Below are 62,935 nucleotides of genomic sequence, written 5' to 3' on the forward strand. Positions count from 1 at the left end.
ATGAAGGCAGCAAGAGAACCAGCCTCTGAAAGTTGTCCCCGGGCTCTCACCCGCGCACATGGCACATGCTGTGCCCCACGCCCCAGCACACAATGTTAAGTAAGAACAAACCCCTGGCAGGTTCTCTTATGTGTCACTTTGGTTAGGTCACAGTCTCTGTGTAGGCAGCCATTCAGAGCCATGCAGATGCTTTTGAGATATGATTAACTAAAATCAAATAGATTTCCCAGTAAAGCAGGTTGTTCTGTAATGGGTGGGCTCTTCCAGTGAGCTGCGGACCTCAAAAAAGCAAGTCCCCCAAGGAAGAAGGAAAGAACCTGCATACCAGCTCCTGACCCTGCATGCACACTGTAGACCTGCCAACCTCCACCCACAGGAGCCAGCTCCTTAAGTCAATGTCTGTCTGTCTGTCTGTCTGTCTGTCTGTCTGTCTGTCTGTCTATCTGTCTGTCTGTCTTTTCATCTCTTTCTGCTTGTGTCTCTGTCCCTCAGTCTATCTCTGTCTCTACATCTTTCTCTGTCTCTCTAAGGGTCCCTTTCTGTCTGCCTCTCTGTCTCTGTGAGGCTGTCTCTCTGTCTCTCTCCATGTCTCTATGTTTGTCTGTCTCTGTCTCTCTGTCTCTGCCTGTGTGTGTGTGTGTGTGCGTGTGTGTGTGTGTGTGTGTGTGTGTGTGTGCACGCTTTGTGTTGTGTCCTTTCTCCAGTTGCTTTTCTCTGGAGAACCTGGCTAACATAGAAGTCATTTCTTTTTTAAACAGGCAGCATATTTGAGCACTGTATCGGAGGCCGTAGATGGCGAATAGGTACCTGGGACGATGTGCAACATCAGCTGCCACTGCACTAGGGAAACACCAGCGGCAGCTGTGATGCAGTCAGGGGAGCGAGGAGCTGCCACGTCAACAAAACCATAAGTGGGGTGATCTTTCAGAGAAGACAGTCCACCAGGAACTGGAGGAAGAATGAGGAGGTTGGTGGACAGATGGGTTATAAATAGTCACGAAGAAACATCTAGAATGGTGGACATGTTCTCTATCCAGACTGTGGCAGTGCTTTTGCGCGTACAGACTTAAGTGTTGAATTTCATTCCTTAGTTAGTGTCACTTGCTATATGCCATTACACTCCTGCTTTCTAAGATCACAAAAACTAAACAAACTAAACCGTTGGTGGAGATGTGGATGAAGTATGTTGGACACTTTAGCTAGGCAGTGGGACTGTTAAAAAATGGAAAAATTGCCATAGTTCAGCCATTGCTTGACATATTACATATACACTTACCAAATAACCCAGCCATTTCATCCCAGGGTATTTTCCAAATTAAACATTTGATATGGACAACGAAGTACAGTATTGGCACATTCAAATGTGCTAGCATTTGCAGCTTTGATGAGTGTGAGTGTGGGCAATGGAATTGTGACAGAGAAACCTGATAACCAATGCAGAGGGACACCCTAGGCAAGGCTTCAACCTCAAATAGTTACTGAAAATATCCCCAAAATGTAATGAAAAACATTTTCATATTAAGAAATTAAAATGTATAGCCACACAAAGGCTTGTTCATGTACACCTTATCTTTGCTTGTAGCACCCCAAACAAATTGTGGTAGATCCATAGGATGGAAAACTATTTAGCAATAAAAAGGAAATGGTAGTACAAAATGTCACAGCATCCAGAGAATGGCTCAGAGTCTTGGTACCTGGAGTCAGAGCCTTCCCCTGCCTGGATTCAGAGACCTTTCACCGGAGTCCGAACCGGCATCTCCCTACTGGAAATCCATGAAGACCTTCAAGACCCCACCCGCGCTCCTGCAGCTCGGGAGAAGAAGCCTGCTGAAAGATAAAGACTTGGCCACCTCTGCTCTGCAGGACCTGCTCATGGAGTTCTTCCCACCTCTCCTCAAGCATGCATTCATTAGCAAGTAACCTAACATCCTGAGGGAGATGGTGGCAGCGTGGCCCTTCCTATGCCTTCCTGTGGGAGCCCTGATGAAGACTCCTGACTTAGAGATCTTGAAGGTTGTGCTGGGTGGCCTGAATTTGCTGATGACACAAAAGGTTCGACCCAAGAGGTGGAAACTACAAGTGCTTGATTTACAAGATGCCAACCATGATTTCTGGAATGTGTGGGCTAGAATAGAGGATGGAGTCTGCTTCTCCAGACATTAGCCAGATACAACCATTGATGTAGCATCCCATACGATAGGGAAAACAGGCTGTGACTGTGTAGACAAACCTTTCTGTGAATCCCAGGCACACAAGTAAATACGGTGAATATTTTTATCAGTGGGTGGAGAGAAAAGAAGTAGTACAGGTGAACTGACAGAAGATGGAGTTTTGGACCAACCCTCTCTACCATCCACCGTATCTTCTGGATGTAGTTAAGCCAAGTTCTATCCAGGAATTGGAAATTTATAAACACTGGGACTTGGTCACCCTTACAATGATAGTTCCTGGCCTGGACCAGATGAGAAACCTTCAGAATCTCCTTCTCAGTGATATCCACATGTCTTTGAAGTGGCTTGGAAATAAAGAGATGGAAGACTGGGAATGTAATACTTGTAACAATAGGAATGACTCCCAAGACAAGCCTAGGGAAAGGATGCTAAGGAAAGACATGGAAACAAAAGGAAAGGTGGCAGGATTTCATTGACATAAAAATGTCAAAGTAAGCAAAAGTAAACTCAACTAAAGGACCAGAACACAGATCGCTGGTTGGCCAGGAACTGGAGGACAAGTGAGGAGGTTGGTGGGAAGATGGATTATAAACAGTCATGAAGACACTTCTAGGATGGCAGGCATGTTCTCTACCCTGACTGTGGCAATGCTTTTACAGGTACAGACTTAGGAAAAGGTGTAGAATTTCACTCCTTAAGTTAGCACCGTTTACTATTTCTAGACTGTACTGAAGGCCCTTCTTAACATTTCTACAGACCAGTTATTCATCCCATGTCTAACAGCTTGTGCTTGCACACTAACCAGTGTCGAGAGCTCATCGTGAACTATACCTGGCTGTTGAAACAACTATCTTCTCTGAAAATTCATTCCACCCTCAGAGTTGTTGACAGGACAGCCCTGCCCTTCAGTGACTGCATTTGCACACCAGAGCTTCCCTCTGGCCTGCCCCCCTCCACTGCAGGTGTGACATTCTGCAACTCATATTCTTCACCTGAAAGATGCTTTCAACATGGTTGCTATGACGATTAAACAAGCTAACATCTGGTCAACATTTAAAACAAGAAAGCTGGCTTGGTGGGTAAAGGGGCTTGCTGCCAAGCCTTACAACCTGAGTTTGATACCTGAGACCCACTTGGTGGAAGGAAAGGACCAATTCCTACAAGTTGTTCTCTGACTTCAAACATATGCACTGTCACACACACACACACACACACACACACACACACACACACACACTAAATGTAATACATTTATAATTAAATATAAAATAAAACCAGGTCTCACAGTCCTGGCACTACAGACATTTGGGGATTAATCATTTTTTATTTGAGAACTAACCTTTGCATTTTTGAACCTTTGACAGAACATGTGGCCCATAACCAAGTACATGTCAGCTGTAGCCAGCCCCCTTCTTAGCTGTGCCAACCGAAACTGTCTCTAGACACGCCCAGTTATTCCCTAGAGGGCAAAATAATAAGGAACGATGACTACATTTGTTACCTTTTGGGCCTGTGTTTCTGAGGCCCTTTCTCCCCTACAGTCATCAGTAGCCACTACACCACACAGAAACCATGTAAATAAACCACTTCCCTCCCTACAGAACCCCACAGGTTTGGCTAGACTTGCCCTTGGGCTCAGGTCAGCCTCTCTCGATGCCACTGCACCTCAGCACTTCCTGTCCCATTGTCACTTGGTTCTCAGGCCTCAAATGAACAGGCTGTCTTCACATCAGTGAGGTCTCACGCACGTCACCATGTAAGCATCATTGGCTCCGCCTGTGTTCTGGTTTGTAGATGGCCTCTGGTGCTGTCCCCCACTCAAGGCCTTTGTCCTCTGTTCCTGGGACCCTGCAACAGTCAATTCCTTTGGGATCGTCCATGTTCAGCAGTTAAAGAACTTGGAGAAGCCTGGGCTGACTGGAACAATTCATGGTAAGGATTAGAATGGATTTCCTCAATGACAGAGCCTGTCTCCACAAAAGAAAACATTCAGTTTTGCTCAACAAAAGCAGGAGTTTAAAAAAAAAAAAAAAAGATGAATAGACTGGATTTAGTTGAAAAATAATATGCTTAGAAACTTGGTAGAAACTGGGAGGATTTTTTAGTCCTGGGCTTTTTAAAAAATTATTTATTTTTTACAATATAAAAATCCTAGTAGCCTGTATATCCACTGAAGGTCTGACCTTGACAAATGTCAATGTTACCCTCTCACTTATAGACAAATGTTTATCCTGAAGTCTTTTGATAGGGCTTTGTGACATGTATAGAAGTCGCCTGAGGGGCTGGAGAGATGGCTTAGTAGTTAAAAGCACTGATTGTTCTTCTAGAGGTCCTGAGTTCAAGTCCCAGCAACCACACGGTGGCTTACAACCATCTGTAATGGGATCCAGTGCCCTCTTCTGATGTGTCTGAAGACAGCAACAGTGTACTGAGATACATGAAAGAAAGAAAGAAAGAAAGAAAGAAAGAAAGAAAGAAAGAAAGAAAGAAAGAAAGAAAGTCGTTTGAGATCAAATTTATACAAGGAGTCAGACGGTTCTGTTTCCTTGATTTGTATAAACTTGGGGGTCACCACTGCGTCTTAAGAAAGACGGATTGGAGAGATGGCCAGGTTAAGAGCACTGACTGTTCTAAAAGACCTGGGTTCTAGGCTCAGCACCTACATCAAGGAGATCTGATCCCTTCTTCTGGCCTCCTCTGATACCAGGAACATGTGTAGTGAGTGCATAGACATATACAGAAGCAAAACACCCATACACATAAAACAAAATATTAATAATAATAATAATAATAATAATAAACTTTAAAAAAAAAAGAAAAGAAAGAAAGAAGCTATTCCAGAGTCACTAAGTATTCCAAAGTTGTCTGACCGGATGGGATGTTCAGTGATGTAACGGAACCATCCAGGGCCAGAGCTCATACCCTTCAAGCCTCCGTCAATTCTACAAGCCACATCCGGCATCACCAGAAGACTGTCTGTGCCTCGTAATAAAAGAAGATTCTACATGGAAGGAGAAAAGCAAGAGACTTTTGCCCTTGACAGTGAAACCGAGAGACAGGTGGGAGGCGACAAGACAATAAACAAAAACCAACAGAACCAGGGGCTGCAGAGCTGGCTCAGCAGGGAAGGCCCTTGCTGCCCTTCCAAAGGACCCAAGCTTGAGTCCAGTCCCTGTCAGGCCAGGCAGGTCACAACTCCTCGGGTACATGAACACACAGAGGCACACACTCACACAGACACATACATAGGAGTGAAAATCTCCAACGTGTAAAGAAAAAGGCTAAGTTACAGTTAAAAGGCGGATGCTGCGTTGGGGGAGTGTTTGCAAGAAGGGATGATGGAATCCTAAATATATCGATAGGTTTTTTTATATACTTTAAAAAGATGCACTGCTTCTATAACAGAAAATAAATAAAGACAAAACATTCGTGAAGAGTGACAATTATACACAGGATGTGTATAAAAAAAAAGCCAAACCTAGTTTATAAGTAAAGAAATGAATAAAATTGAAAAAAATGTACCTCCTCTTAAATTGCCAAAAATTATTTTTGAATATTTTCTATGATTGTTCATGGAAGGACAAGGAAATGTGCTCCCTTGTACAATGCTAGTGCTCGTCAAAATTAACACCAAATAACAGCTATAAACACCAAATCACAGTCTATAATCCCAGGATGATTACAGTACCAGGGAGCCTTGGGCTTCCAAATAGAAACACTAAAATCAAGACTATAATATGAAAAGGGAGGAACAGAATAGAGTTTTCAAATTGCAGTTTCAAAATTATTTTCACTGCGGGGATTTCAATAAAGGTACTTTTTATTCATCTAAGAACATTTTGTTGTTTCAAGCTACAAGTAACAAATTTAATCAATAACTGTCATAAAAATTACCTGCATAAAGACTATGCGTGGGAAGTCTAATGCAGCTCTGTTACAAGAAAAAGAGAGAGGGAGAACAGATTTAGCAAACCTATATACCTCAACACCAAAAAACAATCTGCAAAATGACACTCATCTTAAGGAGAATTTTTTAAGAGTTCAAACAAATAAAACACTACTGGAAAATTTTAGATTTGTGTGGCCACTATATTTCAGCCACATCTAGCTTTTTTTATGTAGGTGCCAGGGATTCGAACCCAGGTCTTGTTTGTGCAGCCCACTGAGCTATCTTTACTTCACTGACACAAGTATATCATAAGCCAGGCACGGTGGTATATTAGTTTAATCCCAGCACTCAGGAGGCTGAGGCATGAGCATCTCTGTGAGTTCGAAGCCAGGCTGGTCTACATAAGAAGTTCTAGGACAGCCAGGGCTAGTGAGACAGTCCCTAAGTGCTTGCTGCACTTCCAGAGCATCTGAGTTTGATTCTTAGCAATAACATCAGGTGGCTTACAACTACCTAGAACTCAAGCTCCAGGGGATCTAGCGCCCTCTTCTGGCCTCCATATGCACCTGCACTCACATGATCCAAATATGCAGATCTAAATATACAAATCAAATATACAGATATAAATAAAAATAAAATAAATGTCAAAAACCAATCATGAGGGACTAGAGAGATGGCTCGGTGGTACAAGCACTTGCTGCTCTTTCAGAGTACTCAGGTTTAAGTCCAACATCTATATGGCATCTTACAACTGCCTGGAACTCCATCCAGTTCCTGGGGGATCCATCTTCTAACCAGCTCAGGCACCAGACACACCCATTTCACTCAGATATACACATACAGGCAAGCTACCCATATACATAATCTATCTTTTATTTTTAGAAATTACAATGAACACATATTTGAGGGATATTTTATATGCATAAGTCACTCCATATTATGTTTCAATGTTCAAGAACAATACTTGTAGGTGACAAGAGAGATGGGTCAGTGGTTGAGAGCACAGGCGACTCCTCTGAAAGATCTAGCTTCGGTTCCCACGGGGCAGCTCACGACAGTCTGTGACTGCAGCTTCTGGAGAGTCAGCGCTCGCTTCTGGCCTCTCCAGGCACCTGGTATACACACACATGGTGTACAGATACACACTCAGGCAAAACACTCACACGTGTGAAAAGTATTTTAAACGTTTAAATAAATACCTTTCTCTTCTGCAAATGAAAGACCAGGTCTAAAAACCTGGTAAAACCCTAAAAGTCCGAAGATGTCGTCAGCTCAGTCCCCAGGACCCACAGGGTGCTAAGAAACGCTGCAAACTGTCCTCAAACCTTCACACTCACACCACGACAGGCGTGTGTGCATGAGCATGCACGTGTGCACACATGCACACACACACAGACACACAGACACACGAATGAAATTTAAAAAAAAAAAGCAAAGCTTTAAAAACGTCATTACTCATCAGCACTCCTATAACCGCTGCCCCTGTCCCTTTACACTCTCCTGAAGGACCCCACGCAAATCTGAGTTTTTTCCAATCTTCACTCTATTAACTCTGAGGAGACTAATAGGGAAAAAAAATTATTTAATATCAAGACAGGTCTTCAGGGTCTGGAGACAGAGCTCAGTCAGTAAAGAGCCTGCCGAGCAAACAGGAGGCTGGGAGAAGCTCAGGGTGCACACAGTGTTCTGTGCCTGTAATCCCAGGACTGGGAAGACAGAACCTGTGGACCTTTGTGGACCACTGGGCAGTCAGCAACTCGGGAAGCTCCGGGTTCAGTGAGAGACCTTGTCAAGAAGCTAAGTGGAGAGCAACGGAAGAAGGCATTGATGTCAACCTCTGGCCTCAACATGCATGTGATATAGCCAGTGCACACGCGTGTACATGCATACACATACACACACATACACACATGTGCACACACACACAGTAACTCTGAGGACTCCCAATGAAGACCAGTCAGTATCCTGAACCACACAGTAGGCCCCTGTGTGTTTGGCTGGAATAACAGGGCACTTCAAATCTGGATACCTAAGTGAGACACTCTAGAGCTTCAACTGACCGGATTGGCCACCATCCCCTTATTCATCATCATGGAGAGGTTTTGTTCCCTTTTATTTATAAGGACCTGACAGAATCACAGCTGCAACAGGCTAGACCCACACACCCTCTCCGCAGACACTTACTACAGGCTAGACCCACACACCCTCTCNGACCCACACACCCTCTCCGCAGACACTTACTACAGGCTAGACCCACACACCCTCTCTGCAGACACTTACTACAGGCTAGACCCACACACCCTCTCTGCAGACCCTTACTTACTCTTCAGCAGAATCTGGGATCTCCCTTCCCTCACGCCTCATGTGCCACCGGCAGACGCCCTATGGTCTCTGGAACACATCAGACCTTTTGCTACTTAACGCCACTGTTTTGTGTGCCTCCACCCTTCTTCACAGCTTCCTCAGCTCCACACCAGGAGCCATTACCTCAGCACAGTAGCATGTGCACAACGTCTGCCAGAATCTTAAGTCGGTGAGCACAGTGAGGCCAGAGGCCTGAGCACTCCACTTCCAGAACAACCAGCAAAGTTAGGCTCTTCAAAAGAAGAATATAGCCGGGTGTGGTAGTGCACACCTTTAATCCCAGCACTCGGGAGGCAGGGGCAGGAGGATTTCTGAGTTTGAGGCCAGCCTGGTCTGCAAAGTGAGTTCCAGGACAGCCAGGGCTACACAGAGAAACCCTGTCTTGAAAAAGGGAAAGGAGGAGGAGGAGGAAGAGGAGGAGGAGGAGGGAGAGGGAGAGGGGGAACTCGGAAGGAGAGGGGAGGGGGAGGAGATAAATTATATATATATAATATATATAATATAAATTAATATAATATAAATTATATATTTATAATATAAATTAAACTGTCGATATGAATAGTTTAAAACCAAAAAGCTAATTGAAGCAGTGAGCCCTTAGCCCGATCTTCTTACTATCTACTAAATAATACTCCAAATGTTTACGTATATTCGCCATCTAGCCAGTTAAGTAGTTCAAGCCATATATTTCCCAAAGCCCAGGGAATTCTTCCACATGAACAAAGTATGATTTACCGACAGCCTATAAGCACCCTATCCCCATGTCTTTCAGTTACTTGGTGTATAAAAAATTCATGCTATGTTTGTCTAAAAAACTATTAGCCACAGAAAACATACATTTATGCTCTTCAAACCAACATGAAATTTAAGATTTAATCAAAATCAAACGAATTGTTTTTAACTTGCAGTTAGCCTTTGAGACACCAAGATATTGTAGCTACACCCTCCATCCTCCCACCCCCTTAACTGTGTCCTCCCCTTTACCAGCTTCCAAAAGTCAACGTCAAAGTATCAAAGGCATTATTTATGACTGAAGGTCATGACTTCAGAATGTCAAGCCTACAGAAACAAAGTTTAAATCACTAAGGAATTTGCCACACTCCTGGAAAGACTCAACAGGCTCAACAGACATGCGGAAGATAGGAAGACTCGATTGAAGCGATCTCTGCCACTTGCTTCCCTGATCATTACCACAGCAACCGCATCTCAACTTCATCCACGATGAAGATGCTTTCCGAATCCTTTCATGCTGTAAGGGTACAGAAATAATGACGGAATACTAAGCGCAGTGGGAGGATAGCAACATACAGACATGACGTGGTGGTGTCGCACTCAACTTTCAGCAGCTCTGGTTACCAGCGAAAGACCTGCACAAGGCAGTCCCATCGATATTTCCAGCACAAATGGAGGAGGGGCTCCAAGGCTCCGCCCCTCCTGAGAAACTTTGGGCAGTGAAGTGGGAGCCATATTTTTTCAGTTCTTTAGCCATAGGTATCTTGACCATGCTACAGTAAATTCCCGTGTATGCTCATAAAAGCAACCAAATTAAATTCGGTGGGTCACAAAAAGGCAAGATAGGAAAATAGGCGGGACTTGTTGAGGGGAGGGGTCCTGTCAGGACGGGAGAGGGATGAGTGAAGGTAGTAGAGGTGAAAAAAATGACCAAAATATATTCACATATGAAGTTAGTCCAGGAAGTAATTTTTAAAAGCATAGCTGGGTATGGTGACATATAGTCTTAACCCTAACACTCAGGAAGAAAAGATAGCTGATATGAGTTCCAGGGGCCAGCCTGGTCTACATAGCAAGTTCCAGACCAGCTAGGACTATACAGTGGAGATCCTGTAGATGGATGGATAGATAGATAGATATCTATAGACAGACAGGTAGACAGACAGATATATAGATAAAACAGTTCCAAACTCTAACCTGGAGACTGACTGGTTTTTAGTTGTTTTAAAATACAATGAACAAAAAGCTCATGATTGGAATTTCCACAAAATGAAACCCCATTCCACTTCAAGTACCTGTTCTTTCTTTCTGATCCTACATCTTCACTGTTTTAAAATAAACCTACGAAACAGTGGTGGCAGCAATGTTTGTAACGTCCTTCTTGGCATAGAGGCTGCGTTCTCTCAGGAATTCCCAGATGCTGCAGTTTTGCCTTCAGTAAAACCCAAAGCTGCATAAAACGAAGACTGAAGATGACTGGGGGGCAGTGGCCCTAGGGCACAGAAGGCCCCAGTCTCCAGAAGCTTGCAGTTCTGCCCTTCCTGGTGTGCTCAGCTGTTCTTCGGTGGCCCGACCTGTGGTTCCCAGCTATCTCAAAGTTTCTGCTGGCTCTGAGTTATGTACTTATGTATATAATGATTGGCTACCACGTTAGCCCATTTCACAGATCTTGAAAACAGCGTAATGTAGAATTAGGTAACAAAGTATTGACGGACATCTGAGATGAAAAAGAATGTATAGAAAAAAATGATTGCCTGAACATAGTATAACCAAGAGAGACCAAAGTATGACACGGGGGTGGAAAGGGACTTGGTGGGTTAGATGCTCACTGCGTGTGCACGAGTGTGACCACATGTGACTGTGCCACCATCACTGTGGGGGTAGAAACAGAGGGACCTCTGGGGCTTGCTGAATGCCAGCCTAGCTCCAGGTTCAGTGAGAGATCCTGTGTCAAGCAAGTAAGACAGAGAGTGACTGATAAAGCAGGCCACTGGCTGACCTCCGTTGGCTTCTGCACATATTCATGGACACCGCACATACTGCATATACATGCACCATACACATACACAACCATGTACTTTTTTTTTAAAGATACTCAACGTTACACATTTCTGTAGCTAGATTGTTCCATATTTATAAGCTACTCAAATGGAATTTATCTAGACTGTCCAGTACACACAACTCAGAGCTCAGAGGCATGTTTTACCACAGTGGGTAAGACTGTTGGATACTCTTGAAGAACAGAGCTTGACTAACCATCCCTCGTCTCGTTAACAAAACATCGATTAGACCTTGCTGACACCAACAGAAAAGCAAGTGCCCCCCCCCAACTTACCTCCTGTTTGTTCCTGGTAAGAATCAAAAGGCTGTAACTCTTCCTAAGAACACAGGTCAGGGTCCCCAGGTTCAATCCTGCAAGCTGCTTCCAATTGCATACTGGCCCTAGGGCAGGATCATTCTGAAAATGATTCATAGTGAATTATGTGTGTTTGGTGTGAGCGAGTGTAAAGAAATCCGCAGCAATAAGAACACATGCCTAGGGTGATAGGACCCAAGTCATGTAATGCGTGCTTATCTGTGACTACTCGTGGGATGCTTGTCCATGTGATGCTCACAAACACTGTTGCTGCCCCACGCTCACATTCCCCAGTTTCTAGCATGTGTTCTCCCGAGATGCCCTCGTTTACTGTATCCTAAATTAACAAGCCACGTGCAAAACTAAGCTCACTAAGCAATGCAGACTAAGCAATATCTCAGGTACCCCACTTCCAACCTGCCCTGCTGAATCAGCCTGCTTTCTAGTGGAATGCAGACATGAATCCTTACCTCTGCGGGGCTTTGGAAGATGTCTTTGTTTACGTTTTTTACTGGGCTCTCTTTCATTTTCCAATGAAAGGCTTTGTTTAAATATCTATGATGCAATCTTCCTAACAGATGCACCGTGTAGAGCAATAAATCCATAACCTAATTGCTTTTGCCTTCATCGACAGATACAGAATAAAATATCTTTTGTTGTCATCAATCTGCTGCATATGGCTTATTGCGGCAACAAACGATTTCTCGGTCTCTACAGCTTCTTAGTTTTCGAAAACTGGGGGCTATCTGGATGACCCTGGGACGCTCAATGTGTTCTTATTGCTGCAGGTTTCATTTACAACCACAAGTGTGACCTGTACTTGGTGTGACTAGCTATTACCTTTTCCTTTACAGCACACACATGTAAGGCCAGTTTTGCTAGGCCTGGTAGCTGGCACACATCTTTAATCTCATCACTTGGGAGGTAAAGGCAAATCTCTATGAGTTAAAGACCAGCTTGGTTTACATAGTAAGTACCATGACAGCCAGGGCCATACGGTAAAACCCTGTCTTTTTTTTTTTTTTAAAAAAAAAGAAAAAGAAAAAGAAAAAGTGGCCATGAGATCAGTTTCTCTCTGCATTTGTCAGCTTTTTTTTGGTCTGGTTGGTTTTGGTTTTTGAACAGCACTGTTTTGTAGATGAGATCACTCAGGTATGACTTACTTCTGTGAAATGGCTGTGGAGGTGCTAAAGTGGACTGTCCCTGGGTGCTGCTTCAGTCTCCTCCTGAGCCATCTAATGTCCCCAGGAATACAGCTTGCAGGAGAATCACTACATGAGAGGCCCCAAGAGCAGCAGCCTCTGCATAGCACACATACTGAGGTTGAGCTGAAGTTGTAGTTTAAACCAATGTTCGTGTCACAGATTACTCTAGAGCTTCAGGGATACCCCTAAAAAAAAAACCCAAAGGCCCCACCAAAATAAAGAAACTCCCCAATTTTTTTTTTTTTTTTTTTTTTTTTTTTTTTTTTTTTTAGAGACAGGGTTTCTCTATGTAGCCTTGGCTGTCCTGGAACTCACTTTGTAGACCAAGCTGGCCTCGAACTCAGAAATCCACCTGCCTCTGCCTCCCNAGTGCTGGGATTAAAGGCATGCGCCACCACGCCCGGCTTGAACTCCTCACTTCTTAAGCACAGTAAAAAGTAATGCGCGGCATCAAGCCTTCAGGACTGTCTGCCAACTCGCCTCAGGCCAGGTGCCTAATCATTCCACTAAATGTAATATGGGCTTTATTTCAGGATGACAGGTCTATTAAACAAGATACAGAACAAAGGAAGATACAGAAGTTAGAAAGTAGCCATTTGTGTAGGCTACCACAATGCAGAGGACCGGAGTTTGGTTTCCAGCACCCTGTTGGATGCTGTAACATCCAGGTTGGGTGGCTCACAAGCACCAGGCAATCCAGCTTCAAGGGATCTGGTGCCCTCTTCTGGACTCTGAGGGCACTGCACCCGGGGACACATGTAAGGTTTGACTAGATCAGTTCTCAACCCTTTTACAGAGGCCTATCCGACATCCTACATGTCAGATGAGTACATTATAACTCGTAACAGTAGCGAAATTGCAGTTATAAAGTAGCAACGAAAGTAATTTTATGGTTGGGGCTCACCATGACATGAGGAACTGTATTATGCTGGGAAGGTTGAGGACCTCAGGACTAGGTGAAAACTGAAGGCCACAGCTGGGTGTGACCACATGGCTTATGCCAACATCCATGTTTAGAAGAACAGATGGGGTGGTAAGTACAGTTAGGAACAGGGCTCGCATCTCAATCGCTGGCAAGTTCACTTACCGAACCTCCATTGCCAGTATCTATAAAGTGAAGTTAACGTCACCCAGCTCGGGAGAATTGCTAGAATGAACCTGAATGCCGCGGTTAGAGCATCAAGCTCTGTGCCTGCGACACAGTAAGAACCAGTAATGCGAGCTACCTAGCTACACAGTACTGCGGAGGGAGGCTTGGTATTTCCACCTCAAACCTGGGAAGGGGGGGGTCTTTGCTGTTGTGCTACAGAGTCTAATACAAGAGTGGGAGCCAAGACACTGGGATCCGGACACCGCTACTAAAGCCATACACACGGTGTGCCCACCTACGGGGACTGTCCCGTTTGCTCGTCAGTTTTAACTATTTGAACCACACCATGAAGTAAAAAGCAGTGGCTCTCAACCTTGCTAATGCTGTGACCTTTAATACAATTCCTCATGTCATAACCATAAATGTATTCTCTTTGCTACTTTATAACTGTATTTTTTGCTATTGTTACAAATCGTAATGCAATACCGGACATGCAGGATTATCTGATATTTGACCTCTGCGAAAAGTTGAAAAGTGCTGATCTAGTCAGACTTTGCATGTGTCTCTGTGCAGTACCTCCAGAGTCCAGAAGAGGGCACCAGATCCCTTGGAGCTGGAGTGATTGGTTGTGAAATACCCCAACAATGGTGCTGGAGAGCAAACTCGGCCCTCTACAAGAGCAATGTACACTGCTCATTGCTGAGCCATCTCTCTAGCCCCTTTATCTATTCAAACTTTTCTATATTTATTTTTATGTGTAAGAGTGTTTGCCCGAATGCATGGCTATACACTACACACATGCAACAGCCACAGAGGCCAGAAGGTGTCGGATTCCCTGAGATTGGAGTTTGCCGGGATGGTTGTGAGCCACTGTATGGGTGATGAAAATCGGGCCCAGGTACTCTGGAAGAGCCAGTGCTCTTAACCTCTGAGCCATCTTTCTAGCCCCACAGACCATAGAAGAAATGTGAACCTAAAGCTGACTTTGTTCATTTGGCAGAAGTTCCACCAAAAACCTCCATTTATTTCTCTAAAGATGTCTAGGAAACACAATTCAGCCCACGTTCAAGTGTATCTCAGGTGAAGATACTGACGGCTCAAGTCCACTACCTAGGGCTCTCTGCATGGGTAACTGGCACACATTAGGACCATTCTACTCTGTATGCAAGAACCTGAATAAGGGTACAACTTGAGACCATCATTAAAAGTCTTTCTGGTGGTTCTTGATAAGAGGCAGGCCACCCTTTCCCAATTCTGAATAGCCTTTAGGGAATGTCAGTCAGAATGAGGTGCCCATCCAGTGGTCTTGGCTAGCTAGATTGGGGACTTCACATATTCACACTGAAATCCCTTCTTGGCTACTTACCTAAAGGAACGGGCTAGTTTTGGTCTATAAACACAACATGGGGACTGCCTGGCACTTATTCTCTAGCTATTAGAGGCTAGGGACCCCCTACAGACCCCTGTGTGCTTACCAGAATTTCCTGAATGTGGTCTATCTTCGAGCTTGTGAACTGGGTAATGAGGAGCCCAAATCTTACAACCTAGCTTCCCCCTCCACTCTCATGGGTAAAGCAAAAGAAATTTAAGTTTACTCCCTGTTCGAAACACACAGTTTAGTTCATCAACTGCACCCTGAGTAACTTAAGCCTGAGCGACACTACGTAAAAAACACCTGTCCCCAAAAACTGTGTGATAAAGAGCGGAGGGTGCCGAAGGGGTTGCATTTCAATAGAACTAGCTTTATTTATTATTCAAATAAAAGGAATGGCCTATGAGCAAGTGCAGATATGGACTGAGGGGGTGGGTGTGGCCTGAAGCTTACAAAGGAGCTGCTGTCAGAACAGAAACAGCAGATTAGAAGAAACTGAAGAGTGATGTCTTGTCTGCTTGAGGAATCTGAAGATGCAAAGTTAACTGGAAAAAAGATTTTTTTTTTTCTTTAGAAAAGGTGCTGTGCCGAACGGTCAGCAGGAGAGAGACGCTAACGTGGCTTCTGAGAGCCAGGCTCTGCGGCGTGAGAACCGGCATCAACTCACAGGCTTCTCAGTTTCTCCATTTTCTATAATTTTCCTCTTCTTTTCATCTGTCTTTTTCTTGAAGATGTTATTTCGGTAAAACTGAAGCTCTTTGATGCTTTCACTAATGTCATCCAGTGCCCTACAAGCAAACACATCACACTGAAAAGAAAAAGAAAAAAAAAAAAAAAAAAAGTCCCAAACCCCAGAGATGGAAATTCGTGACTTGTCCCAAGTCACCCGGGAGCCAGCCAGGCAGTGGACATGGGCTGGTGTGGGGAGGAGCAGTTGCTGCTTTGGTTTACCTTTTAGAAGTAGATCAGATTTAACCCCAGCACTCGGGAGGCAGAGACGGGCGGATCTGAGTTCGAGGGCCAGCCTGGTCTACAAAGTAAGTTCCAGGACAGCCAGGGCTACAACAGAGAAACCCTGTCTCGAGAAAAAAAAAAAAAAAAAAAAAAAAAGAAAGAAAGAAAAAACAAAACAAACAAACAAAAAGAAGTAGATCAGAAATCCCCACACCGGTCCAGAGGACTGTGGCACATGTCTCGGGTGGAGGGGATCGGTTAGCCACTTCGTCTCTAATGCCCTCTACAAAGTGATTACTAACTTAACATGTACCACAAATCCCTAAGAACCTGTACTACACATACACTATTTCTGCAATGCAAGCACATTCACAGAATACTTACCAGCAGCAGCCCAAGACCCAAAGTCTGGGAACCACTATGCAATAGTTAGGGGTGCTCCCAAGCAGAACCCACCTACATCCCCACCACAGCTCCTGACTCAGTCATCCTAATGAACGCCAATTATCCAGATCACACAGTACCTAGCCATAAAGGAGGCCCTGCCTCCTCTCTTGTGGTAATTTGTGCTAGGACCAGTGGCAGCCTGCCTCCACCTAACAGCCTTTCTTCTCCGACATGTTGTTTCTCGGCCGTTGAAGCCTGAGAAATCAGGTAACCGTGTTTATTAAAATGGTGTGCAAGCAAGTCAATACACAGTGGTGGGCTAAGGGCCTCTTCGAGAGGATTCACTGCACAAACCTCAGTGCCGGAGCTTTATGGCATTCACTTCTGTGACTAAGGCAATAATCCACTTTCTTCCTAAGCCCTGTGTGTGTGTGTGTGTGTGTGTGTGTGTGTGTGTGTGTGTGTGTGTCTAGCAGAGGACTAAAACTCAAAAAATGCAGCTCCCTACCCTTAGCTGAAGAGCTATTGGCAAGTGATGGCTGCCAGAGGAGGGGGTCAATTTTCTTCAATGCCAGGGCCACCCATATTCTGGTGGATGACCCCACATCCATGCGTGGCTCAGTAGGTTAAACAACAACAACAAAAGGAAGTTAGGTGTGGTGGTGTGCACATTTACTCCCAGCACTCCAGAGTCTGGGGCAAGCAGAGCTCTTGAGTTCGAGGGCAGCCTGGTCTAAATGGTATATTCTAAAACAGCCAGAACGACACAGAGAGACCTAGTCGCAACCCACCCATACCCCCACAAAAAGAAAAATGAAAAAGCCACAAGGGGGACACTTAAAGAATGTCTTAGGGAAGGGGGTGTAGTGATGGGAAGGAGGGAGCTGGGGTAGATATGATCAAGATACATTGGAAATGTGCATGATATTGTCAAAGAATAAATGTGAAATATTATTTGGAGATATAATTTCACATGTATGTATGTATGTATGTATGTATGCATGCATGCACGTGTAGGGGAGAGGACAACCAAGGGTATCACTCTCAGGAATGTCTCAATTCTTAAGGCAAGGGTCTCTCATTGACCCAGAGCTCCCCAACTAGACTAGAGAGGTAGACCATGGAACCCTAGGGGCCCTTCTCTGTCCCCTCAGTGCTGAGAGCACATACCATCTTGCCCAGCACTGTGACATGGGTTCTGGGGACTGAGCTTAGGTCTCAGTGCTCATGACCGTGAAGCAGGTGCTTCCCCACCAATACATCTCTTACCACAACACCGAGCTCCGAAACAGACCAGACATCTCAAGTGGGTGCTTCTGGAACCCACTGGGCAAAGCCCGGCCTAATCTTGGCATAGGTTTATGTGGAGTTGTGAGTTATGCCATCTTGTGTGAGTAGCCACACTTCTTTGAAGAAATGTCTACCTGTTATATTACAGAGGCAAGTCTTCTTCACACCTACTTAGGGACATAATGATGGGGAAATGTAGGTGATTATCAGCTTCTCGGCTGAAGCTGGTGAGATGGGTCAGCGGGTAAAGATACTTCTGCCAAGCTTGACGGCCTGAGGTCAACCACCAGGCCTGACTCCTGCAAGCTGTCCTCTGTATCTTCCACACATGTATCTTCCACACACACACACACACACACACACACACACACACACACGCATACGCACACGCACACGCACACGCGAAAATTAATAAATCGGAAAAAGTCAAAACTCCCAAACCTTGTTTCTGATAAAGTGTCTTAGAGCTGGATTAGTATGCTATCGTTTAGGTATATCCCTGTAAACACTGAAGGCCATTCTAGCTCAGTGACGGGTCTTTCTGTGACGCCTCAAACTGTACACTACAGAGCATCAACTAAGCAGATCTGTATTCAGTGTTATCAACTCGGTAAATCAGGAAACCAAATGCTTCCCTCAGGCTGTCCTTACCAGTCCGCTGTTCTTTTTAAATGGCTGCAAATATATGCCTGGCGTTGCAAGCACAGACACGACAGAAAAGCAAAAGTATCCAGGTAGGAGAAAAGTTTACACTGTTCTGACTTCAGATGGCCACCCTTGTCTGCGCGTCCTCTGGGAGAAGGGGACCAACGGTGCCAGGTTCCACAAAGGACACAAATTGTCTCATCTTATTTCCAAACCAAGTTTTAAGAAAGTAACAGACTATATGACTAAAAATAAAACAACAAAAACCAAAATGTCCAAGACTGAGAACAAGAAGCCTGACCAGCAAGCTTGGGACTCAGTGTGACAAAGTTTTCCCTCGCTCGCTGGGCGTGGTGGCGCACGCCTTCAATCCCAGCACTCGGGAGGCAGAGGCAGGCGGATTTCCGAGTTCAAGGCCAGCCTGGTCTACAGAGTGAGTTCCAGGACAGCCAGGGCTACACAGAGAAACCCTGTCTCGAAAAACCAAAAAAAAATAAATAAAGAAAGAAACGAAAAAGAAAGTTTTCCTTCTTCCACTGCTCAGACTTATCCTTTGCCCAGTAAGGAAGAACGGAGTAGAGCAGTTCTTGTTTAGAAGTCAGGACTGGGGTTGAGCGTGTGTCACACTGGCAGATCCTTGGTAGGTCCCAGTCTTACCTGTGAGAAGCAGCCTTCTTCGGTGCAAATTCATAATCTTCTGGGTACCAGCGTCTATACACAGTAAAAATAACAAACTCTCAAAGGCAGCCATCTCAAGCACACGGAGCCATCGCCTTCAAGTCATCTATCTACGGGTTTCTGTGTTTGCGACAGGGTCTCAGGGCGCTCAGGCTGGCCTCCAGAGTACTGTAAACAGGTTTCTCGCCTGGTGTAGGAGGGGCAGGGAATCGGCTACACACTAAGCAAGCACTCAACCAACTGAGCTACATTCCCCAGCCTCTTCCAAGGGACTCGCAACGGAGAAAGGCTTTTCCTCTCTTCGCCAAGATACTCTCTTTAAACAAGCCTGTCAATGCAGAGGGCTCCTGAGACTCTAACGCCAACCCAGCCCTCGCCACAATCTCTGTCCTACATATCTAACTACTGGGCATCTCTGCCCGACCCACTAGACTAAGTTACTATACATAGGACCACACATCCTCCACTCCTATCCATGGGTGTGGCTCTTAGTCTCCAGCTCTCCTTTTCTTCAGAACAGTCAGTCCCACCATCCACCAGCTGGAAACACCAACCCTGTCTACCGCTTCTCTTTCGTTCCCTCATCCAAGCATCAGGCAGAACTTCTTGCATGCTAGACACACATACTAACTGTGCTCTATGCCAGCACCCCTGTGCCTGTGTTGTCTTAGCTTTCAATTCCCCAGCACCCTCCCATCTCTGCTAGCATTCAGAAGTGCTTGTTCCTCATTCAAACCTCTAAATCTCATTCAAAAGGCTGTGTGCCAGATACAGCTGACTCCCGTGCTGCTCCAGCCCATAAGCTCCTCCTGGCCCCCTCATAGTCTGCATAAGCGCTCCCATTACACAGGTCCGCGGGCGGTTTATTTTTAAGGTGTTTTTTTACACCTCGGTCAACTCACTAGGCCCTGAGCTACTCAAAGAGTTTTCTATCTTTGTGTTCCCAGTGGGCGGGCCAACGCATACACACTCTGCTTTGACGAAATCTGTGTGGAAGACTTGTGACATTTCTCGCAAGCCTCGCCACTCAGAATACATTCGGGCTCGTGGAAAAGAGACTGGAACGAGGCAGACAAACACCCACTCAGCGCCCTCCATTCTAGCTGCTTATTTTCTACAAGTTCTCCAGTCCAACGTGCTACGTGAGGTAATGTAACGGATCCTAAATGCAGCCCTTACCTGCACAGCTCTTTAACAGTGCTCACATCAATTATCCTATAGTGAAGATGCTTCATGAACTGGGGCATGTGTTTGTCAAGAAACTTCTTATCCGCATGAACTGAGTTCCCTAGAAAGACAGGAAGCATACCGCGTCTGCGCATTTCTAACAGTGTACAGAACGACACAGACATTCATAGATCATACTGGAAATGGAAGTTAACCGATCCTAAAAAAAAAAAAAAAGCATCTCTGGATGTCTCCATCGAGTCTGAGTACTTCAGGGTAGTTACAAATCCAGATTCCCCAACAGGTCCTCAGTCTAGTTCACAATAAACTCGTAAGCGGCCTCTCGTGGGCAGAATGAGCGTCTAGCACTCCATGCACTTAAAGAGTTTAAGTCTGTTACTTTTCAAGCTCCTACCAGATGTGCAAACTTGTTCCCAGTGTCACAAAGTCCACACTACTAACACTAAAAATTTAACTGAATCATATAGTAGATAAACCTTTCTTTTACATTCCAACCAATATTTTTGACAAGTCATATCCACATTCACGCTTTCATACAGTAATTTCTATTTTAAACACTGGACTTTTTTAAATGAGAACTTTAAAATAGACGTCAGCCGCATCAGCTAAGGAAAAAAAAATTATATACAATATATGTTCTTATGTGTAATGCCAAAACTTTTCCTTGTCTTTAAAATGTTAGTTGCCACATTAATTTACATATAGAAATGCAAACACACACACCCAACAGAACATTACCTCCCCTCTGACAATGTCAACCCTTTAAAACTCCTACTATAGTAGATCTGGTCACTTTTTAAAAAAAAAATCAGTGTTACAAAAAAAGACAGGTGAATGACTCCAGACTAACCAACCAGAGACGAAATAACAGAATAAAATATATATGACCAACGACTAACTTTGGGTTCAAAAACAGACACTTGGGGGTGCTTCAAATGTGGGTTGGGTACCCCAGGAATTCTTAAATGGGATTAATTATTTCCAAGGCAGTAACAATCCTGTGTTATGGAAAAATGTCCTTACTCTTCGGAGCTGTTTGCGGGGACATTAGGAAGCAGTATGGCAAAGCTAGCAGTCTGTTTTCAAATGTCCAAAAGCGGCAAGAAAAATATAAGGGGAAACCAAGGCGGCAGAGATGAATGATGGCCAAATTCAACCTCTCTGTGCATCTGCAATTTTTTTTTCCATAATAAAAACATGGAAAGGGTGGGGGGGGGGGGCTGCTGAGTTCATGTGTGTTTCTCAGATCGAGTTCCAAGCCATTTCACCGCTATACAAAAGTGGACGAGTACTCCGGATCAGCTGAGTGGGAGGCAAGGCCTCTGCTGCGCTCTCCGGGACTTCAGTTACTCGAACCACTACCGTAAGAAGACGGTCTACGAGGTAAGACATGGGATTGGATTTTACCTGCAAGTGGACAGAGCCCCGGGGGAGTCTGCTGTCGTACAAAGGACAGAAATTCATACTCTGCCTGCTGCAGAGTAACCGTGCTCTCCTTCACCGCCTTGGTAAGACCAGACTGCAAGAGAGAATCCCCAGCCCCCGTCACAGACACATCAAGTCAGGTTTCAAAGGTATCCAGAGAATGAAACTCCACTTCTAAAAGAGGTAACTGTTAACCACAGCTGGACCACTCTTGGGAGGGGGAGGGGGGGCTCAAGTGTGAACTGAAACTGCCATCTTTTTACACCAATTCCGTGCCTTATAAAGAAGGAGAACCGAATTATGTTCCTGATTCGTTAACATCACTTCCACAGTCAGAAAAGATGGCGCTCAGAGTCCAAGGATGGAACCTCTGGGAAGAAACAGCTCCCGACAGGAGAGCGGTAGGCCCCCTTTCTCTGTGGGTCGAGGTCTAACCTTACCCAAAAGACTGACTTGAGCAACACTCGAAACTCCACAATGCGTTTGCAACAGACTGAATGTAGAAGAGAGAGGAAAAAAAAGAGGGCATTCAGGAGGAGGCACTCCCGAGAGGTCCCAGAGTGGAAAGTGAATAAGCAAGCAGCCGCCCGGGCTTGCCTAAGCCACCGTCCTCTAACCCTTTCATAACGTCTACCAAGGGCACAGCAGATGTGGGGAGTGACAAGCTTGTGACAGATCCCCAAAGCAGCAATCCTGTCATTTGGTAATGTTACCTTCCCGTGATGCTCCTTACACCAGTCTGACATGCTGTCCAGCAACTCGTCCGGCTGTTTGATAATCAGGTTGGGACCCTGTGGGTGGGGAGAGCCATTAGTCATAGAGAACCGACAGAAGCTCGCTCTCGGCACGGAGGTGCACACCTTTGATCACTGCACTTGAAGAGGACGAGTCGAGGCGAATGCGGATCTCTTTGAATTTGAGGCCAGTCTGGTCTACATAGCAAGTTCCAAGCCAGCCAGAGCTCCAAAGTGAGACCCTGTCTCAGAAGAATCAACAGAACTCACCCTACTTTCAACTTGTGTTTATTTATGCGTGTACTGGGAGAGGGGCCTCTTTACACATGCATGTGAGCTCAGAGGACAACCTTCCTCTATGGTGTTCTTCATCGGGAGCCATCTACCTGGGAACCCGGGCTTGCCAAGTATGCTGGCTAGCAAGCCCCCAAAGAGTCACCTATTTCCACTTCCCTGGGACTGAGGTTGCAGATGTACACTGCCAGGCTGGCTTCTTATGTAGGTGTGATCTAACTTGGTTCTCTGCTTACACAGCAAGCGCTGTACTGATCTACGCCATCACCTAGACATGTTTGTTGTTTTTAATACCCATTTATATTTGCACACAGAACACGAAGAAAATACAGATGCTCTGAAGAAGATAAGGCTGAGAAGGAGGACCAAATAAACACAACAGACTGCTTTATGTGCACTGTGGACACACTTACCCTGTGATTTTCAGTAGTTTTATGTTTTAAAAGGAAACGTTTTTACAGAAATAACTAGTAATACCTAAAGAAAAAATGGTCCTTGAATTTTCAGTTCAATTTATTTCTTTCTTTAAATTAAAAAAAAAAAAAACAACTTTTTATTTTTAGTTGTTACGTGTATTCTTGTGTGCCTGTGTACATGTGTGCTGGTGTCTTTGGAGGCTACGGAGCACAGATGGATGGAGTTACAGACAGCCGAGGAGCTGCCCAGCATATGTGCTGGGAACTGAACTCTGGTCCTCTGTAAGAGCAGCATACTACTTAACTACTGACTCATCTCTCTAGCCCTTACATTTTATCTGTGCATTCTCTCTCTCTCTCTCTCTCTCTCTCTCTCTCTCTCTCTCTCTCTCTCTCNCNCACACACACACACACACACACACACACACACACACACACAGCATGAGCGTGGAAGTAAAACAACTGTGAGAGTCACCTCTTCCGTCTACCAAGCAGGTTCTGGTACCAATCTCAGGCCATCAGTGTCAGAGGCAAATGCTTCCGCCCACCGAGCCAGCTGGCCAGCCCTCTGGCCCAGGTGATAAAATTGTGAGTCTGTTAGAGAGCCTAACACGTGGAATTTAGCAAATGATTTTTGTTTTACCTTAAAAGGTAAGGGTCGCAAGAAAATCTAACTTTCCTTATCATGCCCTAACAGAATGCAAGGAGTAAGGTGATAAACACACTGGTAAGGTGGTAAACACACAGTCCAATCACTGAAATGAATGCAAATTTATATAACCAACACATTTTATATTCTTTTTCTACAGTGTATTGATCTTACTTATTTATATGCAAGAATGTAAGTGTAACATATTCCTCTGTGTGTCTGTGTGTGTGTGTGTGTGTGTGCGTACGCACACACACACATACACACACAGGTCAGAAAACAACTTTTGAGAGCTGGTCCTCTCCTTCCACCACGTGGTTGCTAAGGATCAAATTCAAGTTGTCAGGCTTGGCAGCAAGAGCCTTTGCCTTCCCCACTGAGCCACTACAGAGTAAACTCTACAGCTAGTCTAGAACTGTACTAAAATAGGCCAGTTGTCTAAAACTGAATTGTAGCCAAATACAAAAACAGATGTCGACAATCTTGGTGGAGAAATAAAAGCTATGTCTAAAAAAAAAAAAAAACAAAAAACTGAAGAACAGAAATACATACTATAAATCAACTGACCCCTTCTAGGTGCCCTTTGGCAAACTAAGACTCCAAATGAAGTTTGCTTCTACCAGCAAACAACACTTTTCCTCAGACTCTTCCATGAAAATAAAACATACTTCCCATGCAACTGACATCCCTTAAGTATTTTTCTTAACACCCTTATCCTCATCTGACTTAAGCCTTTGAACAAACACCCTATTCATGAGCAACTGTATGGACACACACCAAAGTTCCTCGGGTACATATCAACCAACTGATCCATTAAACCGCATTTCAGGTCGTCCACCGTCTAAAAGAAAAACACTTCGTTGGCCAAGAGTAAGCAGGGATGACAAAATAAAGACACTTGACCATTCATCACCAAAATAATCCCAAGTCAGAAAAATAAGTGTGCAAACCGAAAGCTCAGGGCTTGATTTATACAGGAAACTGTTGTAAGAAATATAAAAAATAGTTTCATGGTTCTCAACGAAATGACAAGCCTGATGCCACGACAAGACAGGAATTCACCTCTAAATGCTTCTTTTTTTAGGTTTTGCTGTTGTTGATTTGAGACAGAATCTCACTGTATAGCCCAAGATGACCTGGAACTTACTCTGTCAACCAGCCTGGACTCAAACTCACATTGATCACCCTGCTTCTGCCTTCTGAAGTGCTGAGATTAAAAGTGTGTAACATCATGCCCAGCTAAAAATGTCTTATCCAGGGAATAAAAAGTCCTTTTGCTTACCCAGGGAATAAAAAGGTGTCCTAACTGTAAACAGGAAATGTGTGCGGCCCCAGTGCCCACTGAGCTAGCTCATGCTCTGAGAACCTAATTTATGAACTAGACTCTTCTTTCCGCACGCATACCTGCTCCATCTCCACAGGCTTTGTTGTTTCATTTGATTTCTATGCGTATGCATGTGTCTGGTACGGCCAGACACATGGAGGCCAGGAGTGGGCCATCAAGTCCTTTAGAGGTGGAGGTTCAGGCGCTTGTAAGACCTGGGTATTAGGACACAAACGCTTGTCTTCATGATTGCGTAGTACATGCTTTAACTGCTGAGCCATCTCTCCACCCCCACTAGGTAGCCCTGGCTGGCCAGGAGCTCGCCATAAAGACCGCTGGTCTCGGATGCACAGAGATCCACCTGCCACTGCCTCCCAAGTGCTGGGATTAAAGACTCGTGCCACCATGCCTGGCCTATTTTGTTCTTCAGTGACTTCGAACATTGAGGATGGTCTCAAGGTCAGGGATTTCATCTTTTGAAATGCTTCACGGGTGCTTAAATGCAAGTGCCAACAGGTCTATTCTATCTGTTCTGCTAAAGGTTTCAGTTAAAGGCAGCATAAACAGTGTTATCACGGCTGATAAAAATCACCATGAGCACATTCTGAATAGCCGTTCTAAAACCCTAACAGAGATGTGCAGGAACCACACAGCCTAACTGAGAAGGCAGTCAACCACCTGGAACAATGGGTGCCATCTGTGAGGAGCCACCCAGTTCAGATGGAAACATCATTGGTCTGTAAGGAACACATACGGCTACTTTTTTTTTCTTAACATTCCCTTACCAACATGGTGTGAACACTACTTACACGCACGAACGTTATGTCGGGTATTCTATAGGGAGCACAAGAATGACAACGGGCAATCTAGAGGTGATTCAAAGTACATGAGAAATACTGCATCTCCTTCGAGGATACAGGTGAATGAGATTTTGGTCTCTACAGAGGAATCCTGGAACCAATCCCCGATAGAGTGGTATCGGGGGACTATATATGGAATTAAGGCCAAAGTTAGAACATAAAGATGGGAAACTCTGTCAGGGGACACCAAGCCAGATGAGGACCCAGCTGGCTGGATACTGGTAGGAACACTTGAGACTGCCTGTGTTTAGAGAATAGTTTAACCAGCTTCCCCCAATACCTAGCCAAATGCTCCTGAGCAAGTTCCCCAAATCTCTTGTAACCCAATGTCTTCAGGTAGACAATGAACATCATTAACAGAGCCTATCTTACCATCATGAGAACTAAGAATACACATGTAAACCCTGCAGAACTGTTGTAGCCTTGGGGGAGGGGGAATTCTGTAAATTTCAACTGATAACTTAATCCAGTTATGAAGTGGATTATGTTGGTTCCAATACCAACTCTAACATAGTATATTACATTGTCTTAGTATACTGCACCGGGCCTTAATCTACACAGACCTCAATCTTGCTAAATTTTTCAGTGAGATCACAAGAAGGCACCTTTGGATCCCCAATGCCCTTTAAGTGGTATGAATGTATTTACACGGCATCACCTACTTCAGCCAAAATGTTAAGATCAGAGTCAGTTATCAGACAGGCCATCTCAATAATCTGATCCTTCTCAATGTCCAATCCTGTCATCTGTAAAACAGAAATAAACAAGCATATAACAAACACATGAAACCACCTTTTTAAAAAAAAAAACCTCTTCTGCCCAAGTTTATTTAACAGGGATTCCTTTGTGTATACCCAGCTCACATTCTATGATCAGTAATGGTGTTTCTGGACAGTACTCCGGGTAGTTAAGTTCTGAGTGCTCAGAGACAGCTGAAGGCACTTCCTGCCGGCCGGCTACTGTCAAACACATTTGTCCCGGGAACAGACTCAAAGTAAGCAGGATGAATACTTGACTACAGAAAAGTGAGCTCACGAACATTACCTCTCTGAGGTTTACAAAGGGTTCCTAAGTTTTCCCAACAAAAAAAGTTAACTACTGAACTCCGTTCGTAAGGAGAAAACAGGAGTTCAAGAGAGGCCTAGGTATGAATGCGTTAAAACTAAAATGGGTAACTTGACTCTTCCGATGGGGCCTCGATTTTCTCTTTTATGGAATGAGAGGTAAGGCTGAGTCATCTTCTGAGTCCTAGCTTAAGCAACCCAGTCTTTTAAGGCTAGGAGGTGGGGACGGAGCAGGGCTCAGAGTCACTGCCCCAACTCTCACCTACGATCCTCAGACTCACTAACTATTAACACAAATTCACTTCTGGGTGGAGGTCGAGGCTAGGGAAGAGGGAGGACAGACACATGGACGGCTCCACCCAGATGGAAAGAAACCCCACAGTCCAGGGAACAGTCCCAGAACCCGGCAAAAACTCCTGGCTCGGAGCTCCTGGGGCCATGCTCACCTGTCGCACCTGACACCCAGATCCCTGCTGCTTCCCGGGACAGGGGGAGTCCCTCGGTCCCACGCGCGAATCTGCGCTCGCCTCCCCGCACCCTCCCCGCCCCGGCCGCACTCTCACCTCCAGGTCCACCCAGACCATTCGCTGAGCCATGCTTTCCCCTGCCGCCATGGCTGCGCTACCTTCGCTGACACCTCGCGCCCCGAACTGCCCGCGCCTGCCACCCACGCCCCGCAACAGCCTGGCGCCCAGGGATACGCCTAGCATCACCCGGCACGAGCCGCCACGGCCCCAGCCCCGCCGGCCCAGCGCGCGCAGGCGCCACAGTCGCTAAACGTCGCAAACCCACGGGGAGGTGCCGGGAGAAGACTACAAGCCCCGGCATGCTAAGCGTCGGCTCACCTTCCACAGCTACGCTCGGCTGCCGAAAGGGCTGATGGGAGTGGGAGTCCTTGGTCCAGCCTCCCTCTCCCCTCCCCCGCCACGTGTTTTCGGATGTTAAGGGACTTGCTAGTATTTCACCGCTAAAGTTTGTCTGTTTCCAGGAGATATCATTCCTGAGTTTTTATTAGTTCTAAGCTGCGAAGTTGAAGAGGTTTTACTTTGAAAAAAATATGGTTATATGTTTAAGAATTGTTTTAATGTAACTTTTCCTTATTGCTACCTCTCTCCGTTTTGGGTTTTTTTTTTTTTTTTTTTTTTTTTTTTTTAACCTGCCCCTCCCTTCCACGTATTGAGTATATTTCTTATTTACTTCGAATCCGAGTGAGGTGCTCTTTTGAGCTACAAGGCCAATTCCGCCATCATCGTTTAGGAGCTCTTAAATGGTCTCTTGTCTGAAAGATGACTTCGCACATATCAGGTGTTCCATAAATGTTCCTTTCCCATTATTGGCAGAAGCCTGGTCTCAGTTTTCTAGGATGCCAGGACGTGTAGGCTGTGTTTCCGTTGTTAGATCCTATACTATTCTACCTTTTACAGCCCACTAAAGAGAATTGGACTAGCTCTGCCTGTTTTGTCCTCTGCTCTGCTTTTGTCAATCGCTCTGGTTTTAATAGACGGGTCCTTAATCTCCCACAATAGATATGGTTTTCATCACTTACGCTCCAAGGGGCCTCAGCGGAGATCTTATATTTTAGCTCAGTAGCAAACAGCTCTGCAAAGGGCAATTTTGTCACAAACGTGCTCAGTCTTGAATCACATACTCTGTGTCTTTTTCTGAAAGCTGTGTTGCCAGTAATTACAGAGCTTGTGGTCGGTGGCATAGTTATTCCTACCCGGTGAGCTGGTTTTGTGAGACAAACATTGTTGCCTAATCAGAGCTTTAAGGATGCTGCAGTCTACAAGTGGATTTCAGCTACTCCAGTGGCGACCTGCCAAGCTCGGCCAGAGAAACGGAAAAAAAATCATGGAAACGCGTGTCAAATTACATGTTCAATTTTACTGCAGAATGGATACGTATATTATAACGGCATTACCTAATGGATCATACTGTTTAGTTTGTAATTATTTGTGGCCCTATTCATAGGAAGGAGAACTCTATTGCAGTATAGAAACTTTTTTTTTTAAGACAGAGAGAGACTCGCTACAGAACCCAAGCTGGCCTGGAATTCTGCCTCCCAAGTGCTGGGATTAAAAGTGTGCAACACCACACCTGGCTATATAGGAATTTGAATCAGCTGGTTTTATTCTGTCTAAAGTATTATCTCTTTACATTTTGAAAGGACAACATCTTTAGACTGGAGAGATGGCTCAAAGGTTAAGTAAGCGGATTTGCTGTTCTTGCAGGGGATAGAACTCCAGCTCAAGGGAATGTGTTGCCCTCTTCAAACCTTAGTGGGCACCAGTAAACACACACACACACACACACACACACACACACATACACACTGCACAAATATAGATCTTTTTTTTTACTACACCTTTGGTGGTGGTATTTAACAACTTATATCCTGAAAAGCCATGCCCATGATTTCTTTTTAACAATGAATGGTTACATTTAACAATGAAAAATTATAGATATGTAAATAGCCACAGGAAACCCTGTCTCAAAAATAAACAGAAATTATGTGTAGGAGTTTTAGAACCTTTCACGTTTATTCAGCTAAGGTAACATGTTCCTGTTACAATGACAAGTACAGATTTAGTGTTCTTACCATAAATAAAACACTTATTTTTCCTAAATTCTAAAGAAATTGTAAAACAGAAAATGGTAAAAGAAACTAGATGTAGATTTATGCACAGTTTTGCCAAAACAGAGAGCATGAGTAAGTGTGCTGATGTCTTCCCGCCATGTCTATGACCATTTTAGACGTGTAAAAGCAGCCCTGTGACAAAGGCTAGAATATTGTGACTTTAGCTGAGAAACAGGTCCTTTCCTGGGGAGTAGGGGTCATGACCCATAAGTTGCACACACTGTCTCTATTTTCTGCTACAAAAACAGTTTTGGTTTCTGTCTGGTTTATATTTGGTTGTTTGAAGCAGGGTCTCACTCATTATGCAGTGCAGGTTGACCTCAAACCCATGACAGTCTTCCTGCCTTCCAAGTTTAGGGATTAGTTATGAGATAACATGCTTGGCTCTAGAAATTTTTTTTTAATTACTATTTCCCCCACATCCATTATTAAAAATAAAATAAGCCTTTTTTAAAAAAAAGTATATATATATATATATATATATATATATATATATATATAGCCACTGAGATTTTTGTGAAATCTGAACTGCATTTATGTCAACTCAGTTTAATAAACACATACCAAGTACTTAGCTTGTATGGAGTACTCTACCATGAAGCTTTGGGATTTGGATCTGGAAGTCCGTCAAAGACCAGAGTGTTTTGTGGTTTGTTTTTGTTTTTGTTTTGTTTGTTGTTGTTGTTGTTTTGTTTTGTTTTGAGACAGGGTTTCTCTGTATAGCCCTGGCTGTCCTGGAACTCACTTTGTAGACCAGGCTGGCCTCGAACTCAGAAATCCACCTGCCTCTGCATCCCGAGTGCTAGGATTAAAGGCGTGCGCCACCACACCCTGCAAGGCCAGAGTGTTTAAGGCTTGGTCCCAGCATTGCATTGACAGCTTGTAAAAACTTTGAAAGGTTGGACCTCATGACAGGTCTTCCAGTCATTAGACGCATGCTCTTGAAGGGGGAGAGTGGTCCTCCACTCCTCCCTCCCTCCTGCCCTGTTTCATCACAGCCATCAAGTCTGTAGAGCTTGGCTCCACTACACACTCCCTGCCAATATGCACCACCATACCATTGGCCCAACAGCAGTGACTCCGCCTGACCACAGACTTAAGCCTCTAAAACCAAGTGCCTAAAACAAGTCGCTCTTTATCACCAGTTGGTTGTCTTTGGTGATTTGTTACTCTAATGGAAAACCAACACAAATGCTAAGAACCAACTTACCAAGTGTGATGGTTTGTATATTCTTGGACCAGGGAGTGGCACCATTTGGAGGTGTGATCTGGTTGGAGTAGGTGTGTCACTGTGGGTGTGGGCCTAAGATCCTCACCCTACTTGCCTGGAAGTCAGTCTTCCACTAGCAGCTTTTAGATGAAGACAGAACTCTCAGCTCTTCCTGCGCCATGCCTGCCTGGGTACTGCCATGCTCCCATCTTGATGATAATGGACTGAACCTCTGAACCTGTAAGCCAGCCCCAAGTAAATGTTGACCTTAATAAGAGTAGTTTTGGTCATGGTGTCTCTTCACAGCAATGAAATCCTAACTAAAACAGAAGTTGGTACCAGGGACTGGGGTATTGCTGTGATAGGCCTGACCATGCTTTTATTTGAAAGAATGTGGATTTTGGGACTTTGGATTCGGAATGCAGTGGAATGCTTTAAATGGGGCTTAATGGGTCATCCTAGTAGGAATATGGAAGATTTTGTTGCTGGAAGTAATTTGAACTGTGTTGACCTGGACCAAGAGATTTCAAAGGAGAAGAATTTCAGAATGTGGCATAAAGACTGTTTTGTGGCATTTTGGTCAAAAATGTGGCTACTTTTTGCCCTTGTCTGAAAAGTCTGCCTGAGGCTAAGGTGAAGAGACTCAGTTTAATTGCATTAATTGCATTGACAAAGGAAGTTTCAAAAAAGCCCAGCAGAGACTTTGTTCTCTGGTTAAGTCTCACAAAGAGAAGTTTGAACAAACATAGCATGCTTAGAAAGGAAAAATATAAAATATATGGTTAGAGTATTAAAGGGGTACCAGGAAGTGAAATGGCTGGACTTGGTAATATGTAAGAGTCACCCAGGTGGTACTGGTTTTGAAGGCATGAAGATGTCATGAAAAACAGCTGAGGCTTGGCATTGTGAGAGGTCATTGAAGGCTACTGGAGAAGGTGTAGCCTCAGCTGTAGTTGATGGCCCAGGACAGAAGAGGTCATGCAAAAGATTTGAGGCTTGGCACCATGAAGANAGCCTATGAGAGGCTATTGGTGAAGCCTAGTTGGAGTGAAACACCTTAGTGTATTGGAGATGTCAGTACCATGGGATGATCACCAAGAACAGCAGCCTTAGTGGAATGGATCAACCTGAGCTTAGAGTGCTACACAGGGCAGAGCTGGAGAAGTGATGCCAGCCCTTAAGAGGAGTCCAAAAGATCAAATGGAATCTCAGACACTGAAACAAGAAGCTGTAACACTAAAGTTGCCCTGGAGACTCAATATGTTAAAGATGCCAGAGCCATGGGATACATGCTGAGGAAAGCTGCTAACAGGGAGTGGAACCAGCCCAGGAGAAAGCAGTTTGTTGCAGTCAACAAAGATGAAAAAGGAGTGGAGATCTGAAGACCACTTCGACATCAGCCTTGGAGATACAGAGTTTGGAGTTTGCCCAGCTGGGGATTACAGTTAAGTGATTGGATGAATATCAGAAGAGACCTTGAACTTTGGACTTTTAACATTGTTGAGACTACTATAGACTATGAGGACTTTGAAAGTTGGACTAAATGCATTTTGCTGTGTTTAAGTATGTCCCCCTTCCCCAGACTCATGTGTTTAAACAAGTCTATGGGGGGCAGGGAGTGGAATGTGATGGTTTGTATATTCTTGGACCAGGGAGTGGCACCATTTGGAGGTGTGATCTGATTGGAGTAGGTGTGTCACTGTGGGTGTGGGCCTAAGATCCTCACCCTACTTGCCTGGAAGTCAAGTCTTTGGATGAAGACACAGAATTCTCAGCTCTTCCTGTGCCATGCCTACCTGGGTACTGCCATGCTCCCATCTTGATGATAATGGACTGAACTTCTGAACCTGTAAGCCAGCCCCAAATAAATGTTGACCTTAATAAGAGTAGTTTTGGTCAAGTTAGTTGATGTTCCTTATATAGGACACAGTAAATAATCAACGTATTAAAGTAGGGGTTTGTGTGTTTGCTCTTAAGGATTTTGGAGAGGTTGTTGGGGAGCCAGGTTATGTCAGTCCCACAGTTCAGTAAATAATACAGCCCTTCCTGGCAGGGAGGTCCTGGTGTCAGGAGCTTGAGGCAGCTGCTCAAGTTGTTTGCAAACTCAGAAAGCAGAGACGAGTGAATCTAAGGTGGTTTGAAGTTCTAAAATTCGGGCGCAGTATTTTATATTTGGGGCTGTTTCTTTGATAGGGAAGGAAGTGACTACTTTCCCTTCTGTGAAATGGGTTAGTACCAAGATATTGGAACAAATGGGGGAAACAGTCTATGTCCTTGCCACCAGGAGTTAGCTCACCCCCACCCCCATTTCTGAGGTAAAGAGCATTATGCTTGTTTGTTTTTCTAAAGGACAGTGTAATGTACACAGATGTCAAGATAAAGTAAGGTAATAAGGCATGTAAAGATTTTTTGAATTATGCAAATTTGCTGAAAGGCATTTTTTGCCAGATACACAAAAATTTCATTCAAAGAATCACAACTCAGGGCTGGAGAGATGGCTCAGCGGTTAGCACTGACTGCTCTTCTGAAGTTCCTGAGTTCAAATTCCAGCAACCACATGGTGGCTCACAACCATCTGTAATGGAATCTGATGCCCTCTTCTGGTGTGTCTGAAGACAGCAACAGTGTCCTCACATACATAAGTAAATAAACCTTAAAAAAGAAATCACAACTCAAGACATCTTGATTATGCTGTTAAGCACAAAATGATCATATATGCAAGAAAGAGAGGAGAGATGAGAACAAAGAAATGCTGGAATGCCACTCAACTAATACCGTGATTACAAGCTGGAAAATGGTACACGGAGCAGGCTAGAAGATACAAGAGTGGGTGTGGTATTTCTCAGTAGAGACTTTTGGTTTTGAACCATGCAAGTATATTCTTTGTTCTAAAGGATTAAAAACTTTAAACACACACACACACACACACACACGTAGTCTTTTTTTTTTTTTAAAGATTTTATTTATTTATTTATTATATGTAAGTACACTGTAGCTGTCTTCAGACACTCCAGAAGAGGGAGTCAGATCTTGTTACGGATGGTTATGAGCCACCATGTGGTTGCTGGGATTTGAACTCCGGACCTTCGGAAGAGCAGTCGGGTGCTCTTACCCACTGAGCCATCTCACCAGCCCCAGTCTTTTTTTTTAAATGGAGTATCAATACATCTTTGTATATCAAAATCAGAATTAACAAATATGTTACAATGACTCCTATTTTGCATTTCATTTACCAGGAGTCAAACAGCAATAGTTGCCTATGTAGTTAGAACCCTACAACCATTTAGAGAGGGAAAATACTGAAATTACAAAACCAAACCTCACTTATTTTATTTTATTATTATTGCTGTTGGGTTTCTATATGTGGCATGTAGGGATGGGTGCAACTGTAAGCCATGACCTCTGAAGATCATCAGGACAATGTCAGATTTCTTCCACCTTGCACAGAGGCACCGTCTCTCTTACCGTTTCTGCCTTGCTATATACTCGAGACATGCTGACCTCTGATCTTCCAGGCAGTTCTCCGGTCTCTGTCTCCATCTCACTGAAGAAGGGATGCTGGGATTACGGATGTGTGCCACCATATCAGCTTTCTTATGTGGACACCAGGGAATTGCACTGAGGTCATTCGACTTATGCTGCAAGTGCTTTAACCCACTGAGCCATCCTGCTGTAAGCCAGGAGAGGTGGCTTTCAATTGTAATCTCAGCTCTTGGGGAACGGAGGCAGAAGAATCTTGAGTTCAAGGCCAGCCATGGACCTATAGGGCATTCAAGGCCAGCCTGTATTCTATGAGACTCTATTTCAAAGGGGAAAAAAAAAGTTTCAGACAACAAGCCATAATATCAAAATCAATTATATCTCCCCTTATGCTGTCACACCTAATTAAAGCAAGCATGGAAGCGAAGAGCCTGATTTCTAGCATTAGACTGATTAGGTATGAATTAGGCCCCACTCATTCTATCTTTGGGAAGGTACCAAATTTCTCTTCCAAAAAATGGTTGAAAGTAGCTTAGCATGCAGTAACGGTTCTATAAATGCCAGTTTCTAAAAAAAGGAACTCACATTTACATATTAATATGCTAGCACTCAAGCTAAACATGGCAGCATGATTTTATATTTGCCAGCCATTTCTCCTTAGTAATATAAAAATTAAACTATTACTCTATAACATTATTAAAGGTAGTATGATAAAACTTTTTGGTTTTAACATCATAAGCTGAGGACAAAGTTAACATATTACATTATAGACACAGGATATAAAGAGCTTTGAATTATGCAAACAGCAAAACCCAGATCATAATGAAACCTCAAAATTGTGTAAATGTTCAGACATTTATTAAGAAATAACTCATAAGAGAAGGAAATATGTTGAAAGATAATCTAATAGGGGTAACTAGCAAATCCATCACCTTCACCACAAATACTTAACTCGTTGTGACAGAACACTTGAAAGACACATTAATATCATGGTACTCATCACACTAGGGGAGAGATTGGTGAGACTTGTTTCTCTAATTGAAACTTTCTGCTCTGTGATGCTTAGTAAAGGGACTCTAGCTGGCCCAAGTATGGTGTGCATGACTCTGGCAGGCCTTGTCCTTCTCCCTGATTCCCTCTGCCTTGCTAGAAAACTGATAGATTATATTCTTAAAACTACACCCCAAGGTCAGTTCTCTTATTTGGCTGATCCTTCCTTCTGAGACTGAAGAACAAGGTCTAGCTATCAATGTATTAAAGTCCAGCAATCAAAAGCTTCCTTTGGTTCACCTAATTAACGTGCCCAATTAAAATTAAACACTTCATTCAAACATGCGGCTTCGCCTTTACCTTTACAATCCATAATTTTCCTACAGGCCACATGTGTCTCCTCTTTATCCAGAGGTCATCCTTTATCCTTCTCTAGGATAACGTCCCCCTTCTCCCCGTCCCGTTCCCTTTCTCTTCTCCCTCATCCTCAATCTCTTTGTCTCTTTGTGATGGTATGAATAGGTTTAGCCTCCAAAGACTATTTGAATGGTTAGCCCATTGGGAACAGCATTATTAGTGGGTGTGGCCTTGTTGGAGGAAGTGTGTCACTGTGGGGATGGGCTTTGAAGTCTCCAAAGCTCAAGCTATGCCCAGTGACAGTCTCCTTCTGCTGCCTGCAGATCAAGGTATCTTGGCTCCTCTACCACCATGTCTGCCAGCATGTTGCCATGCTTCTTGCCATTACAATAGATTGACCCTCTAAAATTTTAAGCCAGCCCTAACTAAATGTTTGCCTTTATAAAAGTTGCCTTAGTCACCTCCCTTCACAGCAAGGAAACCCTAAGACATTCTTATTCCCTGCCCTTTGTCCCTCTGGCACAAATAAATTCTCATTTGTACTGAGAACTTGGTCTTGAGGTATCCTGAGCAGATACTGTGTACCCTTATAGTTACAGGGTTGTTTCTAAGATTTATTTTTATTTACTGGTATGTATGTATGTATGTATGTATGTATGTATGTATGTATATGTGTGTGCCAAATGTATGTGGGTACCCATTTGACACCAAGAGCAGTTGCACATATTGGGTTGTGAGCTGCCCAGTATAGTTGTTGAGAATCGAAACTGATCCTCTGGAAGGCCAGCACATGTTCTTTAACAACTGAGTCATCTCTGTAGCACCAGTTTAGTTTTTGTCAACCTGCCACCATCTAGAATCACCTCAGAAGGAAACCTCAATGAAGGACTGTCTAGATCAGGGTGGGCCATGCATGTTTTTGATGGATTATATAGATTACATTAAATGGGAAGAGCTGTCCACTAGGGGTGGCACCATTCCTTAGGCAAAAAATTGCAGTTTGTGTAAGAGCAGAGAAGTGTCCTTGACTGTGAATATAACATGACTGCTTCAAGTTTCTTCTACCTTGACCTCATTACAATAGCCTGTGACCTGAAATTGTGAGCTAAATTCTTTTTTTTTTAATTTTATTTATTATATGTGTGTACACTGTAGCTGTCTTCAGACACTCCAGGAGAGGCCATCAGATTTTTGTTACAGATGGTTGTGAGTCACCATGTGGTTGCTGGGATTTGAACTCAGGACCTTTGGAAGAGCAGTCGGTGCTCTTAACCGCTGAGCCATCTCACCAGCCCTAAATTCTTTCTGCCTACTTTTGTCCAAGTATCATAGCAATGGGGAACAAAATTACATGGTATCCTCTAAGTAGGACTCCCTATCCCAGGTTGTTGCTGAGTCCACTTCTTTGTGTTCGATTTTTTGAAGAGACAATATTGTAAATTGTAGTACTCCAAAACTGAAGTCCAAAGAGAAAGATAAAAGCACTTACGGGGTATGTTAGTGGTAGAAGAGAAACAAGAAGTGGGGAAGCTGCCTAGCAGTATTTTCTTGACAGGGCATTCAATGGTGCTACAGTAGCTTTGGGCTATTGGGCTCTCAGTTTAGCTAAGGTAGAATTATGGTTTCCAGAATTTTCCTCCTATAGTAGTTTCCATTTAGAGTTGGTATTGAGTAGTAAGGAATTTGTGCCTTTGTTCCCAACTCTGAGGAAAAGCTTAAGTTCTAGGAATTCAAGTTGTAAACGTATCTCCATTATTATCTTCAAATGGTAAGCCTGAAAACTACTAAGGTGACTGGATGGGACCTTCAAGATGGACTATGCCAGTATGCAAAGGTCAACCACATGCTTACATAGTTGGGACTTTGAGATGCTTATTAGTTTGAACCTTCTGGGAAAGAAGGGGCCTGGAGACTGAGTTCAATCACATAGTCAAAAATTAAAAAAAAAAAAAAAAAAAAAAAAAAAGCCTGGTGCACGCCTTTAATCCCAGCACTTGGGAGGCAGAGGCAGGTGGATTTCTGAGTTCAAGGCCAACCTGGTCTACAGAGTGTGTTCCAAGACAGCCAGGGCTACACAGAGAAACCCTGTCTCGAGAAAGAAAAAAAAAATTCAATTGAGGATGACTACTTAATGGAAGTTTAGTACATGTACTGGATATGTAGAACATCTGGGTATAAAAAGCAAACAAAGGAATTAATGTTCACAGGGCTCTACAGCATATTTTACGTTGATAGCAGTCTAGCCATGCATCAAAGCAAATCTACACAAGATGCTGTAAGACAGGCAACCTTATCAAAATGTGAACTGACATGATTAAAAGCACACTGCTAACTCAGATGGCCTTGATGTCAATGATGTCAAAATAAAGGGACACATTCTCTTTTTGTGTATTTAATATATTAAAAGGAACATAGTATAAATGCTGTGGTATAAAGATGATCCACATTTTTCATGGAATGAATTCTTAGAAACAGTTTTGTAGTCAAAGAGCAACAGGATCTTGAAACATGGAAGTTTTGTTAAAATTTCAAAATTACAATCCTTGCAGTGAAACACTGTCATTTTCTCTATGTATGAACATCATTCTAAAAAGAATTTTCACCAACACTGTCATTTTATGTAAAAATATACATTGAGATATTTAACTTCCTGAGTGACTAGTCATACATCAAATATACTGAAAGAATTTTAAAGTTCTTAGAATGAACTAGTAAAGATTTATAATGTATGTTCAATTGTGGTAAAATTAAAGAGCATACCACAGAATTTGTACTTAAATTCTGAGTTAGGAAACATGATTTATCTCCAAGCAAAGCCAATAAGCTGTTTTAAATAAACTATTAATAAACAGGTGACTGAAAAGTTCTATTTTCTCATTTATTAACAAAATGCAGACAGCCATTTCAGACTACCAACTTAGATGTTTCCTATTATATACACCAAAGTGATTCATTACCAAGAAATTTCTTGCAACATAAAAGATGAGATAATTAAAACATTTGCTTTATAATACAGCCAGTCTACACGGTTCATCTTTCCGAGACTGTCTGAAATGACCGGAATGGTGACACATTCCTTTGTATGAAACTTCCTCTTCAAAACCCCTGAGGTTAGGTAATTAAAGGAGCACACAAGGAGCCGCAGCTCTGTCAAACTGTTACTAGGTTTAAAAATTTTTTTTTCAAAGACAGGTGGAAAATTGTAGATTACTCTGTACAGTTTTTAGAAATATTTCTGCAACAACTTAATTAAAAGAACCTAAAATGGCCCTGTAAACAGTGTCCTTGGAATGCTTGTTAGTGTCGGGATGAGGGCCACTTCCCACCTCTACTACTGTCCCTTCTGTTATCATAGTCATGGCTCCAGCCATCATGATTCCTGTCGTCATAGTAGAAATCCTCTCGGCCTCCTCTGTAATGATAATCAGACCCATGGTCAGAGTAGCGCTGCTCACGGCTATAGTGTCTATCTGCTAGGTAGGGGTGAGAATTCTGTCTTTTACGCTGTGATGACAGTGTATCTTGGCGCCACTGGGAGCTGGAAGACTGGTTAAAGGTATGACCATGTGGTTGAGCTGATGGTGAAAATCCCAACTGATCTGCATGTGGAGAACCAAATTTCCCAGCATATGACATCTGTCTGAAAACACTGTTCATCTGAGGTAAGAAAAAAAAAAGAAAAAAGAAAGAAATATTAATTCTAAGTATCTCTTGATTGCAAAGCCAATATATACACATTTAGTTAGTCAAAGATATTTAGAACAAAATCACAATCACCCTTGCCTACATGCAGCCCAAGCTGACTATAATTAACTGTGGCACAGTACCATAGTTTTGTCCACTTTGACTATCTACTTACAGATACTTAGACATAAATACTGATTTTTTCCCCCCAAGAATACAATTAAAGATATCACTTGAAATGACTATGCTATAACTCACTGTAACCAACACACAAAGAACTAGATCTTCACTAGCATTAGGAAAAGCTTTGTGAAGATGGCATATGACTTCTGAGTGCTAAGACAATGTCTGTTAACACAAAGAAACTACTTCAAGGGAGAAGCACATAGCAGAATGCAGACTGAGTTCCGAGAAAGTCACAGCAGCAGAGATCGGTTGTGCATCTTAAGCTGCTACAGGTCGATAAAAGCTGAGGCAAAGGCAAGCAGATCTCTGGGAGTTTAAGGGTAGCCTGGTCTATACAGAGCTGCAGGATAGCCAGAGCTACAAAATGAAACCCTGCCTCGAAAAAGATAAGAAAAAGATAGCTGAATTGGGTTTTAGGCTAGGTCTTATCATACTAAGAGCCGGGTGTGGTGACGCATGCCTTTGATCCCAGCACTCGGAAGGCAGAGGCAGACAGATTTCTGAGTTCGAGGCCAGCCTGGTCTACAAAGTGAGTTCCAGGACAGCCAGGGCTATACAGGGTTTCTCTAAATCCTGTCTCGAAAAACAAAACAAAAACAAAAAAAACAAAACAAAAATCATTTCAAGGAAGTTGGTCTAGAAGATGCATGTTAAATCAGTAAAACTATAACGATCACACTAGTCTAAATATCCAACAAAGTATTAAGAATTTTAAAAAGTTAATTCTTGCCTAAAGAATGTAAGTAATGAAACTGAGAGGTGAAAAGTTATCTGATACAATAGGAGCACTTTAACCCAAGTATGACTTTGTCTTAGCAACTGAAATGGGGGTGGGGGAGACCTGCCTACCACTGCTTGCCGCTGATAATCTTCTGGAGAAGAAAAGGACCTCTGGACCATCTGTGCTGTCGGAGTCACGTTGCCCACTGTCCTTTCATAGCTGCAAAGACAAACCAAGAACGCTCATGATCAAGTAAACACCACCTCCCAGCGGCTTCTCACTGGTGAGAATGAGCAGGATAAGCACAGCTTCTATGTGTTACATGACGGGGAGAGCTGGAAGAAAGGTAAGGCATTCGATTTAAGTTGGCTGATCAGGGGCACTCTTTCTGAAAAGGAGACATTTAAAGAAAAAGTGAAGACTACGATTACCTGGGAAAGGCTACTGCAGGGCAAGCAAACCAGGAGTCTAGGAGCCAAACATAGCTCCATAACATGATGCTTTCTGGGAAGACAGCATGGCTCTCCTCTTACCACCACGATGGCAGACACTAAGACAACATGGCCAGCACACATCTAAAGCATTTACTTGAACTTATAGAAAAAAGATGCATTGGTCCTTAAGCTAACTAATTAGTGCAATCATTCAGAGTGAGATTTTATTACCTACCTATAAACAGAGTAAAGAAACTATAAATTTTCCTTTTTTAAATTGGAGCAATTAAGTAGGTATATCTGAGTCATTAAAGTATAAAGGCCTGGACAAGTAACCATTTATTTCATTGTCTTTGTGTTGATTAGACTACTCGAAGGTAAGAAAAATAAGGGTTCTCCTTTAGTTTCTGTGGGGAGGAGTGTCTCAGAGCAGATTATGTGTCCAGATGCTAAGAAGGGCAAAAAGTACAATTTACTTTATGCCAGGGTATTAAAATGATCCACTCTAGCCTATGATTAAAGCTAAAAGTGTAGCTAGCATACCTCCTCAACCCTCCCAGGAAGCTCTAAGGGGAAAATCTTTGTGCCACTATGTTATGCGAAAATGGCTGAAGACATCTTTGTATAAACACCACTGATTAATTTTAGCTGGCAAAAAGGACACTGTTTTTCTACTACTGCTTTTGATAATTCCTCCTTCCAAGAGCTCCTTCACTGCAGCCACCCAATTCTCTCCAGCCTTGGTCCAACAGCCCCACAAGGTCACTGCCTATTATTCTTACTGGACTTTCACTGTTGTCCCTTCTAATGCACTGTTACTCTTCCCCGCTGTAACCAAGCACTCTAACCCGGGAACTCCCTACCATTACCTTACCTAACGCTTTCCTCCTCTTTAGGACAAACCTTGATTGTAGCCCTAGCAGCTAACTTAGCCTCTGTGCACTTCCTCCAACTTCCCACTGCCCTCACTGTACTGGCTTCTTTCAGCTCGTCATCAATTTGCATCGACTTCAGCTGTAAAATTCTCTCAAAGCACTTTCTACTCCCACCATCTAGGTTTGTCTCCACACACTACTTACAAGCAGTTCAAATTTGGGCAAGTTAACCTCCATTCCATACTTTCTGTACCCAAAAGTAGAGGTAAGTAAATCCAACTTCATACAGTTGCTTTGAAAAATAATTGAGATCATACATGGAAAGGATCTGATGAGGTAATCAATACATGACAGCTAGGTGTTCAAGTTTTCTTAAGTGAAAGCTATTTATGAATGGGCATATTATGGCTCTACAGAATTTACAAACAAAACCAAAAATCTATGTTTATATCAGCACCGAAAGCAAACAAATTGAGTTAGGTAAATACGGAACTATCGCTAACCTTCAATAGCTACAGGGATTTCAGAGTTCATTTTATTCATCTTTCTTTCCTTGCAAAGGACAGGACCAGAGAAATTAAGCTAAAGACTCAATTGGCAGAGGCAGATCTACACTCAGGTTCTATTAAATCAGCCCACTAGGCACTTGGTGATCTTAAAAAGCAGGAAAGAAACAATTAGCAGTGATAAAGTTACTATAGAGGTAATTGGAAACTTTAAAACTTTGGGGAGAAGATACAGTATAGTACCGTTGTAATAAATAACATTTTGTGTTTCAAGTCCATTCATGTACATGTGGGTAGGACCTGAGTATGCATGTTACAAATGTATATATAAAAGTTCTACTTAATTTAGTGCAAAAGAACCACATAAATCTTTCTGCCCCCAGTTTCCTTAGAAAACAAGCATTCCATGAATCTAGCACAGGCGGCAGCAACCAAACAGAAGAGCCATTATGAAGGGAGCTATTCACTGGTGTATTCTAAGGGCTTTACCTCAGAAATCTTCTGATCAATGACTTTAATAGTGAATGAGAAACAGTACCTGTTAGGAGAGGTGGAGGTTGGGCTTAAATTTCCAACATGATGCTGGGGATATGACATACTGGCATCCTGAGAGGCGTGACTACTTCCTAAAATGAAGTAATTTCAAAAATTCTAATTGAAAACCAAAAAGCCCAACAGTAATTTGAAATGTTTTCTCCAATCTAAATTACTCCAAAAGAGATAAACAGCTTAAAAGCAACACCAACTCCCCCCAAACTCAAATTGCTATGAACTGCCTCAGTTTCCTAAGTACATAATAGCAGAAATGCAGAAGAAAGCACTTCAAACATGAGACTACTTTATGAAGAAACAGCCAACCTGGCCGCAGGAAATAGCAAAATTTAAAGTATTTTCATCATCATTACCTCCTTACTCCCTAATCTTTAAACTATTAGTCTGATATGGAGTTGATACCTAGAAATCCAGCACTCGGGAGGTGGATCAAGAGTTTAAAGCTACACATGCCTTATACAGTGAGTCTGAAGCTAGCCTAGAAATACCCAAAACCCTGATTCAAAAACCAAACCAGAATAGTAAATTGAAAGCAAAAGAAACCAAAAACCCTCGCCCTATTACACCCATATCCCAGCCATTACCTGATCTAAACTGAATTTTGATAGGCCGCCCGAAAAGTTTGATTCCGTTGAGCAGATTCATGGCGTAGGGAACAGACACTTCGTGTTTGAAGTTCACAAATGCAAACTGCTTCAGTTTGCCATCTTTATCTTTTGGGATTTTCACCTTTATTACCGGCCCAGCCTGTGAAGAAAAATATTCAGAACTTAAAAACGAGGCAATTTCAGGAAGACACTTCAATTTCAGAAATACAGGAAAAGGCAAGCCTGTCATGGTGGCACATGCCTGTATGGTCAGATGTCAGGAGACGCAGGCAGGAGGACCAGCTCAAAGTCAGCCTCGGAGATCCAGGGCTACCAAGAAATACTATATGGCTCTGTCTCAAATGCTATAAAGAAGAGAACACAAGTTTTAAACAAAAGGTATATAATCAAGACCTCCTCAAAATCAAAATGTCCGGGCAGGGGCTGGACATCTACTTCCCTTTTAGAAAAAAATAATTCTAGTTCCGACTGAAACCGAGATTTGGGGCAAGTTTTTTAGGACATTATTTGTAATATTGACAAAGAATACAAAGTACAGTGTAAAATCTCCATCTCACATAACTGTGTGATGTCTTAACAACGCAACCAACAGCTATCATTTTCCCACTGCATGGAAACGAACTTTACAAGGCAAAGTGGATTTTCTTTGATTACCAAAAAAACAAAAACAAAAACAAAAAACAAAAGCCTTCCGCACCTATCACTCAAATACAACCAACTATTGAGTCATAAAGCAAGAAGGTACAGAATAGGTAGATTTATTCGCACTTTTTAGATAAACATGTCAGTCCTGCTCTCCTGCGTTATGTTTCTGGGGTTTCTAAAACACTTTAACGTCTGCAATTTCACACGGAAGTTAAGCGGATAGAGACTCGGACACACATCCTGCACGACGCAGCAAAGGCCAATGAACTCAACTGGGAAGGCAGGTACACAGGAAAAAAGAAAGCAATACTGAGGTTCCACCTCGGATCCCTGGACCTCTCCGAGGTGGAGACGCAGATGTCCCCATCATCCGACGTCACTTTCGGCCCGAACGCCGCGGAATTCCGGCCCGGCGCGCTCCGCTCCTCGGCCGGGCCCGTGAAGGCCACAGCCGCCCCAGGACCGCGCCCGCCCCTTACCTGGTGGAACAGCTCGAAGAGGAGCTCCTCCGTCACCTTCGTCTCCAGGTTACCCACGAATAGAGTGCGGTCGGCCTCTGCGGCCGCCGCCCCCATCTCCGCGCCGTTCCAGTCTCCGGCCTAGGCTGCCCGCTCGCGGCCGACCGACCCTACTGCGCACCCTCGGAAACACTCACGTCCTCCCGTTCAGACGTCAGGACGTAAACGCCCGCCGTGCGCGAGCGCAGACGAGCCACGCACGCGCGCGCGCGCGGGACCAGCGCCCGTTTCCGGCGGCTGCTCCTTCCGCCGTTCCGAGAAAAATGGCTCCTGGGGTTGGTAACGGTTGCGACCGACGCGGGCTGGAGTGATCTGCGGCGCCGCCGAGGGCCCAGTTTGATCGACGTACGTCTAGCAAACACCGCAGGCGGTGTTTGAAGATGGCCCAGAACTCGGTGTCGCTGTCCGCCGGCGATCAAGCCAACAGGATGGCCCACCGATCCTCCCAAGGAGATCTCAACCCGTCGGCCATGGCTTGGGCGATGGTCTCCGGAGATAGCTTCCTGGTTACTAGGCTTGATCCGAATCAGCCGGGACCTCGGCCACCAGCGCGACCCAGCGTTCGGACCGACAGACGTCGAGTGCCTGTCGGTGGCCGCAGCCGGAGCCGAAGCCGCCAAGGCAGATTCTCGCCTTACCCGATCCCAGGCGTCAAGCTCGACCTCTTAAGAAGTGTGCTGCAGCAGCGTCTGGTTGCGTTGGGAACTGCTCTCGCAACCCGAATCTCAGCGTAGACCGAATGCCTCCCCTCACTTAGCTAGCAAACAAGGCCTTTCCAAAAATCATGTCTTGGTGTGACGGCACTTTTATTCTTACTGACGGATTTTCACCGATGTGGGCGGTTAATATAGGCTACCAAAGAAAAGTTTCGCCGGGCATAGTGACACACATTTTTAATCTCAAGACTCAGAAAGCAGGCTCTGAGTTACAGACTAGCCGTTTGTTACATAGTTGAGGAGCTTAATGGCCATCCGTGTGGGGCCAAGAAGGGCCAGGAGGGGTTCTCTTAGGTAGTCACAAAGCTAGGTGACTAGTGAATGATGTAGAGTCTCTTGTAATGCAGACTTGCCATGTATTAAGGATGGTCTTGAACTCCTGCTTGGGCCTCCCAGGTGCTGGTGTTTACAGACTCCAGCCATACACCAGGCTTGAGTAAGTTATTCAATATGGAATCCAGCTGTATCTGAGTTCCACAGTCCTCCCTGATTACTTTGAGGCTTCTAATTCAAGCTTTTGTAACTGCCTCTTTACCCCTGACTACCCTTGAATTCTTGTTGAGGACAAATGTCCTTTATCACATTGCCATTCCCCACCACCTAACTACACCCCCTTTCTGTTTTGTTTTACAAATATTTATAGACTCCCTATCTTTGGGGGTGGGGTGTCTCATTTTTTACCTCTGGCTATCCTGAAGCTGACAGACATGACTGCCTCTGCCTCTCAAGTGCTGGGATTAAAGGCATGCTCCACCAGGCCTGGTCAGACTCCAATCTTAAATGTACTAAAAGCAAGTACTTTTCCAAATTAAGCCTAATGTACAGCATACATTTCCAAAGACTTCAAATGAACATTTGCATGTGCCATATCATTTAATCAACTCCCAACTTCATTAGTGTGAATCTGCTATCACAAAATATGCTGGTGAGACCTAAGTCTAATCACTTGTCACTTGTTTCCTGCTCACTGTGATCACTTGGTATCTTTTATCTTTATCAATCTTAGAATGATTTTTATACTGAAATGGCCTTGCTGTGTTGCCCAGGTTGCTCTAGAACTGGAAATCCTACCAAAGGGTCCCCAGTGATAGGTGTGTACCCAACAGCAGGTGCACTTCACACATCCTCAAGAGGCAGAAGTGCATTCTGGATGGAGAAGCTGATAGGTAACAGCCGCACAAGACCTTATTAAGGATGGTAATGCCAGTCTTTATTAACCAGGAAAGATGGCTTCCCATGCTAACTCTGTTCTGGTTCTCTAAGTGGCTGATCATTCCTATGCTATTTTCCCTTAACCATGTATTCCCCAGAGTGGTATTGGGAGAAAGTTAGTGGATTTTTGTTTTGTTTTCAGACCCTTGTCTCTTTGGACTTACTTAAAATGAGATAAAGCAGACTGCCACATGCTGCACTGGGATTGTTAGAACCACATCTGCAGAGGAAAATTACTGTAGTGAACATATAGAAGACTGGAAATTGTGACAAAGGGAAGATACAATATTAGCTCCTTTTAATTGAGTGTGGCGTTGTGCCAGAGGGTGCTGCTCGGTAGGTTGAGCTGATTGAATTATTCTGTGCTTGCCGTTGCCTGCATCAGGCACTTAGAGTTAGTGTACCAGGTAGACAGGTGGCTTTGCTCACATGGTGCTTTATACTATGTGACCTGATTATCATACCAGCCTGTAAGAAGGATACTGTACTTTAATTTCTTTGCTGAGGTAGTCTGAAAGTGAGGGGGATTCTCCAAGGTCTTTTAGCTGAGGTTCTTTGAAACTTGCAACACAGACACCCACTTACTGTAGCTACTATCCTAGATACCTAAAAGGAAATGAGTAGAGCTTTAATCAAAACAAACGATTGAGAAAAGAAGTCCACATATATACTGTGGGTAGGGATAGTGAAGTGAAGCTGGAGAAACAGTGCAGTCCTGTCTGTTAGGAAATGCCACTTTAAAGGCACTAAGCTGTCGGAGAACTGAGAAGAGACTGAGTCCTTTTGACTTTATCAAATGCTAAAAGTGTTAAATAGGGCTCAAGGACTTCTTGTCTTGCTATTTAATGTCCAATTCTGTACTAAAAAGTTGTTTTTCCTTCAAGTTGGTGGACATTAGTAAGTAAGGATTAAAACGTCTTAGATAAAAAGGCTAGAACCTCAGGAAATGAGGACCCTGGCTTGAAAGAAGGTACTAATGAAAGACAACACCAGGCTCAAGTACTGAGCACCCCAAAATCTAAAAGGACTCCATTTCTGTTCTGGTATACATGGTCATCAGGATTCAAGCTCTGGTTGAGTGGTAATGTAACACGGTTTATTGTGTTTCCTTTGGAAGGAAGAAAGCCTTCACATATACTCTCCGTTATTTTACGTGAGAGTCAGTGGGTATCCAAGCCCTTGTTCTTAGTGCGTGTAGAAGTGTCAGAGTTACAGTGTGCCAGAGACTGTACGATGGAAGAAGAACTAGCATAAATACCTTTGAAGTTACCCCCAAATGGACAAGTGAATGTTCCCAAGAACAGGCTATATTGGGTTGGGGCACAAAGTGAGTGTCCTTGCGGTGTTGGTGATGCTGATCCTAAGGTGGGTTTGAAGAGTAATCTGGAAAGTTAGCAACTGGGGTTCAGCAGCTGGGTAACATAGGTTGAAGTGGGTTCCTATTAGCATGATTTCAGTAAAGAATTAAAATTCTAAGAAAACATTTAGGGTATTAAAAGGAGACCAGAGGAGCCATTGAGAGCAAGAGTTTGCAGAAAGCCCAGATTACTTATCCTAGTGCCATCCCTGCCTCCAACAATGGAAGGAGAGCCTGCTCCTAGAGGCTGACCTCTGATCGCTACTTAACAGCATGTGCATGTGCACACACGCACATAGTAACAAAAAGAGACTGATGGCTTTCCTTAGGACTAGATGGTGTTTAAAAGAGCAACTGAAGAAGGAAAAGAGGGGAAGGTAGGAAGAAGGGAGAGAAACCCAAGAAGAGCGGTCATCCAAAGAACTCCATCTTTCCAGTCAAGTCTCAATCATTCCGTTCATTTATTCACATCCCACTAAGCCACATCTTTGGTCTTCTCAATTTCTGTAAAAACTATGCCTGTTTTCTTAGCCAACCAAATACGTAATTTTGAATCTGGCAGCTCCACCGATGCCCTACATTGCCTGCCCACTTTGACTTGCACAGTCTTCCTCAGCTGATCTTCATTATGTATATTTGTTGTATTCCTCGGATGACTTCCATCACCTGACATGGACTCACAGTGTCTCTCTTCTTCCCCCTCACACTCCTTTCTTTTCTTGTCTCTTCACAGCAACTCAGTGTTTCTGAAAGTCCATTTTCAAGTCCATCACTAGAAATGCTACTACCATGGAAATGATACAAGGACAATGAATTTGTCAAGTGATGAGGGTTTTATGACCTTAGAAAGTTCAGGTGTGCTGTAGCACATTAAAAGTTCAGAAAACTTGGTAGAGGAAGGATCACTTCTCTCCACTGGAAGCAGTGTTTGACAGCTTTTCCATACACTAAATTTTTGCATACTTCCTTCCCAGAGAGATAGACTCTTCTGCAAGAACAGTTGGAGACACTGCTAAAGATTTAGTGAACCCCACTTTCTCATATATTAAAAATCAATTTATAGAGTGGGGCAGGTTTTAATAAGTTTCCAGAGTGTTCTTGAGCAAATAGTTTGGTCATCAAGGTAGAGAAACCTAAGCTGTTCTGTAGAGGACTGACCTGTCCTTGTCGATGTCCTGTTGGGTGGCAGGGAGTGGACACCAAGCAGGCAGCTACAGAGCCCTAACACAGCATCAGGACTGGTGTTACTAATGTCGATGCTACTTCATCAGAGAGGGAAATACTGTGGTTTCCTGAGGATACTGTAATTTTTATTGAATAATGCTTTAGTTGGATTCTTTCCCTGGAATATCTGAGCTCAGCACTCCTTTAATAGGCAGAAAAACATTTGCCTTTGCTTCCCATAGACCTGAGAGTTCTTGAAACATGGTGACTAAGAACTTTCACAGTCCAAGATACATACATACATAGAGGCTTTCTATGATCCCACAAGTCTGCATTGTCAGATAGTTCCCATGGGTGGTTGTCTTAGATTTACTACTGTGAACTGACACCATGACCAAGGCAAGTCATAAAAAAAAAAAAAAAAAAAAAAAAACAACATTCAATTGGGGCTGGCTTACAGGTTCAGAGGTTCAGTCCATTATCATCAAGGTGGGAGCATGGCAGTATCCGGGCAGGCATGGTTCAGGAAGAATTGAGAGTTCTATATCTTCATCCAAAGGCTGCTAGTAGAAGACTGACTTCCAGACAACTAGGGTGAGGAATTTATGCCCACACCCACAGTGACACACCAACTCCAACCAGGTCACACCTATTCCAACAAGGCCACACCTTCAAATGGTACCACTCCCTGGTCCAAGAATATACAAACCATCACATTCCACTCCCTGACCCCCATAGACTTGTTCAAACACATGAGTCTATGGGGGGGCATACTTTTGCATAGCATAATGCAAAATGCATTTAGTCCAACTTTCAAAGTCCTCATAGTATATAGCAGTCTCAACAATGTTAAAAGTCCAAAGTTCAAGGTCTCTTCTGAGATTCATCCAATCACTTAACTGTAATCCCCAAAGAAAGATAGGAAACCAGATGGGCAAATTCCAAACTCTGTATCTCCATGGCTGATGAAGCGGTCTTCAGATCTCCACTTTGTTTCATCTTTGTTGACTGCAACAAACTGCTTTCTCCTGGGCTGGTTCCACTCCCTGTTAGCAGCTTTCCTCAGCATATATCCCATGGCTCTGGCATCTTTAACATCTTTTGAGTCTCCAAGGCAATTTCAATATTACAGCTTCTTGTTTCAGTGTCTGGGATTCCACTTGATGTTTTGGGCTCCTCCTAAGGGCTGGCATCACTTCTCCAGCTCTGCCTTGTGTAGCACTCTAAGCTCAGGTTGATCCATTCCACTAAGGCTGCTGTTCTTGGTGATCATCCCATGGTACTGACATCTCTAATACACTGGGGTGTTCCACTCCAACTAGGCTTCACCAATAGCCTTTCATAGGCTCTCTTCATGGTGCCAAGCCTCAAATCTTTTGTATAACCCCTTCAGTCCTGGGCCATCAACTGCAACTGAGGCTGCACCTTCTCCAATGGCCTTCCATGGCCCCTCACAGTGCCAAGCCTCAGCTGTTCTTCATGACACCTTCATGCCTTCAAAACCAGTACCACCTGGGTGAGTCTTACACATTACCAAGTCCAACTGCAGTACAAGGTACAACCTTGGCTATCTCTGGAACACAGCTTCTTTGTGCTCCCAGAGAACATTTTCCCAGAAGATTTCAACTCAGTGACACTGGTCTCTTTTTAATTGCTGCTAATTTCTTAGCTCCAGCTAGCCAGCATCGATTGTCCAAGGAGTCCCTTCTATTATTCACTCAAAAGCCAAAGCCAGAGGCAGGTGAATTCCTGAGTTTGAGGCCAGCGTGGTCAACAGAGTGAGTTCCAGGATAGCTAGGGCTACACAGAGAAACCCTGTCTCAAAACACCAAAAGAGAGAGAGAGAGAGAGAGAGAGAGAGCAAGCAAGTCAGAGCCACATGGCTGAAAGTGCAGAATTCTGCTGTTTGCTGGGGCTGGAACATGGCCCCCTTGTTCTATTACATTATCACCAGCTTTCTGTTCTCCAACTCCTTCACTACCTAAGATTGGCTGTTCTGGATCTTGCTCTGTAGATTGACCTTGAATGTAGAGATCATTGTGCCCTTCTCCTGAGATTAAGGTGTGTACCACCAAGCTTGGATCTAAATTTAGCTGGGTAGGCTCTTGCCCCAAGGCCCCACTCCCTTCATCTGTTATCTCCTAGAACAAAGGATTTTCCTCCATTTCACTTCCTGGTACCCCTTTAATACTCAAACCATATATTTTATATTTTTCCTTTCTAAGCNTGCTATGTTTGTTCAAACTTCTCTTTGTGAGACTTAACCAGAGAACAAAGTCTCTGCTGGGCTTTTTTGAAACTTCCTTTGTCAATGCAATTAAACTGAGTCTCTTCCCCTTAGCCTCAGGCAGACTTTTCAGACAAGAGCCAAAAGTAGCCACATTCTTCACCAAAATACCACAAAAACAGTCTTTATGCCACATACTGAAATTCTTCTCCTTTGAAATCTCTTGGGCCAGGTCAACANAGTTCAAATTACTCTCAGCAACAAAGTCTTCCATATTCCTACTAGGATGACCCATTAANCCCCATTGAAAGCATTCCACTGTGTTCCAAATCCAAAGTCCCCAAATCCACATTCTTTCAAATAAAAGCATGGTCAGGCCTGTCACATCAATACCCCAGTCCCTGGTACCAACTTCTGTATCAGTTAGGGTTTTACTGCTGTGAACAGACATGCAAAAGATTTGAGGCTTGGCACCTATTTACCCTCTGTCTTTATTTTCTCTTTGTCTTGGAGCCCACCCTTCATTCAGTTTTTTGCTATAATCCTTCACACCCAACCAGGGATAAATATAACCTGTTCTACTTCATTTTCTGGGGATATTCAAATATATATATCTGGGGATATATATATATCAAGAAAAGATAGTGCTTGCTTAATAAATGAATGATTTTCATAGGCAATTTCCCCTTGGACTCAAAATTGAAGGAACATTCCAAGAAGGCAAGGGCAGTATTTTTTCTTTCAATTTAGCTTGTGTACTTGATTTAACACTTGGGTACCATGGCAGCTGTGTGGAAATCAGAGGACAACTATCCAAGTCAATTCTGTCATGCAAATGGGTTCTAGAGATGGAATTCATGTCACTGGGCCTGGTAGCAAGCACCCCTTCCCGACCAAGCCATCTTTTGAGCCATTCGGCCAGGACTTGTCAGCACTTTGTTCTAAGATGATCTTACTGGAGTAGGTGTATATAACAGTAAGGCAGACTGTGCTTTAAAGTTTGCTTCAGTTTTCAAACACCCTGCCTCTGGGACTGTAATAGAAAGTTAGATCCTAATCCAAGATTTCAACACTTATACACGTGAATATTTGATACATTTCACGTTTTCCCTATTTAATAATTAAGAAAGACTATGGAGTCATGTAGAACACACCCAGATTAGATGATTGGTACGGGCTGTGTTGCTGCTAGCCGCTTCACAGGGCTTGCTGTATTCAGTCATCACAATCGTCCTGTGATAAGTTGGCAAAATGTCCTTGTGAAGATCCAGTTACATGTCAGATATTATGAACCAAGAAGCAGAGTTAAGGCCTGGGTAGGTGTAGAAACAAAACGACTAAACATATAGCAAATCTTCCCTGTCTTTATCAATTAGACTCTGATGCTTAGAGCCAACCCCACTGACTTGCAATCCTTTATACACACATCCAGAGCCTGACTCCCTATGGTCGAATGCAGGAACGACAAACGGTGCTGTAAATTTTTCTACTTAACAAGATAACGAGGTGCCCACCTCTTTCTTGTCTAGATAGTGTCCACAAGACTTGGCCGAGCAACTGTTAGAAAAAGGCTCCTGCTGCTCCCCTTCCTCTCACTCACTTAGAATTTGCTTACTGTTTCTGCCTCTCCCGCGGTATGTTTTCTATTATCCTTTCCTATCATTTCTGATCTGATGAGTTTTCAGACCCTACAATTTAAGCTTCCTTTTCCTAGGAGGACAACGAGTCCTTACATAAGAAAGAACAAATTTTCAAAATTTTATTCTGATAACGCTCAAAACATAAGAGTAATTGAGGGACTGGAAAGATGGCTCAGTGGTTTGAAGAGGCTGGAGCTATGGAAGCAGGAGGACCTGTTTTCAAATCCCCAGCCCCCACATAAAGCTGAGCATGGCTACGTGGGGCTGTAAACCCAGCACTGGTGATCAAGGACAGGCACATCACAGGAGTATGCTGACTAGCTGATCTGGGCTTGCCTGGCTAAAACCCACCCTCAGGTTCAGTGAGAGGCTCTGTCTCCGGGAAACAATGCAGAGAGCAATGAAGGAAGACACCAGACATCTTCCTGTGGCCTCCACATGCACATAGATGAGGAATTGAATCCAGCTCATTGTTAATTCTAAAGAGAAGATGGAATTCTTTATGGGGGCAGTGGGTAAGCACTTCACTTAACAAGTTCAAAGTTGTGTTCCTTATATCATCAAATCAGCACCAAACGCTCATCTGTTAACACAGAATTTTAATGAGGTTTTATGTATTTCATCTTCGAAAATGTCTTCTCATACAGATAGATACTGCCAAATACTGATAAGAATCTCTGAGCATATGGTTTTAATTGAGTATATTCGTTGCTTGGAAGGCACTTAGACAATACTATTAAACTCCCCTCTTGATATTTGCCTTTCAGCCTGTCATTACACTGCAAATTAATTGCTTGCAATTGACATTTAGGTGGAAGCTTCTCAATTGTACAGTTAAATGACTTTTAAAATATGGGGGGAATAAACACTTTCATCCTGGTCCATAAGATGCTGTTAGATTCTAGTTGGAGCAGAGAAAATAAGTCTACTGACAATGTGTGAGGCTATAGAGGCTGTGGCTTGCTCTGACAACACAAGAAGTGTCGAACAGTTTGAGGAGGTAGGCAGTCAGCTGTTGGCTTTGTTTTTGTTTTGATGGTTATGTATGTGTGTCTGTATGCAGTTGTGCACACCATGTGCTTGTAGGAAGCAGCACAGGTCAGAAGAGGTTGTCAGATTCCCTGGAACTGGAGTTCGAAGCAGTTGTGGGCTCCTCTATGTAGGTGCTGGGAACTAAACCTGGATCCCATGAGTCATCTCCCTAGCCCGAAGACCGATAGTTGCTGTTGAAATAACTAGGTCATCTTCACAGTTTGGTGTCTAAGTGCAGCTTCACTGATTAGCCTTACTTTAGAGACTCACTAAGTTCTTTCTAAAGCCAGTCATAGCTCCGAGGCAGTAGTTGAGGGTAGTTTTTCCGTCACTTAAAATATACAAACCACTCTTAGCTTGCAGGGCTGTTAAAACTGGCAGAGGGCTGTATTTAGCCTTTGGTAATTCTCTGCTACACTGCCCAAAGGCACAAAATGATTTAGTGTAGAGTAGGAGTTGAAATTTGATCAGGCATCCTGGCGTCGATGCTAATTCCCTTGGTGACTGTGTGATGCAACTTATTGTCCCAGAGTAGCCAGTAGCCAAATCTTCATGGGTTTCTCTCCTAACATTCTCTTCTCTTTAAAGGATGAATCATACAGTATTCACTGCATGCAAAAGAGGCTAAGTAAAATTCAGCCAGAGGCCATGAGGTCACTTTATCCTTCAGTGTAAATAATACCCTACGATTTAAATCCCCGCTTTAACTTGCTGTGATAACCAGCCTGCATCTTGTCCAGATACACATGACCACTGTGTGAAATTGTTTCTCATCCCCTTCCTTATGTTTAACTCACTTTCACTCTATGCACATCCCTAAGTGTAATATAAAGTGTTCCACCTGCTTTAGAACAATACAAGTAATGTTATTCTACACATATTCTGTGACTTGCTTATTTTCTTTACTCCATTTTACCAGCACATATTTAAACTAAAACTACACCTGAATGCCTTTTGACAGGACATGAATTTTCCATTACCTCTCCTTACTTCTATTGCATGTTTCAGTTACCTGCCTAACCCCTCAAGCCATTTGTGCTTGCTACCCCTCCTTTGCCATCCCAGGTAGACTCTTAAATGTTTCTGAATATTTGGCCGTGAGAATTTCACAAGTGTTACAAGCACATTTTTGTTCTATACAATTAAAAACTAGATATGAAATTTTATTATACAATTTCATCTACATTCTATCTTGGCAAAAGTCAATCTATGATTGCTTGAGGATGAAGTTTGAGTGGGGAAAAATAAAAATCGTATGAGAAATGAGAACATCCTACATTGAATGGTGATGATTATTACATGAGTACCATAGTCAAAGCCCATCAAACAGTACAATCTTTAAAAATGCATTTATTATAAATAAATTACATTTTAATAAAATCAGAAGCCAGACATCATTTAATCTGAGGGAATGAAGTCTTAGCTATATGGGACGAACAAATGAGGTCCCTCAGCTTTTCGCCAAGCTGACCAAGAAAACATCTATATAGTATATCATATATAGCATATAGTATAATATAGCATGTCTGTGCTCAGCGATCCTCTGAGCATTTCAAGTTGCCAGCATTCTGCTTTGTGTACCGGCTTCTTGTTTGGCATGAAAGTGTTCCAAAGAATCTGATCCTATTTGTCAGTTCTTAGAAACAGTTTCTTAACCCATGAAGCCCAAGGATTACATCCTGGAATGTAGTGTCCACAATAATGACTTGTGCCATAAACGCATATGAAGTTATTCTCCACCTCAACGTCTCTCAGGACACACTTCTTCACACCTAGTGTCCATTAACTGGCCCTCTGCAGACAAAGTCAAGAGTTGGCATTCATAGGCAACAATTTAAGTATTTTGTAATAAACTCTTATTTTCCTCTCTGGTAACTATGTAATGAAGAACAATGAGATTCTTTTTGTGAGTTATCTAGCCTTGTCGACTCTTTAACTGTATTTCACATATAAATTAGTATTCATGGGCCACTCCACTGTCAGCGGCCACCTCACAGAGACTTTTGAGATTGTTTTTTGTGTAGTTTATTCTGGAAGATCTGCCAAATTGGAACATACCAGCAATTTTGAAAAGAATCCAGTATGCTGATGCGGGAAGACTGTGCATAGAAATTCTTTAATTATCTCTCCTTTGGCTTAATTTTAGCTTTGTGGAGTGAGAACAGATCTGCACTTGCTCCACTGCCACAATATTGGGTGGCAGCTCCAACTTGGCTCTTTTCTGGGACCGAGCTCAGAGCCATACAACAGCACTGTGATGTGGACACAGTTTCTCTGCGAAAGCCATCCATTTTAATAAAGTAAAGGTCTAACCCATCGAGCCTGGTTGAATACAGCTGTTGCATTGACCTCTTCTGGCGCTACAGTTTCTGAGTTCATTTCCTTAATCAGATTTTCCGTACGGGGGAAAAGCACGAAGCTGCTTGGTATCTTCCAGAGTGCATGCATTCTAATTTCAGAATTTAATCAAATGGAACTGGCTTCCTGACAGAGTAAACAGAGCAGAATACTGTATCCACACCGGCTGCCAAGCTAGCAGCCTGAATTTATTTTTCCTTGCTTTGCTAAATGCATCTTGAATTTTCGAAAACATAGTCCAGGTTTTAAAAAATTTAGCATTTTTGGATCAAGACAAGTCACTGCTAATATCCCACCACAAATACATCCATTAAATTGCGAAAGTCAGGTAGCCAAGCTAATCCTTGCTCACACGCCAATGGCCACAGAAGAAAACAGATTCCATTTTTCCCCTATTGATCACACAGTTGTGTACAGCAGACCCTTGCTATTGGGCTAATCTAATCCCCAGAAGGGCAAACATTAAATAAAACAAGCGAGCAAACCAAGAGGGAACAGATACAATATCTGGGGGGAAACGTACATAATCTTATGAACACAATAATTTCAGGGAGCCTGGGCATCACACACACACATACAAATGCTATTCCTAACACAGAAATCCCTTCCTCAGTATCAAATTCAAACATTTGTTCACAATACACCAAAGGGATCATGATCATTTGTCCTTGTTTAATTGGTAATTTCATAAAACTTGGTCTTTTCATAAGTATGTATTTTGAAGTTACAGGTTTTTGTTTTGTTGTTGTTGATGTTTTATTGAGACCCGGAGTCTGTGGTGGTTTAAATAAGAAATGCCCCTCATAGGCTTGGGTATTTGAACCCTTGGTTCCAAGTTGACGGCTCTCTTTGGGGAGTTTAGGCGGTATGGAGTTATTAGAGGAAGCACATCACTAGTGCAGGCTTTGTGAACACACAGCCCCACCATAGTCCCAGTTCCCTCTATGCTTCATGTCTGGGGTTGAAGACATGGCCTCGTAGCTTCCAGGTCCTGCTGCCATGCCTGCTGCTCACTGCTATGCTGCCCCACCGTGATAGACTCTTATCCCCCTCTAACCATAAGCCAAAATAAACTAGTTCTTCCATAAGTTGTTTGGGTCATGGTGTTTTATCACAGCAAGAGAAAAGTGACTGACACTGGGTCTCGTATACCCAGACTGACTTCAGACTCATTATGTAGCCAACCAAGGATGACATTGAACTTCTGATCTTCTTGCTTCCACCTCTGATGTGCTTGGTATTACAGGTGTGTACCACCACACCCTGTATGATGTAGTACTGGGGATCGAAACCTGGACCTTGTGCATATTAGGCAAGCACTACACAGAACTACGTCAACAGCGTATCTGCAGCCACTGAGAACATGTAGTTCAAAGACTGACACATAATAGTTCTCTTCTTATATGGTGTCCCTTCTTTAGACATGGACATCTTCTTTAGTCAAATGAAGCATAGCTAAGAGACTCAAATGAGTGTCAAATATTGGACTGTCTGAGAACACATAGTTTATCTTAAAGATAAGACCTGAATGCAAGTCCAAGAGCTGACTCAGACCTTTTGGTGCATGCTTTAGTATATACTTTCCATGAAGTAGAGGGGTGTGTGTGTGTGTGTTCATGTGTGTGTTGGTGTGTGTATGTGTGTGTGTGTGTGTGTGTGTGTGTATCTGTGTGTACATGCACATATACACCAATACACATGACCTTCTTCCAGTGTGAGTACTGGGTATTGAACTCAAGTTGTTAGGTTTGTGTGATAAACACCTTTTTCTTTTTAATTTAAAAAGTAAACAGTAAGTCATCCTGTTTTATTCTGCACCATGACATTTTGTCTTTTCATTATTTTATTTTATTTTATTTTATTTTAATTTTAGACCGCCTCAGGAGTAACGTGTGATTGCATCAGGTGTAACGGATTGAGAACAGGCTCTCACTGTCTTCATTTAAAGAGATCCCTTCAGGAGTTCAGGATCTCAACACATGTGAGCCAGGAGCTGGGAACAGCACCAGCCTCCTCTACGATGCTCTTTTTTAAGACTAATTTACTTGTGTGGGTCTGTCTGTGGATGTTGTAAGCATGTGTTCACAGAAGTCACATGACCGTCAGCTCCCTTGGTGTTTGCTGGACACCTGGTTTGTTACATAAGTGCTGGGATCCAAACTCTAACCACTGAACTTTCCCTCTAACCCTTATGATTCCTATACGGAATCACGGAAGCTCCTGGACCATAGCTCAGGCAATTAAAACAGAATTGTTTGTCTTAACACCGCCACTTCCCAAATTCTTTATCTCCAGGATGTGGACATTAATTAGCATATGTTATATCTTTTCATTTTTATGGATAGTCTATGAGAAATAAGTTTGCTTCAGTCTATTTTCCACTGCTGTAGCAAAACACCTAAGGGTTGGCAATTTGTGACGAATTATTCATTGATTTATTTGTTGGTTACGGTTGTGAAGGCTGGAAAGTCTAGCACCAAGATCCTGATATGGCATGACCCAGAGGGAGCCATTGCACAGCTGAGCATGTAGCTCAGGTTTGTCTAATCATATGAAGTCACAAATCCTGTACTTCCGTCTACATCTCTCCACACTGCAGCATCAGCTGAATGTGAGAGTTTAGTTCCCAGCACTTGAACTTCAGAGGGTGTGTGTCTCACAGGGTCTGTATCTGATAGAGCAGGAAACTGAGTCATAAAGTGGTCAGCCTAGAGGAGGTGCCATGCTGGCCTCCATACCCACATCCACTTCTTGCAGGGTTCGTTTCAGGCTCCGCCCCTTGTGACTACTGTGGTTCTTTCCTGTATTCTTGTCTGGATATCAAACAAGCAGGAAGTGTGAACCAGAAATGCAGTTTTGATCTCTTTCTCTCCTGGGGTCAACAAGATGGCTCAGACGCCAATGCATTCGCAAACCTGGCTAACTTGGTTTGATGCCAGGAGCTCCACCTTGGTAGGAGAGAGCCAACTCCTCTTTCCACATGCCATACATACAACCACATAATAAATAAATAAGCATAAAAATTGTTTAAAGATCTTCCATTCCCTTCTTAAAGAAGTAAAAGTTGCTCACCTCAAAGACAGGTCAAGCAGTCATAAGTAGGGGTGTGCATTAGTTACTTTTCTGTGATAAGACAGTATGATGAAGGCAACCTGAAGGAGTTTATTTTGATTTACAATTCCAGAGGAATCATATCATATGAGGAGTTCATCATAGCAGGGAGGTGTGGGTATAAGCTGCAGATGTGGCTGCGGGAGCAGAATGCTGAGAGATCAATCAAGTCTGAGTCGAAAGCATAAAGTGAAGCGAGTCAACCGGAAGTAAGACAAGACTTTGAATTCTCAACGCCAACCCCTCAAAGATGTACTTCCTCCAGCCAGGCTGCACCTACCCACGACCTCCTCCAACATCAGCACCAAATGGGGATCAAGTGTTCAAATGCCCAGGTCTCTGGGGTACATCATCATTCAAAATACCACAGAAGGAGAAGCTGGTCTCTAGAAAAATCAGAGTCTACTGCAGGGGGGAAATTTAAATGAAGACCAAAACCTGGCACAAGATAGCGCATAGTAAGTTGAAGAGATAGTGGCCCATGTAGTAGCACACGTGCATTGTCTCAGCTACTTGCAAGTTGGAGGCAGGAAGCTCACTTGACCTCAGAGTCAAGACTTGTCTCAGGAAAGCAGAAATTAGGGGAAAGATGAAGAACTCTATTTCTAAAACTGCTTACAGACTGGGTCTTGCTTTGGGTGGCCCTATAAGCCCATGAGCTATGTGTGGATCAGAGGGAGTCTCTGTCCCCTGCTCGGTTGGTAGGGCACAGCAATGGCACAGAGTTCTGCCTTTGCTGTTAGGTAGGGGTAGACAGGAATGGTGGAACTAGGAGAAGGACATCCTGTAGACAGCCCACGTCCTGTTTCCAGTCTGTGCTGCCGTCTGGTGTGTTGTCAAATTCTGGCTTTCATATTTAAAGTCTCCATTTTTCTAAGCCACAGACAGACAGGAGTACTTGTACATCTCACAAAAGAGGTAGGAGCTGACTGGAAAATTTACACCGCATCTCAGAAATGATGTCTCCTTCCTACTACTGTACAGGACCAAGGTGCTTGAGCATCTCACACATGTGGACTGCACCCACACTCCCTGTCTTAGGGTTTCTACTGCTGAGATAAAACACATGATGAAATCCAAGTTGGGCAGGAAAGGGATTTTTTATTTGACTTACCATTCCACATCGCTGTTGGTCCTTGAAGGAAATCAGAGCAGGAACTCAACAAGGCAGGAATCTGAAGGCAGGAACTAATGTAGAAGCCATGGAGGGGTGCTGCTTACTGGCTTGCTCCTGGTGCCTTGCTCAGCCTGCTTCCTTACAACACTCAGGACCACCAGCCCAAGGATGGCGCCACCCACAATGGGTTGGGCCTTCCTCCATCAATCTCAAATTTAAAAAGTGCCCTACAAGCTTGGCTGTAGCTCAGTCTTATGGAGGCATTTTCTCAATTGAGGGTCCCTGCTCTGAAAGGAGTCAAGCTTGTGTCAAGTTGACACAAAATGACCCAGTACATTCTCCTTATGAGTTCTTTCAGAGGACTGTGGGAAACAATATCCTAAAAGGAAGATTTCTCTCATATGTTTTGGGAGTGGAAAAGAGACCACCTTGCCTCATGAATATTCCAATAACCTCATGACTATTCATAAAAAGCAACTTTACCATCTATAACACAAAACCCACTACGCTACTTTCCCCTCCCCCTTGAGACAGTTTACTCTCTCTCTTTGGGTGTGTGCTTTCCTTTGTTAAATAAACCTCTGTTTTATCTTTGTCTCTTGACTGAATCCTTTCCTTCAAGAAGACAAGAACCTGGAGACTCCAGCAGTAATGGCTGCATCGAGGTTGCATTATCTCATGTCCTTTTGCCGCCTCAGGTTGCAAAAGCAGTTGGAAAAGATACTGTCTTTTGCCCTGCTCGGTGATTAACAGGAAATCTTGATGAGGCAATACAATGAGAACAGAGGAGAAGCAAAACTCTGAAGGTAAAATATGTTTCTAAGGTGCAGTTGCAGCCCACAAAGGGAAGGGACTCCAGATGCTCTCGGCTATGTTCCTCCCCAGCTCTGGGGACCAAGTACAGTAACATGGAAGGATCCGTGTGGGGAAAACATGAGCCCTATCCTATCCTGTCATTTTAGTGCAGTGCTCTGTGTGAACCCACCAAGAGTTGAAAGCACCCATCATAACTGATCAGCTTAGGTACTGAAAACGGAGCGAGACCTCACTTCCAAGGCTCCTTGCATTCTAAGAAAGAGCATTCTTGGGGCTGGAGGGACAGCTCCATGGTTATGAGCATTTGCTGCTCTTGTAGATGACTGTAATTCAACCTCTAATACCCATGTCAGACAGCTCATAACAGCCTGCAACTTCAGTTCTGGGGGATCATAGTCCCTCTTTGAGCACACACACACACACACACACACACACACACACACACACACGAGAGATAAAAGCCAATCATATTGGTACACAACTTGAATTCCAGAACCTGGGAGGCAGAGGTAGGCAGAGCTCTGTGAATTCAAGGCCAACCTAATCTATTCTACATCTTGAGTCCCAGGCCAGCCAGCGCTACATAGTGAGAACCTGTCTCAAAAATAAATAAATAAATAAATAAATAAAATTAAATTTTTTTTAAAAAGGAAAGTATTCCTATAAAAGGAAACAGACTTTAAAACTCCAAGAGTTAAATGCCAAAGTCTTGGCTGTCCTGGGGCAAGGTAGACTTTATCGAGAGTGGGCTTAGCAGGCCTGGGGTCAGAAGCAGGTGTGCACATTCTGCTCACTTCTGTCCCCCTGTGCCCTGTGAGCTGGTTAATTCTTTCTCAGTCACCTGCTTGCTGTCAAGTTAGGAGCTACCCCTGCTTTTCACAGTCTTGGTTGTTGGGAGGACCCTGGGCAGGCAGTAATGAGGGAAACTGGGAGATTCTCTAGACAGCCACTGTTTAATTGCTTGGATTGTGTCTGAGTAAGCTCAGGTGTGTGACTGCCTGGGGCATTGTCAAGGTTCTTGCTCTGAAGCAAACGTCATCGGGCCCCAGGCACAGTCCAGTCCTCCTCTGCATCCAATGTAAGTACCGACTGCCCTCTCATTAGTCTGGCTACAGGATAAGCAGGGCCTCCAAGTGTGGCCACATAGGTTTTGTGGCCATTATTTCCCAAAGAGAAGAAGAGCTGTTAATAGGAAATCGGGCTTGATACCAAACACCCAGAGGGCAATGAGTGTTTGCTCTTACAGAATTTAAGCACAGTAGACAGTGGTGAAGTGAACTGAGTAACCTCGCTGGAGATTGGGCTAGTTTCTTTCCTTTCCTTTTCTTTTTTTCTTCCACTGCTGTTACTTCCATGTGACTCTCAATTATGAGCAGCCATAATGTATTTGTAAAATTGCAAATTTACAAATTCTAAGGAAGCGGCACTTACTCAATTTCCCTTAGCTTCTGACATTTCTGTGAGATACTCTCCAGTAGGAAGAGGTGAACATTCCAAGACCCCAGACACAATAGCTCAAGCAAAGTATTTTATTTCTATTTAGTGATGAGCTGACAAGCTTTTAGCAAGCCTCTCCTCCCTTCCATTAGCTCAGGAATTTTGAGTTTCTTTCTTTCTTTCTTTCTTTCTTTCTTTCTTTCTTTCTTTCTTTCTTCCTTCCTTCCTTCCTTCCTTCCTTCCTTCCTTCCTTCCTT

At 43.5% G+C, this 62,935-nt stretch overlaps 3 protein-coding genes across 5 annotated transcripts; 1 reads left to right on the plus strand and 2 right to left on the minus strand.

Moving 5' to 3' along the window:
* Nucleotides 1-15,528: 15,528 nt before the first annotated feature.
* On the minus strand, nucleotides 15,529-27,886 carry Rexo2 (RNA exonuclease 2). Its single transcript, XM_021206749.2, has 7 exons — nucleotides 27,651-27,886; nucleotides 26,686-26,769; nucleotides 22,460-22,537; nucleotides 21,729-21,840; nucleotides 20,313-20,421; nucleotides 19,113-19,166; nucleotides 15,529-15,967 (listed from the first exon to the last, which is right to left on the minus strand). The coding sequence occupies exons 1-7, from the start codon at nucleotides 27,795-27,797 to the stop codon at nucleotides 15,838-15,840; spliced, it is 714 nt and encodes a 237-aa protein (XP_021062408.1). The 5' UTR covers nucleotides 27,798-27,886; the 3' UTR covers nucleotides 15,529-15,837.
* Nucleotides 27,887-38,141: 10,255 nt separating this feature from the next.
* On the minus strand, nucleotides 38,142-44,629 carry Rbm7 (RNA binding motif protein 7). 3 transcript variants are annotated; one of them, XM_021206195.2, is made up of 6 exons: nucleotides 44,453-44,628; nucleotides 43,570-43,672; nucleotides 43,305-43,467; nucleotides 42,707-42,794; nucleotides 40,482-40,572; nucleotides 38,142-39,419 (listed from the first exon to the last, which is right to left on the minus strand). In XM_021206195.2, the coding sequence occupies exons 3-6, from the start codon at nucleotides 43,363-43,365 to the stop codon at nucleotides 39,060-39,062; spliced, it is 600 nt and encodes a 199-aa protein (XP_021061854.1). In that variant the 5' UTR covers nucleotides 43,366-43,467; nucleotides 43,570-43,672; nucleotides 44,453-44,628; the 3' UTR covers nucleotides 38,142-39,059. The 3 variants fall into 3 exon arrangements, with proteins under 3 accessions (XP_021061854.1, XP_021061855.1, XP_021061852.1); XM_021206196.2 differs by lacking the exon at nucleotides 43,570-43,672 and having other exon boundaries at nucleotides 40,478-40,572; nucleotides 44,453-44,629; XM_021206193.2 differs by lacking the exon at nucleotides 43,570-43,672.
* A 16-nt stretch (nucleotides 44,630-44,645) lies between these two features.
* On the plus strand, nucleotides 44,646-45,276 carry C10H11orf71 (chromosome 10 C11orf71 homolog). Its single transcript, XM_021206199.2, has one exon. The coding sequence runs from the start codon at nucleotides 44,872-44,874 to the stop codon at nucleotides 45,223-45,225; it is 354 nt and encodes a 117-aa protein (XP_021061858.1). The 5' UTR covers nucleotides 44,646-44,871; the 3' UTR covers nucleotides 45,226-45,276.
* The last annotated feature ends 17,659 nt before the right edge of the window (nucleotides 45,277-62,935 follow it).

Source organism: Mus pahari, chromosome 10 (assembly GCF_900095145.1).
Source record: "Mus pahari chromosome 10, PAHARI_EIJ_v1.1, whole genome shotgun sequence".
Lineage (NCBI taxonomy): Eukaryota > Metazoa > Chordata > Mammalia > Rodentia > Muridae > Mus > Mus pahari.

Bases quoted from the DNA above. Each gene is read 5' to 3' on its own strand.
- Rexo2 (XM_021206749.2), bottom strand. From the start codon at position 27,797: ATGCTAGGCGTATCCCTGGGCGCCAGGCTGTTGCGGGGCGTGGGTGGC. The intron at 20,422-21,728 runs GTAAAATCCAAT...CTGTCTTTCTAG, and splicing joins GGGGCTCTGTCCACTTGCAG to GGAACTCAGTTCATGCGGAT. The intron at 19,167-20,312 runs GTAAGGGCTGCA...TACTGTGTATAG, and splicing joins ACTGTTAAAGAGCTGTGCAG to ACGCTGGTACCCAGAAGATT.
- Rbm7 (XM_021206193.2), bottom strand. From the start codon at position 44,548: ATGGGGGCGGCGGCCGCAGAGGCCGACCGCACTCTATTCGTGGGTAAC. The intron at 43,468-44,452 runs GTAAGGGGCGGG...TTTTCTTCACAG, and splicing joins TCTTCGAGCTGTTCCACCAG to GCTGGGCCGGTAATAAAGGT. The intron at 40,573-42,706 runs GTACTGTTTCTC...TTGTCTTTGCAG, and splicing joins ACCTCCACCTCTCCTAACAG to CTATGAAAGGACAGTGGGCA.
- C10H11orf71 (XM_021206199.2), top strand. From the start codon at position 44,872: ATGGCCCAGAACTCGGTGTCGCTGTCCGCCGGCGATCAAGCCAACAGG.